Here is a 71,501-nt window from a genome sequence, read left to right on the forward strand (position 1 = left end):
TGGAAGGTTAGCCGCCCATTCTTCACATCAATGAGTACTCCTCCGGTAGCCAAAAATGGCCTACCTAGGATGATGGGAGTGTGGCTATTCTCCGGAATATCAAGGACAACAAAATCGGTGGGAATCAAAAACTTTCCAACCTTGACGGGCACGTCCTCAAGCACCCCCATAGGGCGTTTGACGGACCTATCCGCCAGTTGGAGAGTCATGGTAGTGGGAGCCAAGTTTTGAATGCCAATCCTTTTTGCAACTTTCAAAGGGATAACACTAACACTTGCTCCCAAGTCACATAGAGCTCTCGAGATAGGAACACCGCCAACTACACAAGGAATGGAGAAGCTCCCCGGGTCACCAAGTTTAGTGGGCAATTTGTTAAGGATATGAGCACTACATGCTTCTTCCATAGCCACTATTTCTTGGTCACCCAAGACTCTTTTCCTTGTTAAAATGTCTTTTAAAAATTTTGAGTAGGTTGGCATGTTCATTATCACCTCCGTAAAGGGTAGGATAACCTCAAGTTTCTCAAGCATATCACAAAATTTGGCATACTTGAGGTTTTCCCTACTCTTTATGGCTCTTGAAGGGTAAGGAATTTTAGAAACAAGTTGGGAATTGGAAGATACCTTTGGAGGAGCCGAACTTTTTGTTACCTTTTTAGAATGTTGCAAAGGTATTTCTTCAATAGCTTCCTCCTCATAAGGGAGGTCTTCCACATATCCATCAACATCCTTGTCTACTTGAATTCCCCTTCTAGTCAAATCTTCACAAGCTTTCTTTCCTTTCTTGTCTTCATTAGCTTTACCCGAAGCCTCAATGGGTGAGCTTTCCTCTTCATCATCCACTTCTACCTCATTCCCCTTGGGATCTTCATCAACTTCCAACTCAAAGTCTTTGTAAGGGTCCTCAAGCTCTAAACCACTCCTGAGCACTACCGCATGAGCATGGTGGCTATTTGAGGCATCTTTGGAGCTTTGTCCTTGGGCCAACAAACCACCGGGCGGCCTTTGAGGGTTGGCCATAGCGTGAGAAGCCATCCTAGATTCCATTTCCCTCATGTCCTTAAGAAATGTAGCTCTCAAGTTTGCTTGTTCTTGTTGAGTAGCTTTTGCAAAATTAGCTATCTCTTGGCTATGTTGAAGTTGCATGTTCTTAATCATCTTCAAAAGCTCCACTTGAGAGAGCTCACCTTGGGGTTCTTGATGAGGTTGGTTGGCTATGGGTAAAGGGAACCCATAGTCATATCTAGCATTGGGACCTTGGTTGTTGTTTTGCCCCACTTGGAAGTTACCTCTCGGACCATAGTTGTTGAAGTTTGATCCTTGACCTTGTTCTTGAGACCCTTGAACATACCCTTGCCCAAATCCTTGATTTGCTTGATTTACTTGATTCCCTTGGTAAAACCCTTGGTTGCTTTGGTGTCCACCAAACTCTTGGTGCCCTTGTTGTTGGTTGCCATAGTTTTGGGGTAGATTGTTGCTTGACCATTGGTTTTGATTTCCAAAGTTATTTCTTGGGTTTGGGAGAATTCCCCTTGGTTGAGCAAAACCGGGTGGATTGGTTTGGGTTTGTGGTTGGAGATGTTGGGGGTTTTGAACATTGGTGCTTTTGTAACTAAAGTTGGGGTGGTTCCTTAAACCGGGGTGGTAGAAATTGGTATTTGGATTGTAGACATTTGGGTTGTTGTAAGGAGGCCTTGGTGGTCTAGGATTGTTGTTGTAACTTTGAAAAGCGTTCACCTCTTGAGCATTCTCTTCATAGGCACCATTGTAATTGTTGCCACACAAGTCATATGTATGACCACTCCCTCCACAAAGTTCACAACTCGCGACTTGAGCAACTTCTTCCATGGGCGGCCCATATGAGGTCGCGGCTTGGTTCACTTGATTCTTTGAAAACTTCTCAAATTGCTTTGTGAGCAAGTCGAGCTTGGCATTTGTCTCGGAGTTGGAGGCATTTTCCTTAGGAAATTTCCCGTTCCTTCGTAGCATGTTCCCTCTAGAACCATAGTTTGCCTCCGAGTCTACCATTTTTTTGATCAATGCCGTGCCCTCTTCATCATTCAAGTGGTCAAAACCTCCCCCCGCGGAGGCATTTACCATCTCCTTAGTTCTTGGTAGTAGAGTTTGGAAGAATGTTTGAGTAATGTACCATTCCGGTATTCCATGGTGGGGGCAACTTGCTATCAAATCTTGATAACGGTCCCAAGCCTCACCTAAGGACTCACCATCCTCTTGTTGGAACTTATGGATCTCGTTGCGGAGCATCGCGGTCTTTGAGGAAGGGTAGTACTTGGCCATAAATGCTTGGGCTAAGTCATCCCAAGTAGTGAAAGTATCCGGTGGGTGAATGTTCAACCACCGGTCCGCTTTGCCCGTCAATGAAAACGGAAACAACATCATTCTCAAGGTGTCTTCGGACACCCCATTCTTCTTCATCATTGAAACTTTCCTCTTGAACTTCCGGAGATGAGCATGGGCATCCTCCTCAATATGACCTCCAAACAAGTCCTTCTCAACTAACCCGACTTGGGCGGGATGCATTTCAAAGTTGTTTGGGGCCAAGGTGCCAAAATTGATGGGATTACATGAATCATTATGGTTAGGCCGGTTGTGATCTCTAAGAGCCATTTGTGGTGGGTGGTTTGGTTCTTGATGTGGTGGTGTTTGAGGTGGACTATTGTAATTAAGGAAGTTATGAAAGGGGTTCTCTACTAAAGTCTCAATTGTGGTATTTGGTTGAATCGTAGTTGTTGTATCAAAATTTTGTGGGATGTGTGAGTTTGGTTGATCAATGTTTGCTTGGGTGGAATTATTCCTCACTCTTTCAAGAGTCCTAGTCCTCAAGGTCCTAAAAAGCCTCTCGGGGTCGGAGTTGAATAGGAGAGCTTGATGATTCCTTCTAGGCATACACTTGGCAAATCGTAAGTCTCCTAGTGTTTTTACACACTAGGGAAAGGTAAAAATCACACACACTCTACAAACAACAATCAACTACTAAAGCAAAATGACAATTGAGACAAGATTAAAGCAAAGACTCTAAATGAAACTAAGCATAACCTAACGCCATCCCCGGCAACGGCGCCATTTGATAGTAGGAAATTTGTCGTCTACTCCCTATACCAAAACAATTTATAAAACCCGAAAAAGCGTAGTATTTAGTCGGGGTCGAACTCAAGGACGGCGGGGGTTGCTACAAAGTTCGATTAAGAGTCAAGTTTAATCAAAATTAAAAGTGAGGGTTTTGGTTATTAATACTAGAGCAAGGACAAACAAGATGATGATAATGAATACGGTTAATTAAAAGCTAGGGCCTTCGGGGTCATCAATATGGTTTAGGGGCAAGCATGAAGATCAAAAAGGGTCAATGGTGAGAGATTAACCTAAGATGAAGAACCAATGTCTTGGCTATCTTAAGGGTGGCTACTAATTTTCATTAAGCATCCCTCCTCTCCTAACATACATCAAGACTCCCAAAAACTTTCATTCTAAGGGAGAATTAAGCAATAATGGAAGAAAGGCAAAAACTTTCACTTGAGCAAATCAACAAACACCTTGAGTGCAATGAATAGGAAAGTTAAACAATTTCACCAAAGACCAAAATATTCAAAGAATCATACCCATAAATTCCATAACGAATCACCCTAAACCCTAGAAGGGATCTACTCACTCATGTTAAGGGAAATTATGCTAAATAGAGAAGAAAAGCAAACAACACAAGGAGGAGACATAATGAAGGTTGTAACAAAATCAAAAGACAAGGAAAATGTAAACAAATGATAAACAAGTAAAAGAAAGGAGAGAAATTATACCAACAAAAGGAAAGATGGATGCTTGATTGATTAATAAGAAGGAAAACCCTTCAAAATCCCCAATACAAACTTCAACAAACAAGTGTAAACAATTGACTATTACTAGAACTAACTAATTCTTGCTAAATATTAATAATAATTATTGAAAGATTAGAACTTGATTAAGGAGGTATTACAATAAATATGGAATGTTTTTCAGATCTAGGGTTGTGTGCAAAAGGGTTTAAGGAGGGGGTATTTATAGGCTATCATTGGATTAAGGGAGGAAAGAGTGGAAAAGCCCATTTGCGTGTAAAGTACTCCTGTCGGCGGGGCGGCGGCCGGCCTCCTCTGCCCGGCAGCGCGTTCTTTCAAAAACTGAGAAAAATGAAGGTTGCGTAATCCCCTGCCGGTGGGCAGGCCGGCTACATGTGCCAGTAGCGCGTTGCTTGAACTTTGGCCAAAAACTTCTTCAAAAATTTGACTAAGTATGGGATTGTGTTCCCTTCTTAGGTGAGCCTTGCCGGCTTTCACAGAGAACATATGCTCACTTGTTTCCTCCTTTTTCTCCTCATAGCCATATCTCCTGCCGGTGGGCCGGCTGCCGGCCTGCCGGCAGAGGATTTCTTCTTCAAAATCCTTCATCTCCCTTTTCTTCATGTAAAGGCATTAGAATGCCTTTTCTTGCCCCAATTCCTTCATACTCGACTCGGTTCCTACAAAAGGGCACACAAAATGACAAGTACGGGGATCGGGCACAAATGCAAGGAAAGGCACACGAAACCGACTCGTTATGAGCCGGAATGCGTCAAAGAAAGAGGGAAATAAGGTGTAAATAATTCACATATCAATAGGTATGGGAGATTTTGGTGGTAATAATATTAAAGATGTCCTTTCTTTATTTAAATGGCTTGCTATTGAATGCATTAAACCCACTTTTTCATTTCAGTCATACATGGATGAGGGTGTGGGTGAGACCATAAAAACCGTTTTAATGAATGAAAAAGATATTGAGGGAAACATAGAGGATGAGACCATATGCTCAGTTGATAACTCCTTCTTTGACGACAATCTAGAACCCCTCTATGACGATTTTACAGACAGTGAGTCACATGAGGAAGACTTGACAGACCCCTTAGATTACCCCTTTTGTGATGAGTCTTGGGATCAGGAGAGTGAGGATGTGCGATTCGAAGATCTTGAAGTTAAATGGGACTCATGTGACGATATGTTGACTCTTTCTTTGGATACTTCCCCTTCAGTTGTTGAATTTGATTCTAATTTTGAGTCTAGTGAGGTTCATTTTATTACACCTGTGCAGAATGCATATTTTGATGTTTCTGATGTTGAAGATGATATTGATGAATACTCTGCACAAGGGCCCCCTACTAAGGACCCTTTAGATGCTTTGATATGTTTTGAGACATGTGCAGGTGAATCTCCCATTTGGAAAGCTGAGCTGGATGCTTTAGAGGCTGAAATATATGGGATAGAGCCTATCAACAAAGGGAACGCGAAGGTATACGAGTCAGTGAATACTCCTAACACGGTAGAGGTAATATATTCTTTTGCCACCAATTCCGATATTAAGAGTGGTAGACCTCCTGACCAAGAGGTAATTGTTGACGATAATTTCCTGAGGATTACTGGTGTAGTGAGTGATAAATTACCTCGTATGACTTCTACTTTGTGCTTTGATACTCCATACTCTTTTGGTTGGACGAACAATTTGATGCGGTTTTGCTATAATTATCATCAAAAATTTGATATCTTTGAGACGGTCTTTAACATTGATTTTATATGCTTCTGTTATATCTTGGTGCTACTTATGCTTTTGTGTAGCACATGCGCAGATTTATGATCGACTATTAAGAGCTTTGAGCTGTTTTGATTGTGCCCAATTGCGGGTAATCGATATATAAAGAAAGGAAGAGGACGACAACAGGTGCCTCGATCGAGGGCAAGAAGGTTCGATCGGAGAACGTGCATGCTCGATCGAGTGGCATGGGGCTCGATCGAGTCACAATGGTTTTGGGTTTATTTCGTAGCTGACTTGATGTGGAATTACGTGGTTGATTATTTTCCCCTATTTTTGCAGCTGGTTTGGGGGAATTTCTTTGCTCTTACCCGGTATTCTCTTCCCTTGCACCTTCTTTGATTGTATTATATATTTCTTTTCCATTCCTTTTGTTAGTTGTGTCCTTTAGGTTGCTGGATTTTTGTGTGATTGCTATGCTGTAGGCGTCACAATGAGGACACTGTGACATTTAGGTTTGGGGGAGGAGTCTTTATTTATGTTGTGTGCTTTACTTATTGTTGTGTGCATTTATATAAAAAATCCATAAAAATTAAAAATTTTATAAAACACGAAAACATGTTTTTCCTTTGTTTTAGGCCGAGTCTTGGTGAATTTTAATAACTATGATGTTAAATTGCATTGTTTTTGCATTTGAATCCTATATAGTTGTCCATGTACATTGTTTTGACTCATTAGCCATGAAAACAAAGCTCATAATTCAAGTCTTAGCCGTATTTGACATGCCTTATATTGATTAGATTTGACAAAATTATGTTGGTAAACTACTTAAAATTCTGAGGTCTATGGAGCTTCCTAGGCCAGGAACATCAATACACTGGTCTCATTGTCAATTAGGCTTGAGTGTGGTTTCTCCTTGTGGAATGTGTAATATCAAATTGCATAAGTGTGACATTGATTTCTTGATACTTTTATTGCTTTCATTTGACTAAGTACATGTAGATAGGCGTTTCTTACCGTTCAAATAAGCCTTATATTATCCTTTTGTTAGCCCGTTTGAACCCTTGTAGCCAATCTTAAATTACATCCTATAAGCTACAATCCAAGAATTTGCCTACCTTTTCGGGACGATCATGCGATTGCTTGTTTATCATGTTTATTTTGCTATTATGGTTGGGTTGGGACTTATTGTTGTCATGTGGGTATAGCAAAATACTTTTAGCGATTGTGTTGTATCCTTGTGTTGGAAAAAGAAAAATATGAAGCGAAAGAAAAAGAAAAAAAAAAGAAAAAAAAAAGAAAAAAAAAAGAAAAAAAAGAAAGGAAAAATCGAAAAATATTGAAAAAGGGAAAAGAAAAAGAAAAGAGATTGCTTCATTTGGTTTTGTCAAGGATCAAAAGGATGGTTGTTAGAGTCTAATACATATTTGGAGAATACATCATTCACTCTCGTGTGTTGTAAAGTTGAGATTATTTCTCTAAGTTGGGTGTATTTATTAACAAAGATTTGGTTTTTGTTTTGGTTACTGTTGCGACTACCGTCTTAGCTCCACTTATCCATAATGTGCTTTGGCACAAACCATTTCTATCCCTTTAACCCATTTGCCACCCTTATTGTCCTTGATTGCATGCATGTTTTATAAGTCGAGTGAGTGTTTCTACTTCTTTCTATCTTCACACATAACTCACCCTTACATACTTATGAGTGCATGAGTGAATCCGCGAGAATCCGACTAATTTGTCTTGCAAGATCGAAAGGTATTTGGCATTTGTCTATAGTATGGTGACTTGAAACTTGAGCTACGTTTTCTATTTCCCGTACCTTTGAATTTGTTTTATTGGTACACTTTGATCATTACTTTGTTACAGATAAGGATAGCTTGGGATTTGTATGTGCATTAAACATTAACTCTGAGTTGTTTATTCGTCATTTGTATGATTGCCTTTTGTATTGTGTGTTGCTTTGCTTGAGGACAAGCAAAAAGATGGGTTGGGGGAGTTTGATGAGTCATAATTATACATATTTATTCCTCCCCTTAATTACTTTTGATACGGTTTTCGTGCTAGTTTATATCATTTATATGCCTTTTATGTTAGAATGTTGATACTTCCGCCTTTTGATGTTTAATGCAGGAATGATGCATTTGAGGAGCAAAGGAATGAAATGGGCATCGCGGAATGAGCATGAAGGGATACACGAAGCATGGCACGAGAATCCATAAGAATGAAGGAAGAGAAGTTAAGAAGAAAACACGAAGAAAAGAGCTTCTTATTACAAGTGCCTACTTTGAAGAGTCATATCTCTAGTTATACAACAGATTTTCAAGTTATTCCAATTGGAGGTGAAAGCTTATCTTCTTACCTTTCCAACGCCGCAAAAATCGCTTGTTTCTGACAAGTAACGAAGAAATAGCGGCCGTTTGAAGTTCAGTGCGCGAAGCAGGAAATTGGTGCCTCGATCGAGTCAACCTTGGCTCGATCGAGGAACTTCATGCTCGATCGAGTCACGCTCGACTCGATCGAGGAACCAACCTAATCACTAAAATTTGCAATGTCGAGAGTTGGGATATCTGGGAATTGGTGCCTCGATCGAGTCAACCTTGGCTCGATCGAGGAACCACTAGTTTCCGCAAATTTCCTTAAGTCGGTTATGACTACTATAAATACCTAAACTCGTACTCTAGGTTATATTATGCTTTATTTTACATAGGTTTAATATAGATACCTTAGAAAACTCTCTCAAATACTTAGTTTAGTTTATTTATTGTTCTTACTTCCGGATCTAGCTATTTACGGTATTGTTCTTAATCTTTCCTTTATTATTAATCATTTATTTCATTGTTCATCTTTTATGCTTGCAATCATGTTTCTTATTATTGTTATTGTTGTTCTTATTTCTATTATGCGTAGCTAAATCTCTTATCTAGGGTGAAAGGGGATCTAGGTTGTTAGAAAAGGGGTTACTTATGAATTGATTGTTAAATTGCTTTCTATTGTTGTTCAATTATCGTATTACTTCTAATTAGTTGATTCTCGATCGAATTGATTAAGTAGTCTTGCATAAACTAGGATTATCACCGACCGGGTTAAGACTAGTATAGGCCACGATAATTGAATTAGACCAACTTAATGATAGCGATCGCATGTTAAGTTAGATCTAAAAAGACATATTAGAATCGACCGATCATATGACTTTCGACAATATAAATTGCTCAATCAATAAATTAAATCCTACCCTTTGATGACTACCTAGTGAACCCAAATCCCTAAACTCTTTAATATTATTGTTTATCATCTTTATTTAAATTGCTATTAGTTGTTTAGAAATCAAACTCAATCAAACCCCATAAAATTGTTACCTTTAAGACAGATTTAAATATCAACAAACTAGATAATCACCGCCTCCTTGTGGATTCGACCCTAACTTACCACTAGCTATTTTGTTAGTAGTAGTATAGGATTTATTTTGAGCAGTTGTCTGGCAGGTATACTATGGATGCTTGCGGGATTAGTTGGGGATAGAGTCGTCACGAGTCTGATAGTAGACTTCCGCTGTGTTATCATAATATTTTTGTTACTTTAGTTGTAGTTTGGTTTTAGAACAGTTGTACTTTACTTTACAGATGGTTTTGATGTAATCACTTTAAACTTATTTATCTAAAGTATGTTTTGGTAGACTGATCTAGTACTAAGCATGTTTTAGTAGACCGATCTAGTAATAGCGAGAACTCGTTAGAACCCGTGCTATGGTTGACAATAAGGCCGAGAGGTTGAAACTGCGCGACCTTCATGCCTTGGTTTTGTGTCTGTATGCGCTATTGCTGAGGAGTGGGGGAAGGTTTACAACATTGAGGAGTGGGGGCGGGTGGAGGCCAATAGAGGAGATGAAAGAGAATTTAGTTGAAGAGCAATGGTGCTTTCAGTGATGTGGAGCGATTCGAATGAAGTTTTCCATGGAAAGCGAGTAAAAGTCGCTCGTTTGTTGGTCGAACAAGCCTTAAAGCTTCAAGAGCATTATCTCGAAATTAATTGTGGCCTGGAAAATAAGATTTAAAATGGGACCAAGCATGAGAAGATATGGAAGCTACCTCCAATAGGAGTTTAGAAGGTAAATGTTGACGACGTTAGTTTTAAAGGGAGAGGGTGTGGTTTGGGGGTCATTATGCGAGACCACGAGGGGAATGTTGGGCGTGCGATGGTCCAACAATTGCGGCAGGAGTGGGAGGTTAATATAGCAGAGGCGAAAGTACCGATTCTTGGACTAAAGATGGCAAGACAAATGGGGATCAAAATGCTCATACTAAAATCCGACTCCCTCCAGCTTGTGCACACTCTTCGTTCCAAACTAATCCCAAAGAGCTTCTTTAGAAATGTTGTTAATTAGAGGAATTGTTGATTTATGAGAGTCTTTTGAAAATCTCACGTATTATTTTGTGAAAAGGCATTGTACGATTCACTTGACGCTGCTTCGTATTGGTGGACTCCTACCCCGACTCCATCGCCGATGTTGTAGCTTCCGACTTTATATGAGCGTTTGATTAATAAAATGGTTACTTTCCCCTAAAAAATGTTTAAGAAACACTCTAAAAAGTCACATTTATCAATTGGACAACCTCAATAGTTTCCAACCATCTGATACTTAGACCATGGCCAAGCAAGGTCACCAATCGGGTCGTGAACTTGTTGGGTCGTACTAATGACGTAATTAACTAGTAAATCGATGGTGTTTAGGATGACCTTGAACTAGATAGGAGCAATTGGTGACCTTGAGTTGAGACCTTGGTGAATGTTGGTGACCCGGTAGGTTGCGCCCTCTTGTTGGTTAGTAAATAATAATTGAAAAAATTCGAGAGAGTTTGTGGTGGGGTAAGAATGTGGAAAATGATTGAAAGGTGAAAAATAATTGGGTTGGTGACCTAGGTCGTGACCTTCTGCTTGAGAAGATGAAAGTGAGTCAAGATAAATAAGGAGAAATTAAGGACTAAAATGTCGGTGACCCAATTAGTGTGACCTTTTGCTTGGAGATGGTCTTATAATCACATTTACACATTTTCGATATCCAAAATTAGTTAATAAACTTGTACTCCGTACCAGTCATTTGTTTACCTATTCTATTTTGGAATGTCTTAGTAAATTGTTTACTTTTCTATTTTGCCAATGCATTTGATGAACAATTTGATCATTTATACTCAATTTGGTTCACTTATAATCCAATAATTGACTTCTCATATTTCTTTGATCTTTGTGCCAAAAAATTAAAGGTAAACAAATGGTCAAGACGGAGGAAATATAACAATATTTTATTTTGATACGCAAAATTTTATATTAATAACTTACATATTAAATATTTCGGCATTCATCATAAAATATCGTGTTACAGAAATAAAACTAAAATACAAAAGTAATCAAATGTTAACTTTGTCCTATCAAGTTAATCTTATCCTATAAAAACGGTCTTGTTGAATCACGATACCGAACCGATATAAATAGGTCGACCATATTGACTAATTGGGCCCCTAAAACATATGTAACGCAAGCACAAACGTAAGCTGGCCCAAGAATATCACACCAAACTAAGTCCTATAAATCCTCACGCATCCTCATTTTCATTTAGAATTAGGGTTTCAATAAGCCGAATTTAGGGTTTCTGTCACAGCAATCAGCCATGGGAAGAAGTAAGCTCATCTTCTATCTTTCTTCACAATTCTCTCCTGTTTTTTTCATCGTCTTAATTTTCCTCATATAATTGTTCTAATTAGTTCAATTTCGTTCACCATGTTTAACTTTTCTCAAGATCCAATTTTTTTCACTGATTTCTACTTGATTGAATGAAAAGATCGCAATTTTGTGCTGTAATTTGGTGTGTTTTTTGTTTTGTTGTTGTTTTATGTTGATTTGATTTTTGTTTGGTTGAATTTATGTGGTACTTTTTCTCCGTTCAAACCATTTGTTTACTTTTTATGTTCTTAGCGATTGTATTTTATGAAAGGTAAACAAATGATTGGGACGGACAGAGGATATTATTGGATTCATCGTGGTAGAATGTGAAATGATGACTGAAAATTATTGTTTTTTATTCTTTTGTATCATATGAAAGGTATTGAATTTGTATGAATTTTGTATATATAGAATTTGCTGTGTTGTGTGTTTAAATAGAGGTTTAGAGCTCATATTTATTAGTTAGATGAAATCAAAATTACCCAACTTAACGTAATTTGTAAGAATTTTAATCACAAATATTAGAATAACGTCATTTTATAGTGTGAGAAGGTCATTTTATCGGTTATTATCAATACTTGAGTGTCTTTTTATATAAAAAAATGATTTGACCCAAAAATCTTGAGCTTTTAGTGACTGCCGGTTTTTATTGTCGAATTTATGTCCCGGGTTTACTGCAAAGTGTGAATATTAAGTGTGTTACGGAAGGTTTTCAGTTACTGTATGCTTGTTTTGGGTATTTTGCTTGAAAATACTTAATTCAACCCAAATTTATTGTTTCGACTTTGGCTAAACCTGTCCTTTTCGATAAATGATTACATGAAATTGGTGTTTTAATCAATCAAGCATTACAAATTTGGTGAAATAATATTTAAGTTCGATATAAGGCTTTCCTCTATTCAAATGGCTACAATGAATTTTGAATGGAGGGATTTAAATTTTGTCAGTATAAATTGGGTTTAATAGAGTTTATTTTGTGTAGGACCTGCCAGGTGTTACCGCCAAATCAAGAACAAGCCATACCCAAAATCGAGGTTTTGCCGTGGTGTGCCAGACCCAAAGATCAGGATTTACGATGTTGGAATGAAGAAGAAGGGTGTTGAAGAATTCCCATTCTGCGTGCATCTTGTCAGTTGGGAGAAGGAGAATGTCTCAAGTGAAGCATTGGAAGCTGCACGTATTGCTTGTAATAAGTACATGACTAAGTTTGCTGGGAAGGATGCCTTCCATCTTAGGGTTAGGGTTCACCCCTTCCATGTGCTTCGTATCAACAAGATGCTTTCATGTGCTGGGGCTGATAGGCTCCAGACTGGTATGAGGGGTGCTTTTGGCAAGCCTCTTGGTACTTGTGCTCGAGTTGCTATTGGTCAGGTTCTCCTTTCTGTCCGTTGCAAGGATAACAACAGCCATAATGCCCAGGAGGCTCTTCGCCGTGCTAAGTTCAAGTTCCCTGGTCGCCAAAAGATCATTGTTTCCAGGAAGTGGTATGTCTACTTTTACTTGTTTTGTGTACTGTTGTTGTCTTGTTGCTTTGAAGTTATGATTGCAAATTACTAGTAGTTGGCAGTGAGTCTGATACGAGATAGCGGTACATGTTTTAATCCAAATTTTTATGCATCTCTCTTCCAAGTACATAGAGTTGGTATAAGAACTTGTATGAGACGACTTTGTCTTGCACCCAAGCACTTTTATAATAGGGTTTATGTTTTGGTTATATGCATGCAATCGTCACACACTACACAGTTCACAACAGTTTCAGTTTAGGTTCAGTGTATTAGTTTCCCATGCAAAACGGTTTCTTAGGAGTAGCGAACAGCTGTTGTACCCGTCATATTTGTTCTCATGATATGGAAGACACTTTCTCTATGCTAGCTAGTCCATATATATCATCAAAATTCAGCTTTTTTTTTTTATCACAGTAAGTTCCATTGTGTTTCCATATCTGATGGAGCTGAAGATGTTTTGTTGTTTTAGTTGTCGTATTTCACGACTAAATGAAAATGGCTAGTAGATTCATACCAACTTTGGACTTTCGCAGGGGTTTTACCAAGTACAATCGGGCTGATTATGTGAGATACAAGAAGGAAGGCAGGATTGTTCTTGATGGTGTCAATGCAAAGGTTTGTGTAGATCTCCTTCGTGTTATACAATTGTTTGCTTCTGCCTTTAAACTTTTAAAATGCCTTCATGTTTACTACTTTACTGCATATTTCACTTCATTAGAGACATAGAATAGGTAGGATCAAGTTGATGTTTTTGGAGTCATGGTATCATAGCATTAAACCTCTGTCCACAATCGTGATCTCGTTTCCAGATCATTAAGATCTTCAAAACCTGTTCAAAATGTTCAATATTCTGCACTCTTCATTAATAGCGAAGAGAGCACGTATCTCTCTCAAGTTCAGAAGGAAACATTCTCTAGAATGTGTTGGTAAATGTGAGGGACTAATATGTGCCGGATTGATTACATACGATTTGTTTTGTTCTTATGTGCACTAACATCGGCTCTCACAAATGGGAATTTGTGGTGCACAAAAGGCCTTTATATGAACATATGTATCTTAGTTACTTCTATTTGGTTGAGCACATTCTTTATGATTATTTATGTATTGTTAATTTGTATCGTGCTCTTTGCAGTTACTTGGATGCCATGGACCTCTATCAAACCGCAAGCCAGGACAAGCTTTTATAAACGCTAGCGTGAATGCATAAGAGAGACCCTATATATGAGCTATTTGAACCATTGGAGTGTTATGTTGAAGTTCTGTAGTTTGTTTATCTACATTTTCTCGTTTTGTCCTGGAAGTATCTCTGAACTTTCATGTGTTTCTCCAACAATATTTTTAAATAGAAGACTTCGTATCTATGCTAGTTCTCAAATCTGTTATTTTGACATAGTTCGACCTATAATGTTCTAAATTAGTATGATCAGGCCTCTTGTTTTGGATATCTAAATCTTTGTGGTGGAGCGTTACGTTTTTGACTTGTTATGGTGAGGTCTTGTCAATTCTACGAAACTATCACGAACCTGGACAATTTCTTCAAAGCAAATCACATAATTTTTAATAGCAGAGATGTGAACGGGGACTTGAATCAAAACCGAAAGAGCTGTGGATGGGGGTCTGGTAATTTGATCAATATTTTAGATTATCACCATCAACTGCTCCAATCAAGGAAGGTCAAACAAACCTTCAATGTAAGAGCCAGAGGTAGCCAACACACAATGTATTACCTAGTGACTGGTTTGGATTCTCACCATTTTCTATAGAAGGTCCGTATCAAACCTTGTGATGATTTAATGCTTGTGATTATTTCATAAAAATAAAGTTTTAATGACCACAAAAAGAAAATATATTAAAATGTGGATGTGTTAGGAGAGAAAATTGATTTCTCACCATTTCCTACAGAAGGTCCGTATCAAACCAAATAAAGTTTTAATGACCACGGAAAGAAAATATATTAAAATGTGGATGTGTTAGGAGAGAAAATGGAGAGAAAGAAATGGAGAAGAGTCAAACTGCCTAGTGACTAACGAGGAACTGTAGACTAATTTACAGAGTTTTTATTCGTACTAAGAACCCATGTGAAGAAACATTCAAAATAATTTATTATGAAATATTAAAATGTCAATTGTTTTTACAAAATTTAATTATTTAGTGAAAATGGTATGTCAGAAAAATTCGGTTATTAAAAGTATAGCTGTTCATGGGTCATCCACCCATTAGTCCGTCCCGTTCAGCCCGCTTATTACGTGGGCTTGGACAAGTACTTTTTACCCGAAAAATTAAGAGGGTGGGTCAAGCCCAGCCCACCAAGTAAAATGGGCGGGTATGGAAAATTAGAAAATCCAGTGGGCCGGCCCATTAGGCCCGTTTACTATTTAAATCCTCTATTTTTACTCTTAAAAAAGACATTTTCAAAGAAAATTGTATCAATTTTATAATGATGTGGAACACTAAAATAATAATACGTAAACTATAAAGGTTAAAATATAACAAAAATATTTATATATTGGGTACCCTTATATATTTTAATTAATAAAACATTTCAATTGAAGTTTCGTGTTACGGCCTATTAGCCCGTGGGCCGCCCGACTTTTGACTAAAGGCGGGCAAAGGCAAAGATAATTGGCCCATAATTAAGGCCCGGCCCGCCACCAAGTCTTAAAGGGCAACTTTTTCCTTCACGGTCCGGCCCAAACCCGCATTTAAACAACTCTAATTAAAAGGAACAAAATCAAGCCCTATCCATTTTTTATTTTATGACTTGTGTTTAAATCCGTGAGGTAAAGATTTATTAAAAACTCTTAGGTGGTGTTTGGTTGGGAGGTTTGGAATGAAATGAAATGGATTCTAGTCATTCTAGTGCTTGGTTGGGGTGTTTTGGAATGGAGTTAGAATCCTGATGGATTCTCATTCCACCCAAACCCCTTGGAATCCCATACCCACCTCCTTCCCATGGATTCAAACTCCATTCCTTCATGTTTATTTTTCTAATGAACCAAACATGTTTTGGAAGGTATGAAATTGAAACTCCATACTCATATGGTTTCTCATTTCAATCCATTCCATTCCTAAGTAGTGAACCAAACGACCCCTTTCACTTCCTTATTTAACCTCCCTCCTCTCTCTTTCCTCTATCCAAACAAGACTTAAGAATATTATAAAACTGTTGTTATACCATGTATTTTTCATTTATTTACGTGTTACTCACCCGTCCGTCACTGGAAGGACCACTTCCCGACACCACTTTCCGTCCGACTTGCATGCTTTTCTTTTAAGACGAGGATCAAGAAGGAAGGAGATAAATTATAGCTAGGAATAATAACCTTTGCAATTTGGATCATAAGCGGATTAAATTATGTAGATGATCATTTTTAAAATATAAAAAGTACAATTATAACTCATTCAATGATTGAATTAAGTGGATTATGACTCACAATCTAGAATTAACAAACTCGTTGCAACCACAAAATTATCTCATTCAGTAATATTCTCGACAACTGTATTTGAAAATTACTCCGTATGAGACATCACAAATTTTCATGTGATACCCATGAGCACTTAGATCAACTGACAAGGGTTTGTTGTAGCTTAACTAGAGGTCTCGTGTTCGAGTCCTGTGAAGGCAGCAATGTTAAAACTCACGAAGGAAAGCTTTACCGCTAGTCCTACCCAGCTTGAATACGAATTAAATCAAATGGTCTACACCAACAAAAAAAAGAAACAAATTTTCATGTGATGTGAATTTACACGAAATTATGGCAAGATTATTTTTCATTTCATCTACACACTTGCTTTATTCCGAACACTAATTTAATGTAAAATAACACTAAAATTGCCTAATACCATCATACAACTAGTTGTATAGTAGCATTGTACAACCGCCTTAAAGTTGTTGAACTCTTACACAAAGTTATTGAGCTATTTTACAAGTTATTGAACTATTTTACGAAGTTATTGAGCTTAATAATTATTATATTAAGCTCAATAACTTTGTATCATACCTCGATAATTTTGTTACTAAAACTGAATCCATTTTTGAAATAATGGTCAAAAATAAAATATTTGTCGTTTTGGGTCGGTTTTGAAAATATTTGTCAAAATGGTGTCCACGTAGGCTCGGGATTTCTGGACCTAAAACACGCCACTACAAATGGCGTGTTTATAATGAGTAGGGAAAGAAACTTCATTAAAAAATTGACTAAAACAAACACGCCATTGGGAATGGCGGGTTTCGGAGGGGAAACACGCCATCCCCTATGGCGTGTCTTGTTTTTTTTTTTTTTTTTTTTTTTTTTTTTTTTTTTTAAGTTTAGTCAGTTGAGTTAAAAAATTGTTGTAAAGACACGCCATTACTAATGGCGTGTTTCCTTCACAAAACACGCCATTAGTAGTGGCGTGTTTCAGGTCTAGAAATCCCGAGCCTACGTGGACACCATTTTGATAAATATTTTCAAAACCGACCCAAAACGACAAATATTTTATTTTTGACCATTATTTCAAAAATGGACTCACTAAAACTCGATAACTTTATAACAAAACTCACATACAACTAGCTCTATAATACGTTAATTGCAAACACATTACGGTAAAAAGCATCTCTTTATAGTTTATAGCTGCCCCATTTCTCAGTTCACCCTTTGATAGGGAATTCCCTGTATGCGCACCACTCTCTAGTCTCGACATTTATTTTTCTCAAAGAAATCTATTTTCTTATTTGGGAATTGAATCTCAATGGATTTGAAGGAATTATACATGGTAAAATCTGCTGGATTTCCCTTATTTTTACATCCCATTTTGGTTAATGTGATTCTGCATGTATTTCATTCGTAATTTGATTGCATGAATTATGGAATTTCTGAGTTTTCTATTTTTATTTGTATTGTTTTCCATTTTTGTTCTTTCTTATCATAGTAAACCCAGGTGATTTTATATACACTGTCATCTCACATTCCATTTTTTTTGGCATTTTTGTTTATAGTTGATATTTCTGGATTGTGGGTTCTTTGGAGCACATCAGTATCATGAAGAATTTAGTAAGTTCTCTGCAAATTAATTTACATTTTATTTCATTATGTTGCTCTCTTTTAAAATTTGTCTGTGTGATAGGGGTTTGTTGTGTTTTAATCTATTTGATTATGGAAAATGAGATGGCGCCACCGTTTGTATCGAGTAGGGTCCATTAGAATTGGACCCTAGGGGATGTGGGTGGTGATTTTGGTGGCGCTTTATTGTTGTCCTTTGATTATAATAGTACATTGAGGATGATGATCTCTTGTGAATGTTGTCTTTGATCTTGTAACTTGAACTTCTAGTTTAATAAAAGTCAGGTACACTGTCCTGATGTAAGGTAAAAAAAAGTGCTTTTTTGGAGGGAATTTTGATGATATGTTGGAAATCTTGGATTTTTTTCGTGTTCAGTTTCATATTTGATTGAAATGTTGTTAGTAAACTGTATACATTCATCTACTGTCAAATTCTGTAAAGAAAAAGGAGCCGACTCCTCGGACTTTTTTGAGGTGTAGCTATGCATATTGCAGTATATGTGGCTATGTATGAGTTGGTATTCGTCTTTGCGAATCACGAGAGAAATTTTGGAAAAATGATGGAAGTTCTAAAGAACAGGATGGGGTATGTTTGTTGGGATAACAAATTTTAGTCTATCTCTGTAAACAGTTGCCAGCCTATGTTGGTGTGAGGGAAATTTGGTTGTATTTTCATGCTCTATACTTCCATATACTATGGCCATAAGGAAAGGAATAGTCCCCCTTGTAACAGTTAGCTAATACTCCCTCGGTCCCAATCATTTGTTTGCCTTTGATTAAAATACCGTTCACAAAGAATAAAAAAGGCAAACAAATGATTGGGACAAAGGGAGTAAACAACTATTATGACTTGATAAGTAGTCATCTTTCTTACTGTTCTTGAATTTTTTTAATTTTTTTTGATGAATTAAATCTTTGCCTCAATTCAATTGGAAATAATATGTAGGTAGTATGTCATAGATTACCACTATTAACATTACACCAGTGCCCAAGGGCACCTGAAAATGTTGGGATAGGGGGTCTCGTGCATGCAAGTATGCAACCTTACCCATGTTAACCACACATTGAGACCGTTTCCGGATGACATGATAAAATTTGCATAAAATGACTAATGTAGTCAGCTATTTTGTTATACTTCATGACAACTTCATGTACTATGTTCTTAAATTCACACCATCCTGAATTGTTTTCAGGTGTTATTACTGCTATTTTTGACATTATGTTACTGTCAAGAAGAAAATGATCGTCACTGTGAAAAGAGCAAACCTGTAATTCCCAGGTTACACACTGTGGCCATCACAGAGTTTGGAGCTGTTGGAGATGGGAAGACACTGAATACACTTGCTTTTCAAAATGCGATTTTCTATCTACAATCTTTTTGTGACAAGGGTGGAGCCCAGCTTTATGTGCCGCCTGGTAGATGGCTTACAGGGAGCCTCAATCTTACTAGTTACATGACACTTTATCTTGACAGAGATGCTGTCATTTTGGGATCTCAGGTCTTACTTTTAACCTTACTGTGCTATTGCTCTAATAAGAAAATCGGCATGGTACATATAGATATCCTTCCATATATAGCAGATATTGGTTTACTGTTACTATCTTTTTTTATTCTAAAGGCAAATACTCCATTATCAGCGACTTCTCATTCCAAGACCTTATTGAAAATGCCTTTTGCAGTTTTTTTTTTCTTGGTGTAATCCGAAATCCATATACATTTCCGATTAGTATTCGTTTGAAAGCAACAAGTACAAAGCTAGGAGTATTTAGGAACATATCTCCTAGTTAAAAAAGTTTTGTTCAACTGGATTTTTGAGGGAATGCATTTTCTGTTCTTGCGTGGTGCTAGAGTTATAGAACGTAGCGCAGTTAACTTTCCAAAGAATCAAGCTACTTGATAACAGACTGATATTTGATAAGCTCACTGTTCACATTATTAGTTTTATTGTTCTATGAGAGGGATATTTGGAAAATATATTTTCCTTTTCCAGTTATTTGTAATGTGTAGGTTACAAAAAGTTTCTGTACTCCTGTAAAACATTACGAGCATTTGTTTTTCTCTTGAGCTTTCTTTATCAAGAATGTAAATGCCACCTGTTAGTATCTTGTTTAGAGATACGCTTATTAGCCAACTTAGTAACACTTGATTTTAGGAACCGATTGTTAGTGTCGACGCAGCTTCAATTTCCTTTGGTATACGCTGTAGTAGATATCAGTTTATCTCGACACTTACATGGTGGCTTTAAAGATCATGCATGTGTAATCAATTCGTCCTGTCAAGGGCATTGTTTTGATTCCGTATCATATAATCATGTGAATCAGATAATGTTGACTATTCATCTCTGATATTCAGCCCGTTGAATCTGTAGCTTTCACGGTCCAAAAACTATTTGAATACCGGCCTATTTACTTTGTATCATTTGGAGCCTTGGAGGATACTATTTTTTAGGTTCTTTGGAATCAGCCTCCCATGTGTTTTTGAACACATGGTTTAGGGGCTGCGGACACCCTTAAAGCTCTGTAGGTTTTCCGACAAAAAAACACTGGAATACGCAACCTATATACCTTGTATCTTTACTATATGTGGAGAGTATAATGTAGGTATATTCTGAAGGCTGTTTGAAAGCCTCCCATGTGTTCCAAGCACATGGCAAGGTCGCATTCATCGGATCCCACTAATCCCGCTAGATAGAAGCCTTTGAGGCCCTAGGGCAGTGCCGAACTATTTACCCTCTTTAGAATTTAAATAGAGATTGTTGTCAGTCTAGAAAAACTACTCCGATCCTCCACATTTTCTATTACTTAGAAAGTTTCTCGTTTATAGGTCATAACTCCTGAAGCTTGTATCCTCGTAGTGTGGATGGCTGTTTTAGAACTAGTTTTCACACCTTGGATATGTCGAGAGCTTTTGTGAGTTATTTTTTCCTAGACTTCGTTCACTATGTAATCATCCACATTATGTCTTCCGACCAGTTGATGATGCTCATAGTAGCACGACATTCTTCCTGAAACATAAATAGGAGATATACCCTCATCATTTTTATAACTGAGACAGACAACTGTCACGCTGATAGACTTGGTAGCTCCCTAGATGTGCATAATTTATTAAATTCTGACTTGATATTTGTTATGCTGCAACTTATACTCGGGCTTCAGAAGGGAATTTATTGATATCAAATAGCTCCCTTGTATAAATTGCAGTGTAACAAATACTGACTTGATATTTGTTACGCTGCAACTTACACGGACGGGAGGGCGAACTTTTAGGGATTTATTGAAAGTTCTGGCATTTCACCCTTGAAATTTCCTAAATAGCTGCTCACTAGTTAGTCGGTGAGTTTGGGAGAAGATTCTTATTGGTGATCTCATGTACAACACAAGCTCTAGACTTCTCTATATTATTTCCCTTGTAATTCCATCATTTTCCTTATCTGCATATTGATATATTTACATGTGGATTTCTTAATAACTGATCTTCATGTTCTATGGTGAACTGAGCTTGCGTTCGTACTTCATAATATTAAATATTGGTTTCGGTCACGATTGGCGTATGGGCTAGTGGCCTTATCTCACTTAATATGGCCAATACTGCCTTAAAAAATGTGGTTTAATCCAGGTCCAGTCTTCTTTAAAACCTATACAAAATGGTCGGTTTTTGGTCTCATGGGCTCACGGCCTTGATTTTATACCAACCTTACGTACTTGTTTTATCATCCGAATTATTGATTGTAGTTGTGGCCTTGTGGTTATATATTGTAGTATTTATTTTCTTTTTGTCTTGGTGAACGATGCAACTTTAGTGTTTTATACTTTTACCTTTTTTTCTTGCAGGATTACGAACATTGGGAAGTAGTTCAACCATTACCATCTTACGGCCGAGGTATTGATTTACCAGGCTGGAGATATAGCAGCTTACTCACGGGGTATAATTTAACTGATGTTGTTATCACAGGTCAGACATAATGTTCAGTAAAGTAGATTCCTGATTAGCATCCAAGCTACCATTTAATGTTTTCGTTATTTTACGATTAGGTGATAATGGGATTATTGATGGCCAAGGCTCCTTTTGGTGGGAAGCATATAATAAGCATTACTTGAACGATAGCAGACCACACCTTTTGGAATTCGTTGACTCCAGCAATATTGTTATTGCAAATATAACCTTTCTAAATTCCCCAGCCTGGAGCATTCATCCTATATACTGCAGGTAGGTTCACTATAATCCAAGTTGTACTTCTAAGTGCCTTTATGTTGCTAGATTTATTCTACATTTTGATATGGATACTGTTATTGCAATGAATGAGGAGTTTGTTGAACGGTTTCTTTGTTGACATTATGCAGCGAAGTTCTAATAGAAAACATTACTGTGTCTACGCCACCGGAATCTCCTTACACAAGCGGCATAGTACCAGGTGAGTATATGTTTGAATGGGAAAAGTATTTATATCATATCTTTCCTTCTATAGTTTTGCCTAAGATTTGAGTTGGTATAGTGATATTAATGACCTTCTTTGTGATTTCTAAATTTATTGCAATAACTGCGTTTCAACCAAAAAAAAAAAAAAAAAAAACTCGGTACAATTTTCAAAAGGATGGCTCCAATTGCCGAAGAAGACCATCTTTTGGTCTGTTATGTTGTGTAATGATGATATCCTAACCCCATCTTTTGGACGGGTTGGGAAGAGACACAAGCATGTGATTTTTTATTATGTCTGGAGTGAGCATGGTAACTTTTGAACCGGTAGTCCCAAAATAATTTGGGTTGTCTGGCTTTAACCACCACTCCACATAGTATCATTAGATTCATTATTAGGACATAAAAAGGTAGAAAAAAGAGGGGAGACATCAGACATGGGACTAGAGAGGGCAACAACAGGAAACAAATGACAGAACAAAAACAAAGTGAAATGAAAAAAAGAATGAGATGCGGAAAAGGAAGGGGAAGGGGAAAAAGTAAAGACGTTGAAAGAGGAAAATGAAAGAAACGCAGCGCAAAAACGATCACCTTAAAAACTTAAGCCGTACAAATTCCATTGGTTATAATATTTTGTCAGTTAACATTATGTTTTCTCCGCTGATGCGATCTCATGGTTCAGAAGTAAAGATGTAATGTATTATTGATATTATTTAGAGAATCGTAATAAATAGACTAACCAACCTCAACCCTAGAAGATGGATAGCTAACACAGATTTGTTCATTGGTGAATGCTCTAGTGATGTGCAGATTTTTCCTTCTGAAATGAGTAGTATTTTTGTGCAGACTTGTAGCTAATTGAGTAACCTTTTGACATTGACCCGATGAGGTGCGTCTATCCCTGTTAACCGACACCGTTCGTTAGATAAAAACTTGCTTTTCTTGCTGCACTCTTTCTTTTTGCCCTGCTCCTTTACTTGGGCCAATAATTGTAGTCTTCTTACTCCTGATCTTGATCATCTGTGAAATCAAACATGCTTGAATAGTTAACCCATGCTTTTTTTAATCGTATTATCTCTGTGATATTCTCGCCTTCTCGGGCTGGACGAGGGAATGGTGACGGAGAGGGCACAATGGAGGGCAATGATACATGTGGATTTTTAGTATTGGACGTTATTTGAGATATTTAATGTTTTTATTTAATTTTTTAAAAAAATTATTTCTTTTCGGATTTATTACACCTTTTTACCAACAACTTTCTCATATATTAATTCTTGGTTCACTTTTAAGATATTCCGGACCCTTAAGTTTTACTTTGGTTTTCAAAATCATTTTAATCTTTAATCTCGATTTAAATTCTAAATTTTTATAAAAGAAATCCTGACGTCGACTTTAAAACCTATAAGTTTACCTGGCTTTTGTATTATGGTTCACTCCCCTTTTGTTTTCCACTTTTACTTTCTATTTTTTTCGCATTGAGGTGTGCGTTCACCCATGGACGGTTCCAAAGGATGATTCATGTCAGCCGACCCCAAGTCATTTTGGGATTAAGGCTCTGATGTTGTTGTTGCTGTTGTATTATCTCTGTGATATGGCTTTCATTTCTAAAGTAGCCAAAGACTCGATATTCGTTGGTTCTGGATTATGATGGAATGAAGCCATATGACTCACTAGACTTGGATGCGTGTCTTTTTATTGTGAAGCTGCCATCTTTCAGCGCAACTTTCATTATCCACCTCTATGTGTTAATAGGGGTAAGATTACATACAACTGACCATCTTACCAGCCTACCCCTAATCTACTGATTTTGTGGGGGCCTTAGACCCTGGGTTTTAGTCTTGTAGCTGAGTATGCATGTAATCTAATTGTAAGTCTGCTCTTGTCATCAATCTTCTTTTCTGTCATGCAACTTAAATGAATTCCCTTACTTATGATATGCAGATTCTTCTGTAAGCATGTGCATTCGCTATTGCAATGTCAGCACAAGTTACGATGCCATTGTTCTTAAGAGTGGTTGGGACGAGTATGGTATTGCCTATGCTAAACCAACAATAAATATCCACCTGAAATCGTTACACCTACAATCTTCTATGGGATCAGGCGTTGCTTTTGGTAGTGAAATGTCCGGTGGAATAGCAACCGTTCTAGTGGAACAAATTCACTTGCACGACTCCCATATCGGCATTGAACTCAAAACTGCCAAAGGTAGAGGAGGTTTCCTGCAAGATATATCTATACTCGAAGCTGAAATGCGTAATGTGGCTGTGGCTTTCAAGGTAACCGGGGATTTCGGAATTCATCCTGATAGCGGGTATAATCCCAATGCCTTCCCTATCGTCCAAGACATCAAGTTTACCAATGTGATTGGCCAAAATATCACGATGGCAGGAGTGTTTTCTGGGATTCATGAAAGTCCATTTACATGGTTTATTTTGTCGAACATAACCTTTGAAATTCGTCCAATGGAACCCTCTGGCCGATCCTTTTGGGTTTGCAGTGACGTATTTGGTACCTCTGACCGTGTTCTGCCAGAACCATGCCCTGACCTCCAAGTAATGTCTCTGAATACTTCATCTTTCTCTATCGTCAACCCTGTCAAAGAAGTCGCGGCTCTGTAATGAACATTTAGAGCAGGTGATGGTTTTATACTGTGGCTTAGAAGCCACATTTGTTGCATTGATTTTGTAGCCATGAACCGCAGGATTTCTTCATACTTGCTCGCAAAGAGGTGACCGTTTATATAGATTATATTTTAGTAACTACAACTGGTTGCATGAGTATAATTATTTTTACAATATGGTTTCACACTTGAAACGGCTTTCCAAGCGGAAGCAACATGGTAAAAGTTTTGGCTGATAAATACGCATGGTGGTGTCGAAACATGGTAAGGACTGTAGTCCTGTACCATGAAAGAATGAAACATACCGTCTTGCATAGTGAACTAATGAAGACTCTATCCTGGACTGTTCCGACTTATGAGTTATGCGTGATAGAGTATAACTCTACTGAATCTGGTTTGCTTTCAAGTTGAACGTGATGCACCGAGTTTCGGTGACTCCGTAGTAGATATAATATGTGATCAAGATAATACTTTGGAAACATTAATTTCCATCTTGTGTTAGGATTCTAATATCTTCTATGCCTGGCATACAATCATAAGCGCGTCAAATATTACTTACTAGGATCGATTATTGATTAGAGCCATGATAGTTCGTTCTACTATTATAGTCTCGTGTCATAAGCTTACATACATCCGACCTCTCTTACCTCACAATTTGTAAGTCATTGAGACACTCGGGTAATATTGTCGACTTGTTTTGTGTTTATCAGCACAGATTTCTATTTTGTTTCGTGTATTTTGTTCATACACCTTGATTTTCTTGTAAGACAGCATTGAGATCGAGCTTAGCCCAATTTTCCGATTTGTAATATAATGTCTATATCCTTTCCGATTCATTTGCGCTTCAGATCAGAAGCTCAACCCGCCAAAAATCATCTTTCTTCATCAATTCGACTAACTGTGGATTAGATGGGAACGAAATGTGAAGTAAATTTTTACATATTAGGTGTGCAGTACTGCAGTGCCAGAAGAATTCGCTTAAATACTCCTATGAAAAAACAATTAATCAAGAAAGTAAAACCGCAGAAAACACAAATGAAAAACAGAACCGAGCTCCAAGAATAGGCAAGGGAGATAATAAATCAAGGAAGACTGGTAGTTTGGGAGTTGAGTTGGACCCAAGCAAACTCCTGTTTATAAGAAACACTTGCATCACACGAGTCTGCACAAGTATACACCACTATGGTAGCCCAGTCTAAGGAGTCCACGTCGTTCCTCACGCCAAAGTAGTACAGTAGTTGAGGCAGTATCTGTCAGTGTGATTACGTCACATTTACGAATATATTGTACGAAACTATTGACTTAAATGAAGTGTTCAGTGTTGTAATGTCGCGCCAGAATGCCATATGCGACATGCAGCCTAAGTGAAGTGTCGAGGTAGGAACTATACAAAATATCGCTATATATTACATACCTGAAACTCAAAATTCATTGCACCTTTACAGTAAGAGCACTTGGGGATATCAGCCCTCGATGGTCGACCATTCGATGTTGGCCACAGAGGTTGAGCTCCTTCATCCCTTGAATATCTGCTCCAAATGAGAAAGAGAAGCAATTGTTATAGCTCAACACTTGTTTGCTGTACAAGCAATTGTTATAGCAAGCTTTTACGAAAAAATAAAATTTAGACGTTTCTTCCTCCAAAAAAAAAAAAAAAAAAAAAAAAAAATTAACCTTTGACCTAAAATGAAAGTGTTTTGAGTCGGAAGGACTGTTGTGTCATTGAAATGAACAATGCAAAGTCGCCAAATTTGTTCAGACAATTTATTTCAACATTTCTATAAACAGGTTTTTATTTATTTTTCTAGTTTCTCATACAAAACAGAAATCCGAACAGAAAAAAATTACTCCATACATTGGTCAATTCAAATATGCAGTGTAGAGAGTACAATTCCTTACCACGATCAATCATAAGAGGATCAAATACTTTGCAGGCCATTATTTCTAGCCTGCACTACTGAATAAAAGTTCCTTTCGACAATCTAAGAATAGTCCAACGAGTAAGATACCGGTGGAGGCGTTCATGACCAAAACAAGAAAAGAGTTACTGGCATGACTAGTAATTTTCCATACAATCTTTACTAAGGACAGATTAACAAGGTTTTGACACTGAGGTCAAGCCATTATGGTAGAAAACTTCACGCGTCATTTTTTTAGAGCGAGTCCATGGCAAAGGCATGGAGTGTGTATTTGGATTATCCGAGCCATATGTTCAACAATTCAGGAGTGCGAATACAGAAACCCATGAACTGGAATAGCTTTTGGTTAATTTTCAGATGGGAATGGAGGAAATTCTGATTCGTGTTCTTTTGTTACTCACTATTCATTGGTTATGGATTATGGTGGAATAAAGCAAAATGACAGCAAGATGCCTGCACTCCTTTGCGGTGCAGTTAAACTTTTAGCCTATAATAAAACTAGTTGAAAAAATACTGAAATGGTCAGTCTAGAAAGTTAGGTTGCCTGTCAATAAGATGAGAAGATTGAGACGAAGCCCATTGAAGTACCATAAACTAAAGAGGCTGTTACAAGCGTACAGCCATGGAACTGGAATAATCATTAAAATGGCACAATTATTTACCAAGGTGAAAATCAAAACTGCATGAACTAAAACTAATAAAAGCAGGCAACTCCACAAGAAAAAAAAAAGAAAAAAAACATGTTACCTCAAGACTTGTTCAGGAGCCCTAGCAAGACGCTCCTGAAATATTGCCCAACTCTTTTTGTCGTCATCACCCTGTTTTAAAAACAGAAGAAAACAAACTTGAAGCACAGACAGACAAACGTCACTTGGAAGTTTTAAAGCCTAAATAAGCAATAACCATACTCCAAACATGTCCAACATCGACTTGGAGGTTTCGTCCATTTCTCGGGGTGCCACCACTAGATTATTTTTCTCATCGACATCAGCAATGGGAAAATCGCTTTCAAACTCTTCTAGAATCTTATACTCAGGCCACAGAGTTATGCTTGCAGCTGTTGATGATCAATATGACGCTTATAAGAGATAATAGACAGTCAAATAGTATATAAAAACAACGCTATTGAAGAGGAACCATCAGCATTGATTATTTCATTGGTATTAGTCCCTTTGTTTCTATTATACACGCCATTCTCACTTTTTGAGACAACCACTCGAATCTTTTAATCCTTCTCAAAATAAACTAGTACATATCATGAAATGTATGACCTTACAAAAGCGTTTTCACAGCAAACCTATTGATTTATTTTTGAAAATTTACCTCTAAAGTACTTTTTTTTGTTAGATTAAAAGCAAAAAAACCGAAAATGTCATATATAAAAAGACGGAGATAGTATTATATAAAGGACCTTGGGGCATGTCATTTGAAGAGGAACCACCAGCAACGGTGTTTTTATCAGGTGACTGAACAGAAGCGTTTAGATGTCGACATTCGAGTCTATGGCCCTCACGCCAGTGCATCGCCTACAATAATAAAGCGGAGATATTAAAACACAGTTTTATCAAAATTTACCTAATACCACAAGAAATCACATTGCAAGTGCCTGGTGTTTCTCAGAGCAGTAACGAGTTATTTTGCAGCTACTGCAAATTTTATCTCCCTTCCATGTTCCACACCATGCACAAAGTGGGGCTGAGATATATCAAAAGCAAGCAACAATTAGTGGTTTTTATAAATGAACAAATAAAAAAGCACTCCGACTACAATAAGCATAACTCTGTCAAAACACCTAGTAATCCACTTTTCTATTTAGACCTCCTCCATTAACATAGTTCGCTGAATTTCCTTAGAAATATCCCATATTATCCTTAGTTTAAAAAAGAGTCTTTGAAGCGTTTAAGCGTAAGGGTCCCTGTGGCATGAGTTGAAAAGTCTTGGGGCGTCTTACGGGGTTGCCTTTTGCAAAAAGGCGTAATTCACGAGACATACTGTTACACAATTTCCATGTTGTCTTCAAATTCTTTTATTATGCTGTTCCCTTTGCCATTACACCAAGATTTACATGTTACCCATCTTCAAAATACGAAAAGGGTATTGTTGCACAAAATTTTAATTTGGAAATATAAGTGTTTTTCGCAAAAAAACAGTGTGCCACACGTGCTTGATCTGTGCACCTGCACCCACACCTAAGGCCTCGGAGCGACTCATGAATTTTAAGTTCAAATCATGCCCTTAATTGCTGTATTTAAGAATTTATGGAAAAACAGAGATATTCCATCCTTTATTCTCTTTGTTGTTCAATAACATTAGAATTAAGAAAGGCAGGTAATTATTTGGCTAGGAAGAGCCTCTATAGCTTTTATTGAGAGTTCCATACTCGCTCAAGCTATCAAAATAATCTAAAGAGCTCACACCCAATAACTTCACTGTTTAAGAATTAACAACTTGACAAAAGTTCAAGCGTTCAGAAATTTGACAGTTCTGCACATTATTGCTGTCCATAACAACAAAGCGCAAAAAAAAGTTGTGAGTAATGTTCCAACATTTAAAGGTGAATTATCAAGAATACGAGGGTAATCAATGTACCATATACCTCCAATCCCTAAAGGCATATCAGATCCGTCATATCTAGGTGGCTCGCATTTGTAAAAGACATTAGCGAGGGGGAGTTGACAGCGGAAAACCTTTACACTGGAAACAGGAATAATGCTTAATGTCAAATACAAAATTTTAACGGTGAGGCTAAAGTCACGCAGTAGATTAGTTTTAAATTTTAATAAATGAAAGGGAAAAATGCAAATAAAACATAACACCAAAAAACTTGGACAAATCAGAAGTACCTTCTAGATGGGATTTCCGGTCCACGCTTCCATTGTTCATGTTGATCTCTAAGAAGGCATGCCATAGATAGGCACATGAACACGAATAATGTTCGATGGAATGCGGATTCTTTCTCTGAGATGGGACCGTAAACCTGCACTTGTACAAATGCAGTCAGTACATTCTGACTGCAGATTTGCAATCAAACAAAAACTACCACACAAATCCCCTACCAAATGGCAAAATTGATTATAAGCACACAAGTGTGAAATTTGACTATAAACATTGTTTCAATGAATGGACCTTCTGTGTTGAATAAAAAGAGTCAACATGACTATAAGATTGTCTTAAACTTCTGTACTCCCTCTGGCCATCTCTAAACTTATTTAATATTTCCTTTCTCGCGTGTATGATAAATAATCGCGAAAATAGTGCCTTAAAACTTCAAAAAAGTGAGGAGTAAACTCGGACATAAACACGATAGTTAAGGAAGAGATGTAGACCTGAAGTAAGAACTGAAGAGGTTCCCCACATAGATCACAGCAACATGCTTTTCCAGTAGGAAGATTATCGGGATCCAACCAAGCCTGCGAGTGTGTTCATTCACAGTCTAAAAAAGGAGACCTATATGAATATCATGTAAAAACATGTAGTTTGGGTTACACATACTGGAACACCCCCAGCCTTGCTAGGAAACACTTGGCGCACAAGTGCTCCGTTATTTTGAGGTACTTGAACCAACCCTAGAGTAACAAGAACTTCTTCTTCTTCTTCTTCATCAAAATCTTCAATGCGCATCTTGCCTTAAATACACATTACAATTTACAAGGAATAATTAAAAGAAATTCAACCTCAGATTAAACTTTCTGCACATACTTATAATTGATAAGAACCCAATGAATCAATGAAAAAGGAAGCAATTAGAATACGATTCGTTTTCTTCAAAACTCTAAGCCTATGTGAATAAACATGGTAATTCAAAGTTTCAAACCCAAAAGAACAAGGGATTTTCTACCGTATACCCTTGCGTTTTTTTTGAATTCTAACATTTCCTTCAAATTTTGATTATTATCTGATATACCTTTAACTCGAAGGCTGGCTACGAAAATACCCAATGTTATCATAATTCGGGTTTTTTAAGGGTTCCACATAATATTGATGAATTATCAAATAAAAACACCTAAACATAACAATTAAAAGAGCGAAATTTGAACATTTTGGTTATTTGAAGAACTATCTATCTTGTACTATACTGTAATTTTCAAAGTAAATCTTAGAAATCGTAACAACACAGTGGTACATCGTAGGAAAACCCGAAAAAAGAAGCAGCAAATTGTTGAAAGAACAATGCATATTATCAAACATATACAATTACAAGTCACAAATTAAGAGCAAAGATACACAATTTTCAATAAAGAAGCGCAATTGTGTCGTAAAACAAATGATACTGTTATACTACCTTCGTCCCGATCATCTGTTTACCCGATTAAAATACCTCTCACGAAGAATAAACAAATGATTGGAGCGAGGGAGTATAAATAATCTATGAAATTACAAAACAGTAAATTGAAACACAATAGAAAAAACAAGAATCACAAATTAAGTACAAATATGGTTGATTGAAGAAAAGTTTAAACCTTTTGAAGCGGAAAATTTGGCAATTGAAGGTTTGTAGAGGGCAACTGTGTATGACTATGGCTTCCTTTAATGGTGGGTTTATAGGGTTTAACTAAGATTCTCGACCGTTAATAAGTGGTTTTATAAGGTTTAATTTCTTTTTGGGTAGACGGGCTTAGTAAAATTATACGATACGGTTTTGTTATACGTATCTGTAGATACGTTATACGAATTTAATTATACGGATTTTTGGATATCCGATACGAATTTACGGATATTCCATACGGTTCTTTAAAAACCGTATCGAATAAGGATCGACAAAATATGAAACCGGATATACGGTATCCGATACGGTTGCCCTTTTTCTAGAATAAAATATTAAAATATATACATAAATAAAAAAATATCTAATATGTTGGTGGTTAAACCTTATTAGTATTAAACTTTATAAGTTATTTGCTCTTATAACTTTTTAAAACATTTTAAGTTGTTAAAAAAACCAACAATCACACCCAGAAAAGAAAAAAAAAATATATTAACTTACATAAATGAGGCTGAAAACAGAATACCGGATATACGTAAAAACCGGATATACGGTTTCCGTGTATACGGAAAAACCGTATAGGATAAGGATACTAAAAAGGGAGATTTAAAAAACCGTATATCTGATACGATTTCCAAAACCGTATCCGATATCTGATTTTCCTCACCCCTACATAAAAGGGGTGAACAACGAGAACTAATTAGCTATTGTACGGGTAATAGCCACCCCAAGAATGTCTTCTTGTACCACCTCATGGTTGGATACTACTCAATACAGATGGGGCATCCAAAGGAAATCCGAGTTTAGTAGGAGGTGGAGGAAATGTTCGCGATGAAACTGGTAACTTCATTAATGCATTCTATTTTTCTTGTGGAATATGTACGTCAATGAAAGCGGAGCTGCTAGCCCTTCTTACTGGCTTGAAACGGGCAAAAACACTTGGGATACGAAAGTTTATCATACACATGGACAACTCTCCTTGTATTAATATTATGAAGGAAACTCAGCTGCTGAGCAATAGTATAAAATTTATCGTCAAGAGGTGCCAAGATTTAATTCGAGATGATTTCTGGACGATTAAATTGGAACATACTTATAGGGAGGCCAATAGAGCAACGGATTAGCTAATCGGGGAGTAAATGCCAGCACCATTCCAACATTCTTAGGTATTCCTCTTAATGAGTTGCGTTCCATCTTTCGAGAGAATATATATATATTTGGGGTCACTATTCCCCGTGTAATAATAAATATTTAATCTTCGGGGCCTAGCTTCTCATTTGTACTAAAAAAAAAAGAATGTCTTCTTGTTAAATAATCCGTAATTTCATAGAAGGATAGTCTAACAACGTAGGATTTATGCCGGAAATCTGGAATTAACTACTCCACGATTGGCAAGCCTATCGGCAGCTCGATTTAATTTTCGCTAGATGTGCTCTAGTTTGACTGAGTTACGCATTTCCTGGATGAAATCTTTGCATCTTTTAACCCCCGATCTAAGGTTATTACCGACCAATTGTTCATTTCATATGGGGTTTAATATTGTTGGGTTTATAAGGTTTAATATTGGTGGGCTATAATTAAAGGTTCTCGACTTGGATAGTTTCGCCTTAGATTTGATCCTAAATACCATCGCATATTACTATTGCTTTTTGTTTTTTACTTTTACGGGGTTACTTAGGGATAGTTGTTTCTAATGCCGATGAGAAATTGACTTTAGTTTCCTAACAAATTCTTATGGCTTTACCCACCCGACGAATAAAAATCAAGCTAAGGTAAATGAAAGTGGCATTATAGCTTATATTTTTTTTTTCTTTTTGATTAAAAATTATTATTATATGGATTTGACTTTAGATATTTGCTAAGAAAGATTTCAAGCATAGTTGTTTGAATTCTGATGGCATTGGACCATTGTTTTAATGGAGGCATAAAGCGGAATTCTGAACCCGTAGAGAAGATGATACCTCCATTTAAGTCTCCGGTAATTTGCATTTCCACCTATATAACAATACTCGTATTACCTATTCCCTCGTTCACAACAATTTTTTATGTATCTTTATTAAAATAATCATCACAAATAATAAAAAATAAACAAATGATTAAGACAAAGAGGATATCTTTAGATAAAGCGTAAAACAATCTAATCCCTGGGATCCCCAGAACGAAATACTATCAACCAAATTCCAAAAAGTGCAATCATGAGTACAATTAAGATTAGGATTATTATGACCACCTTTCTAATCGTCAATAACAGTTTAGCGTGCCTCGGTAATGTTCTCTCAACTTGTTGATTTCTAACTTGAGCCTCATTTTGTACGCGAGGGGTAGTACTGGAATTTGGCTCTACAAGGTCAATGTTGACCTCGTTTCGCATTGTGTGAATTTCTTTAAGGTTAGACATACTCTTCTCTTCATTTTGTTGGGCCATGCTTGGTTGATTTGTACAAGAATTTGGGCTTGAAGTGGAAGGTACACTTTGTTGGGCTTGATGAGGACCATTAGAACGCGAAGTGGTCACATGTTGTTGGACATGGTGGAAGCTAGAAACGGGTTGGACGGTTTCACTTTTTTTACCTACATGTTTTTCAATTTGTGGGGCAATGTTGGGTTGACTCATCGATGAATCCGAACTTAAATTTGAAGGCACATTAGAACACGAAGTTGTCACATGTTGGACTTGGTTTAGCTCACAAACAGATTGGGTGGTTTCGGGTTGTTGATTTTTAGGAAGTTTCTTTTTCTTTTTTAACGCCTTGTTAGGATAAGGGGAATCCATGTTTAAAGGGGAAGATACACTAGCCTGTGGAGTGGATTCATGTTGTTGGACTTGGTAAGGTGCTTGGGCTGTATGAAGTTCATTTTGTGGGACTATGTTCGGTTGACTCATACGAGAACTTTGTGGATCAGACGTATTTTGTTCGACTTGGCAGGGCTGATGAAGTTCAACTTGCTGAGCCATATTTGATTGACCACTAGAGGAATCCGGGTCTAGACAAGATGACTCATTAACCGGTAATGTGGATCCATATTTTTGGACTCGATGAACCTCAGAAAAACCTTGGGTTACTTCATGTTGTTGATCTCCACGGAGTTCAAGTTGTGGGGCCATGTTAGGTTGACTCATAGACAAATCCGAGTTTAAATAGAAAGGTACATTCTCATGTGGAGTTGCCCCGATAACAAACCCATTAGGTTCATGATGTTGGGAATTACCGGATTCATTTCCTGGTGCAGGTAGACTCGTAGAAGAATCCGGGATGGGTACATGTTGTTGGATATGATTGGCCTCCGTGACGGGTCGGGTAGGTTCATCCCGTTGAGGCATAAGAATCTTTTCTTTTTTCTTCTTCCCTCCAGACGCCTTAACTCCGTCAAATCGTTGTTGCGCTCCATTAGATTCAGTATGTGGTGTTGTGTTGGGTTGATTTGCAGAAGAATTTTGAACATTTTGGTCTTGTATTGCTGTTATAATTGCGGTCTGAAGAGATTGCGTTGGCCCCAAATATGAGGGTAGCTCAGGTGGTTGTGGAGGTGGATTAGTTATAGCTACTGATGTAGTTGCTGGAATTTCAGGAACGGATTTAACAGTCACTTTTCTTCCAGTTTTTTCAATGGCTTTAATAACTTCCACATCTTGAAAATGCCCAGAAATTGTAATTTCCTGCTTTTCCAAGTTGATTTCAGGCTTTGATGATATTCCTTTTCACATAAAAAAAACATTTAATCGGCAGTTTTATTAAGAGAAGATCTCACTACTCACTTTAATATAAAGTTCTTATAATAATAATAATAATAATAATAATAATAATAATAATAATAATAATAATAATAATAATAATAATATATACGATACATTAAACATTAGTCAGTAAATTTGTTAAGAGATGATCTTACTCCAGTTAATAACAAGTTATTGTCTTACAACTCGCCAGATTATTTATTTCAACTCCCGTTAATGTACTACGTGACAAATCATTTTGTTACATTTTCCGGCCGTACATACTAATTCAATAGTGATTATTTATCATTATTATCGGTAAATATTGGTCATGTTAACATAATCTTATTCTAAACCAATTTTGACATAATGCTGCAAATGCTTGTGTAAGGCATAAGTAACCTTCACACAAGCATATTGTAAATAGGTTCTTTAATAACTACTTTTATAATTAAGGACGAGCTTTTCTATTGGTTTGAACCGTTTTACTATTTTTTTTGTAAATCGTTTCACACAAGTCTAATTGATAGATAGAAATATAGTGAATTACTTGTAGATTACCTGAAACTCTATTGAGTGCCTTAAGGATTTGCTTTGGGCAACCTGAACTACAACTTATTCTAGTTTGTAGGCGTAAGACTCGGATTGGCGAATTACTTTGCATTTCAAAGATAACACATATAATAATGTAATATTATAAAAGTTTCTTGGACTATATTATTATTAATCTATTTATACTTCCTTTATATATATTTCGCTAAAATTTAAAATTTACAAATTGATTTAGGCGGGGGATTTTATTACAAGCATTTATTGAATATTGCATGTGAATATTTCACGCATGCATGGAAGAAGCAAGCATCATTTATGAATGTTGATTTTGACCTGAGAGATATGATCAAGCAATAAATTACGAAAACATTTTTTTTAAATGAGCGCACTATATCGTGGGTAAGAATCGAATTTCCAGTTTCACAATTGGAGTAAAAAAGCTATGAGCACTTAAGCTAACTCTTTTTATTATGAAAACAATTATGCATATATGGTCTTGTGAATAAAAGATTAGTACAGAGTATCACCTACATATTTCTCTAATATTTTAATTTTTAATTAAATTGTTGTATCAGATAAAATTGCATTTTTCTCAAAATTATACTAGAATGGAGGGGGTTAATTTTGACATGAGAGATATGATCAAGCAATAAATTATTCTCAAAATTATTGTTTGTTAATTAAATTTGTGATATCAGAGTTTATGGATTGGGGTGGTGGTTGTTGGGTCATAAGGGATGTGGTAGGGTGGTGTGAGGCGGTGGTTATGGGTTAGGAGGGAGGGGGTGACGCGAGAGAGTGGTGATGGGTGGAGGGCGAATGGCACATGGGCGATGTGGTGGTGCGAGAGGGAAAGGGACATGGCTGTGGTGGGTCGGGTCGAGTAGAAAAAGAGGTGTGACGAGAAAGAAAGGCACAATAAGGACATGGGGTGGCTTAGATTGAAGAGGATGCGAACGAAGGGGTGGGATGAAACAATTAAAAAGTAGTGTTGGAAAATAAAATTGTATATGAAATAGAATAAGTTGTATATGAAAAATCAATGACCATTTTTATATTAAAGAGATTAATTCAATAAAATGACATTCGACTAAATGCAGATCAATGAGTTTATATATATAAAAAAATTATGGTTATTAAAATTGCATTATCATATATACAAATATAAATATTATTTATAATGTAATTTTGAAGATCGTTCGTGCTGACACGGGTTCAGTAGCTAGTTTAGAACATTTTCGTCTTGTATTGTTGTTATAATTGGAGGTTGAAGAGATTGCGTTGGCTCCATTGGCCCCAAATCTGAGGGTAGCTCACGTGGTTGTGGAGGTGGATTAGTTATAGTTACTGATGTAATTGCTGGAATTTCACGAACGGATTTAACGGTCACTTTTCTCCCAGTTTTTTCAATGGCTTTAATAACTTCCACATCTTGAAAATACCCAAAAATTTTAATTTGTTGCTTTTCCAAGTTGATTTTAGGTTTTGATGATATTCCTTTTCACATTAAAAAAATGACATTTAATCAGTAGACTTATTAAGAGAAGATCTCACTCACATTAATATAAAGTTCTTATAATAATAATATATACAATACATCAAACATTAGTGTTAAGAGATGATCTCACTCCCGTTAATAACAAGTTAATGTCTTGCAACTCACCAAATTATTTATTTCAACTCCGGTTAATGTACTACCTCACAAATCATTTTGTTACATTTTCCGGCCCTACATACTAATTCATTAGTGATTATTTATCATTATTATCGGTAAATATTGGTCATGTTAACATAATCTTATTCTAAACCAATATTGACATAACGCCGCAAATGCTTGTGTAAGGCATAAGTGACCTTTACACAAGCATATTGTAAATAGGTGCTTTAATAACTACTTTTATAAATAAGGACGAGCTTTTCTATTGGTTTGAACCGTTTTACTAATTTTTTTGTAAATCGCTTCACACAAGTCTAATTGATAGATAGAAATATAGTGAATTAGGAGTAGATTACCTGAAATTCTATTGAGTGCCTTAAGGATTTGCTTTGGGCAACCTGAACTACAGCTTATTCTAGTTTGTAGGCGTAAGACTCGGATTGGCGGATTACTTTCCATTTCAAAGATAACACATATAATAATGTATTTATAAAAGTTTATTGGACTCTCTTATTATTAATCTATTTATACTTTCCTTTATATATATTTCGCTAAAATTTAAAGTTTACAAATTGATTTAGGCGTGGGATTTTATTACAAGCATTGATTGAATATTGTTTGTGAATATTTCACGCATGCTTGGAAGAAGCAAGCATCATTTGTGAATGTTGATTTTGACCTGAGAGATATGATCAAGCAATAAATTATGAACACACTTTAAAAAAAAAAAAAATGAGCACACTATATCGCGGGTAAGAATCGAATTTTCAGCTTTATAATTGGAGTAAAAAAGCTCTTAACACTTAAGCTAACTCTTTTTATTATGAAAACAATTATGCATATATGGTCTTGTGAATAAAAGATTAGTACAAAGTATCACTTACATATTTCTTTAATATTTTAAATTTTAATTAAATCGTTGTATCAGATAAAATTGTATTTTCTCAAAATTATACTAGAAAAATATAGTTTTGGATCGGATCGGATATTCAAATATTTTAATTCTAATATCCATATCCGAACTAAAACCAAAGATTTTGGATCTGATATCCGATCCAAGCTTAACTTTCGGATCGAATATCAGAAAATTTGGATCGAATTCGGATCGGTTTGAATAATCGGATTTTTTTGCTCAGCCCTACTTTTTATATATAAAATTGGTGTTTCTAAAGTTTTACCTACTTATATTATCAATAAACCCTAATTATTGTGTAAGTGTGTTGTACTATGTATATAATGATTCTTTTTTTTTTAGATTAAAATAAATGAGTGTTTAATCAATTAAAGAGTCATTTATATAGCGATGTAAAATGAACTTATTCGGAAAAAAGGAATATGTATGTGATGTATTTTAATTTGAAGTTAATAAATTGTATTCGAATTTTTCAGATTACTTTTTGAGCTTATATCGTAACTTTTGATTTTTGTTGTTTTCTCTATGTCGTCAATTGGTCATTCCTTTGCAACCCCTTTGTAGTCAAAGTCCCAAACATACGAATAAAGACAATTAGTCCAATGTCACCGAACTCATAAGATCATCCCTACCGTCCATCACACTTCATCCTTACACTCATATGACATATATAGTCTTTATCTATACACCGTTTGCATTTAATTATAATTATAGCAATCCAAAAAATTAATATACATACTGACCATCTAGAACTCCATGACAATCATTCAGCAATGGCTGCTAGCTCAATTTTAATGACACTCTACAATAATTGAAAGAACGCTGCTACTTTTCAAAATTGTAGTAACTCAATTATCATCTATACATTTTATCGTCAATAATTATCCCTATACCAGTTAATGTATTATACAACTAGTTACATATATAACTTATTCAATGTAGTTGAACTTTGTTATAAAGTTATCGAGCCTACTAACAAATTTATCGAGTTATGATACAAAGTTATTGAGCTTCACAGAATAATTATTAAGTTCAATAACTTCGTAAAATAGCTTAATAATTTGTAAGATAACTCAACAACTTTGTGTATGAGCTCAACAACTAACTTTAAAACGGTTGTACAATACTATCATACAACTGGTTGTAGGATAGTATTTGTGTCCCTATACTATCATAAATAAATGATTTATGATTTGCTTACTGTGCTAGACCAATTATGTAATACTATTATTATAAAACCGTCTTATATATACAAAATCATAACAATATTAAATAGTTCATAGACTATACATATAAGGTAGTGCCTCTTATTGTTTATTTTTTCAGTTTTATTTTAAAAAATTTGAGTTCTGCTTTAATATAAAGTTTTTGAACACATTTACCAAAAACATTACACTTAAAAAATATAATATTACTTAAAAACTATATTTATAAATGGTAATATGCTCAGAAAAAACATGTATATACTCAAAAACTACAATATACCTCAGATGCGTAATCTTAATCTCAATATTAAACCATCGTCCCAATACAGATGTCCCCGTCGCCTAGACTAGTAGCTTTAAATACTAAACCCAAGTCTACATTCATTTTCAATTCACTAGCAAACTACTACATCATCTTCATCAATCCTTAATAAGCTGCCAAAAAAAAAAAAATCAATCCTACAGAAAACAAATAAATGGGTGTCTTCACGTACACAATGGCAGACATCACGAGCCCGGTCAGCCCGGGTCGATTGTTCAAGGCACTATCGACTGATAACCATAATCTGATACCTAAAGTTGTTCCTTATTTTGTTCAAAGTATTGAGGTTCTTCAAGGTGATCCTGCTTCTGTTGGATGTGTTAAACAAATCAACTTACCCGAAGGTAGCGCCTTTTCTCTTTTCAATCTCTCTTTAACATCGACTAAATATTATTATATGTATACTCATATGAAAGAGCTTTTTGTAAAGATTTTAATGGTAGCGTTTTTATATCTTTTCGCTTACCTCAAAAATGCAAAACATTATATATAAAAAAACGGAGGGAGTACTAACCAGCACTCTGTAACTTTTTGTTGGTTATGGGGAAGGCTGACGGGATTTGAAGCGAAGTGGAAATAAAGATAAAGTATTTATATAAAGAAAAACGTAAAGAATCTGGTGAATAAGAGGGAGTAATTATTACAGAGTAACTATATAAACATTTTTTTGAATATGCAGGGAGACCATACACATACTTGAAAAACAGAACAGACGAGATAGACACAAGTAAGTTCTATATCAAGTACACGACCTTCGAGGGCGATGTACTTGGCGACAATTTGGAATGTGCAGTGTATGAGACGACTTACGAGCCGGCCGGGGACGGGACCCATTACAAGGTGATAGCACACTACCATACCAAGGGAGATGCTGTCAAAACCGAAGAGGAAATTGGTGTTGGTCAAGATGCTGTTAAAAAGATGTTCAAGGCTGTCGAAGCTCATCTCATTGCAAACCCTCAACTTTACGCATAAACTTCAAGTATATATATATATACTCCGTGAGCCCGTCTATATATATTATTTGTAATTAGGGAACGGACTAGTAATAAAATAAAGTAAACTAGAAAAAGGTCAAAAGTTATAATTAAAATTTAGGGGTGAACGTCCCTGTTACTCTGTTAGCTACCTAGCTTCACCATTGAATGTTGGTGTGTTTATTTGTTTGATGCTTTGCCTTTTTTACTTCGTCATTGATCAAAATGATCGACTATCAAAATAATAAGATGTGGGATTGCTTTAGTGTTGTGTTTCTTTTCATCATGTTGTTTCTCTATTTTAAGGTAAATAAATGATTAGAACGTAAGGAGTAAAATATAAGTACAAGCAACTTCTTGATTAATATTAAGGACCGAGTATAATGAATTTTAACTATATGCTCACCTATATAGTATTTAATACTACTCCGTGTCAAATAAGAAATGAGTTTCAGAAAGTAGCTTACGGACACATTACTCATTAACTATTGAACAAATTTATGGTAAAAAACGGTTTCACTTGGATCGTAATTAATGTCACATTTTACATAATTTATCTACTTTTTATCATCATTTCCCGTCTCAATCACCATTACTCTTTCAAAATTTGTCGCTTTGCCTTTAGAAATTAATTCAGACATTTCCATTACTTTTCAATGGTTGAGATTCCATCCCATAATAGTTTTTTTTTTGGCAGCTTGTAACAAAGGTTCTCATACAATTGACATTGGACTCATATGGTCAAATGCACTTATATTACTAATTAATACCCTAAGCTAAGACAAAACAGTAACTAAATCGGTTAACGGTAACAATTTTACTAATAATAAATGATGTTAATGTAGAGGAAATAATTAATATACTCCGATATTAGATGAAAGTTACTCCGTATAAGAGAAAAATGATAAGAAATGAAGAGGATACTCACTCTTTTCACAAATTCTCATTGTAGACATGATATATCCGTCACTTTGGAGTGACGAATACCATTTTACCTCATAAAATGCCCACTTTTTCCCTCTCTGCAACACTATTTATGTGGTCCCCTTTCTCCACTAACCCATTTTATTACCATTTTATCTCACAAAATATCCGCCACAAATGGTAACCCGTTACAAGAAAGACCAATTGCACTCTTTTTACTAATCATAGACCATCTAGAAGAAGCCCAAGCCATTCAATTCAATAAAGACTGCTCAGTGTTAATTATTTCATGACTACTAGATAGTCATAAAACTGATTAGTGAATAAAAAATCAAAAATAAATCAGAAGACCATGCATGAAGAAATAGACTCATTATTATTTTTTTAAAACAAATCAAGGTGTCCACCGTGGATAACAATGACAATGAGTAATCCCCTCGCTACAGATGAGAGGTACACAGTAAACCAAGAAGTTTGCTTCATTCCCATGAACAAAGGTCGAACAAGGGAAGACTCGAATATATTAGGTGAACAACACTATAGCTCCTTTAGACACATCTCATGAGTCATTTGCTTCTTTGTTTTTTCCTTTTAAGAAAATAATCAAAATCATGGGTGTTTTCACACACGTAATGGCAGATTACACCAGTCCAATCGCCCCGGCCCGGTTGTTCCAGGCTTTCTGGGTTGATGACCATAATTTCATGCCTAAAGCTCTTCCTGGTTTCATTAAGAGTGTAGATACTCTTCAAGGTTGTTCCGGCACTGTTGGATCCCTCAAACGACTTAATTTCCCTGACGGTTAGTATTATCCGTTCTACTAATTTATTACTCTCTCTATTTCACTCGATTAATTTCATCAGTAGGTCTCATTTCAGACGGCCATCAGGTAATTAAATGATACGGTAATAAATGATGCTTTTATATAGGGAGACCTTTCAAATATGCAATAAACCGAGTGGATGAGATTGATGCAAGTAAGTTCTACATAAGGTACACCACCATTGAGGGAGGGGTACTACGTGACACGTTGGAAAGCGCGGTGTATGAGATCAAATTCGAGGCGGTTGATGACGGGACGACGCACTACACGATGGTGGTGCACTTTCATGGTAAGGATGATTATGTGATCAAGGACGAGGATATTGTGGCTGGCAAAGTAACCATCAAGGAGATGTTTGATATTGGTCAACAATACCTCATTCACAATCCTCAGCTTTATTCATAGCAAAATCTGTAATGTCTTAAACACGTTGACTTATGGGCCTAATTTACATAATGATTTTGTAAAATGATTAGCCAATAAAGGCCCAAACCCAAGATGTGAAATTTGAGCTGGAGATTTTTCTTGGTGACTTATTCTTTTAGTATAGGAGAATTATTATTATTATTACTGTAAAAAATAATGTAACATCTTTGATGTGATCAAAGATATCGAAAATTAAATAAAATGGAGTGTTTACACCTTTGATGTGATCAAAGATATCGAAAATTAAATAAAATGGAGTGTTTATTTTCTTTTAGTTTGTTATGTTATAGGTCGTGTTCGGCAAACGACATAAGCAGATTTACGATAGCAGATAGCATAAGCAAAACACGGTACGCAGATTTTAGTAGCAAGTTTGACCATCAAATTAAATTAGCAGAATCAAGAATACGTGTTTGGTAATTAGCAGATTATATGACAAATCTACCATTTTTCCTTACAAAATGAATATGTTATTCCAATATGCTGCTAATTCAAAAATAGTAGATTCCGACCAAGATAGCAAATATGCTATCTGAATATGTCATTAACCAAACACGTGAAATTAGTTAATTGATTGGTCAAACTATTATTTAAGCCAAATCTTCTAATTTCACCTAACATGTTGGGTTTACCGAATAACGCCATATTTGCATTGATCTCATTTTGTTTCTGATAATTATTATTAACCCGAAAATAAAATAAACGACACAAAGTAGAGCTTCAGAATGAACACAATAAAGCCCGATTAAAGAGGGGCCAAAGTCAAGAAATACCACCATAAAACTTCTTGAACAGTCCTCGGAACACCCATCATCGCAAGAGTACAGTCAACCTTCCTTATGAGTACCTTGAGGCTCTAAGGTAATGTTGTTGGTTTACACTGTCAACAAAACCCACCTAACTGAGCACCTTTATCGCATTATTTCAGTTAGGCGGGTTGCGCCATAACATTGAGTAACGAACTAATGACCGTCATAATATTAACGAATTCAAAAAAAAAAAAAAAAAAAAAAATATACGCTATCTTTTTATTGATTAAAAAGAATTGCTTGCTAGTTTGCTACAGTATATTGTGTTTGCAAGTGAACAGCCAACAAACAAGGCAACCACCGAAAGATCCACAGCTATGCACAACTATGTAAACTGAAACAAACATTATTGCTATACATATAGAGGTCCAAGGTGCAAATAGCAGCAACACAATGCTGTCGCTCGAATCACTCCTCTGTTAAAATCAAACTGTGAAAATGTCAGCGATCTCAAGTCCAACTGCTCTAACCCATCATCAAACCCTTTTTTTTGACAAGTTTATATGAATCGCCTAGTTCACACAATGCGACCACTATAAACCATCATCGAAAAAGGTAGACAATAGAATTGACTGCACAAACTTGCTCCTTTGTGTTTGTTCTTCCTGCTGCTCTGATAAAACACAGCTTTTCATGCTCCTGCCATTTATACATATTGTTAGACTTGCTGCAATCCTTGCTACAAAGTCATCTTAACAAAGAGCTAAATGATGCGGAGTATGACACAAAGTAATGGGAAAAGAAAGGTCTGTCACTATACAGAACCCACATTCTATATTCCTTCCAACAGCAGAATAAGAAAAACCCTGGCAAAGGCAGCACGGGAAACTCGGATGACAAAACCTGAATAAGAAACTAGTGTATGAAGCATGAAGTATGCTTTTTGACTAATTGAGCCTTCTCTCTCAAATATCTCCTTACTCCACTTCGAAATGCTTAAATATTTCAAACTTAAATTTCTATTTTCAAGATGTATCCCCGCACCCGTATCCTCGTTCACTGTCCCTGTATCGTAAAAGTTATAAGTCACAGCGAGTCCTATAAGTCCAGCAGTGATGTCTACCTGTGTGTATGACACGTACAGAATCCGAGGAACATGGGGCATAGCAGCTATACTAAGCCATCATATCACCAGCAAACAACAACAACAACAACAACAACAACATTACCCCAGTGCCTCAATGGCTCCCGCAAATTGCCGGGTAAGGGGGGGTCGGATGTATGCAGCATTGCAGCCTTACCCTTGTGTTAGAAACACAAAGAGGCTGTTTCCGAATGACCCAAGATGAAAATTGCGTCGAGAACTGCATCGAAGGACTGCTACTTCACAAGAGAAAGAAGCACAGCCACTTTAGTGGGCCATTTTGTTTTACTCCATCATAATCCAGAACCAAAGAGTAATGAGTCGTTGGCTCCATTGGAAATATGGAAATATCATATCACCAGCACAACTTAGAAAAAAAAAAATTGCCACCATATCTATACGAGAAAAGTTTGCCTAAAATTCCAACTTCCAAGAGTCCATCAAAAGCAGAGAAATAACAATTTTAGTTCTTTCTAGGCATAGAACAACCTTTAGATCTTCTAACTACATATCAAGCACTTCACTACTTCAGTGATAAAGCACTTCACCATTACATCTTTGATATTTCCATTGTCTCTAGGTCATGACACGATAAAGAAGTGAAGAGGCTAGTCGGCTACATATCCAAAGAAGTTCTTCAGAACTTAAGTGCAACTCCTAGACGCAATAGACTTAATTCTGCAATAAATGACCAACCTACCTGGGATTTCAGCTTTCCTACATTTCTACCAGATAAAAACAAGAACATAACACACGGAATCAAGATCTGGCCACAATGCATACCAACACAACAACAATACCCTAGTGGCTTAAAAGGCTTCCCAATTCCCACCCATGCTCGGATTTGTGCAGCCTTACCCATGTGTCGAAAACCAGATAGTTTTCCAGCCTTCGAGGTGACCCATATGCATCGACTGACTACTACTTCATATGTCATATCACCCTAGCGCCACGATACACCATAACCAATGAATAATAAACCTTCCTCCTAAAACCAGACTACACAGAACACAATGTATAAGATGACGGTATCAAAGAAAAATTCAATAGCTATTACATCTATAAAATGCATGGAGCAATATCAGCAATTGATAGTTGGGTTACCTTTCTAGCAAATCCTCATCCGTGTGTTCCTCTATGACAGATGTGCCGGCCAAAGAAGTAGAAGGCTCAGTTTCAGTCTCAGCAGGTGTTAGATAGCCACAGACAAAAGATGTTAGTAATTGATCAACTGCTGCATTGGAGGAAGAAGCAACAGATGAGGAGCTTCCTAAAAAGGATTTCAGACTTCGCTCCAGCATCTCCTTCCTTATTAAAGCGATAGTAGACTGAGAATCAGCATCACTTTGCATAGACTTTCTCCCACTGTGATTTCTCGGTCAAGGAAAAGGTCGCTAATTTCAAAAACACGTACAAGGATCATTTTGAAATATCAGCAGGTGGTGATGGGGTTGGGGGTAAGAACAGGGGTAAGAAAAAGCAGTTGCATCATTTAGCAAATCTCGAGAGCTATTAGGCTTTTAGTGGTAGCAACTAGCAACAAAAAAATCCGCAAAGTATTGCTATGTCCATGAAAAAGTTTAAAATCTGACGGGTGATTTCTAGACAAATATAAAAAAAATTTACAGAGTAAAAGTAAACCTCAATGGTGATTCCACCGAATATTATGATCTGTGAATAACTTTTTGAAGGAGAAAGTAGACATCTAATATACATTGTGTTTATAGCAAACTTAACCCCCTGTCTGCATGCGTGGATGGATGGATGGATCGAGAGCGAAAAGGAGAGGAGAATCACTTGTTTGGATAATTAGTTGTGTACTTGTGTTTGGAGAAAAAGGAAAGAACCAATTATGCCTCCAACAAGCCATCTTAAAATCCTTTCTAACATGCTCTGTTCCCCATTTCCCTTCCCTCCATCCCCTTGTCGTCCCTGCCCTTCACTCTTACTACTGTCTCCAGGAAAAATTAAGGCTTGTTTGGATAACAAAGAGTGGGGGAAAGGGAGGGGCAGGAGGCAGAGGGATGAGAGGAAGAGAGAAGAAAGGAGTCTGTGTGTTTTGTTCCAATATTTCGAAGAATGGACCCTCCATTTCTCCAACCAAATTTACTAACCAAACAAGGCCATGATCATAATTTTTTTTTCCTATGTATAACATGTCAATCATAAATTGGATGCTTATCGGTAAGGAGAAAAAACTAGGCTAGCAAACAAAAAGGATATCTTGTAAACATTTTCATGTTGCAGCGCTATGTGCTCCACCAGATCTGCTCCCACAATCGTGTCGCACACAGGACAAACCTGCCAACAATAATATATCACAACTTAAAATTTGAATAGCAAGGTACAGAGATTACAGTATAGTTGGCACTAAAGTACGTACGCACAGGTTTTCGATCATAAAATTAGAGTAGCTTCACCTAGTGCCACAGATGACACATAAGATTAAGCATTTAAAAAGGAGCCCCTACAAGGCTACAATTACTTCCTAGATTATCATGTTTGTCTACAAGATCATATCACGAGGACCCTGAGAAGATAATGCACTCTAGTAGTAGCAGATAAGTTTCTCAGAGAACTCCATAGGGTTAAACATTTACATTCAAAGACGGTTAACTTGAACGATATGGGTTAGAAAAAATAGTGTCTTCACAAAACGCCGGAATATAACTGGATAGTAGGCCATTTATACTGCCTAACTTTGTTAATTAACCAATGACCAATGCAAGTTAAAGCTGTGAGAAATCGTTAAGCAAACATATTACCCCAACAAGGACCTGCACAAGTGCGTCAAGCCAATTTTAACGTCGGCATTCACTGCTTCATTTATGAGAGAGATAATTTTTGCCAATGAACAATGATCTATGAACAGCACTATCAAGCTAGTGCAAGAGAGCTCCATACCCATCATCTTTATTCTGGAAATATGTCAACCCAAGTCTAAAATACTTAGGCTAGAAGTTACACATCTTCTGGCAAGACAACCTTTAGAAGAGATAAAGGCAAGTAGGCAACTGCTAACAGCATATGCATCAGTTTCTCATTTCAAAACTAGTCAACCTCAAATATCCCAGTAGCATGCAGAACTGTGAACCAATAAATAGCAGTATTCCTCCGCTCTAAAAGAACACTCGAAACTGAAACAAAATCGTGCCAGCGACATGTATAAGGACTAGACCAGGAACTATTGATCAACCGACCAGGTATCATGGCACGCTCAACATCAGCTTAACATGACTTCCAACACTTAAAAACTGAACTTGCAAGAACATTGCAGTAAACATGACTCGATTTCGAACACAGGGACATGAATTTCACTGAAAGAATCCAAACCATCAAGGTTAACGGCTGACCTGTTGTGATGTATGTGACAACAATCCCTGATCTTCACCACTCAGTCCCTCACAATGAATATAAAAGGTAAACAAATGACTGAGACGGAGAGCGAGTATAAATTATACTCCATAATTATAAGCGACTTAATCAAACAGTAGTATCACTAACCAATAGATTGCATATATAACGTTCAAAATCAAATACTGCTAATTACATTAAAAAGATGGCATACCCCTTTCTTAGATTCATCATAATGCTCTTCTTCAATATGACAAAGCAATCCTACAATGTCAAAATCATCTGTACAAAACGGGCACGAATAATCTACCTCGACATCGTAATCTTCATCATGTTCTTCATAATCTACAAAATCATCTGCACCATTATCAAATCAAAACTCAAAAGGGTATTTAAAAAATACAAAATTAACACTGCCCATCAAACTAAAACATCCAAAAACCAGACAAATTGACGAACCCCAAATCAAAGAATTGATCTTTTTACCCCAAAATATAATCTTGACTTAATTATAAATTAGATTACCTGAGTAATCATACTTAGAAGATGTGGATAATCCAAGCCTCCAAGTACCATTCTCCATTACAAATCAGTAGTTAATCAAGACTAATCTTGTATTAATTAATCGGTAATTACAGATGTTAGTATTGATAAAATAGATGATTCTTGATTAATTTAAGTTTTGGAGGGTAAAAAGTGATGAGATTTGGGATTATTGAAGGATGATTAAGGAGGGAGAATTTGAAGAAATAGTAGATAAAGAGTTGTGAGATTATAAAAGGGGAAGAACTATTTGGGATACTTGGGGTTCAAGGATAGGGATTTGGGGGAAAAAATTGCATGGGGACCCTGGCCTTTAAATTTTGTGTTCTCATAAATAGCCTTCAAGTCAACTAATCATCCCAAACCCAAAAATATGACTCAAGTTGTACTCTCAAATAGTGTTGACTAGTATTGGTGCCCGGCTTCGCCCGGGCTACCTCTACTTACCATTAATTTTTTTTTCATTAAATAAAATTACTTAAAGTTGCATAACCCATAAATTTATTATTAATATATTTTTTATAACATATCCTAAAATTACGATGAAATAAATTTTGAGACAAATTCACTACTCCCACTATTAATATTTTACTCTTATTAATGAAACAATAGTAATAACATTTCACTACTTGCCCGTAATCATTGTTACTTTCACTACTCCCGCCGTAATTATTTTTACTGTCACTACTACCGCATTAATATTGATCTACTCCCGCCGTAATTATTGTTACTTTCACTATTGCCGCATTAATATTGATTATTTCACTACTCTCGTTGTTTCTACCACTCTAACTAATCTCGTTGATAATATTGTTACTTTTATTATTCAAATAAATGATTACTATCATATAACCATATCCAATGTTACTACAATTCTTTTCTTTATTGACGAAATTAATCGAAAGAATTATGCAATATTATATATTATGGAATCTAACTTGAATTATTTATAACCTACTTATTATATTTTTGTATGTTAAATAATTAACATCTCTATACATCTAAAAAATGATATTGTTTAATAAAATTGCATAGATTTTAAATTTAATATATAATTTTATGATGATAATAATTAATATCATAAGTGTGCATATTTATACTAACTAATTATTTTATTTTAAGAAAATTGACCATCTTCTAGTCTTCTATAAATATTTAGGAAAATTACCAAGCATCTTCTTTCTTTTAATCTCCTTGAAATTGATCATCTTAATTAATCATGTTTAGGAAAATTAGCAACCTTCTATATAATTAACTTTTAACCCAAACTATATAATATTTGCATTGAGATCCCTTAATCGGGTCCATCACACGGTGCTAGTGATTTAAAACTATATAGTATAATTAATTTGTATAACTTTCTTTAATTACATGGAAGTCCCTTGGTTTCTGGATTTAATATATAGTATTGATGTGATGAATAGTCAAAATTAAGGATTTGTGTGTTCTCACAAGAAATTCGCAAATTTTATGTCAGAGGGCTTTATTTTGTCTAAAACTATTAAATAATAGACAGACTAGTTTGAATGCCCGTGCGTTGCAACGGGGTAATTAGCTTATTTATAATGCAAAAAAAAAAAACGTTATAAGCGTTTGATGTTTACATTATACTAGTATTGGTGCCCGGCTTCGCCCGGGCTACCTCTACTTACCATTAATTTTTTTCATTAAATAAAATTACTTAAAATTGCATAACCCATAAATTTATCATTAATTATTTTTCTATGACATATCCTAAAATTACGATGAAATAAAATTTGAGACCAATTCACTACTCCCGCCATTAATATTTTACACTTATTAATGAAACAATAGTAATAACATTTCACTACTTGCCCGTAATCATTGTTACTTTCACTACTCCCGCCGTAATTATTGTTACTGTCACTACTATCGCATTAATATTGATAATTTCACTACTCCCGCCGTAATTATTGTTACTTTCACGATTGCCGCATTAATATTGATTATTTCACTACTCCTGTTGTTATTTCTACCATTTTCACTAATCTCGCTGATAATATTGTTACTTTTACTATTCAAATGAGTGATTACTATCATATAATTATATCCAATGTTACTACAATTCTTTTCTTTACTGACGAAACTATTACTTTTACTACTTAAGCATGCAATTTTAAGCGGATTATATATTTATATAAATATATAACATATATGCATTAAATCAAATCAAAACAATTACGCAATATTATATATTATGGAATCTAACTTGAATTATTTATAACCTACTAATTAATTATTTAATACTAATTAATTATTTTATTTTAAGAAAATTGACCATCTTCTAGTCTTCTATAAATATTTAGGAAAATTACTAAGCATCTTCTTTCTTTTAGAAATTGTCCATCTTAATTAATTATTTTATTTTAAGGGAATTCACCATGTTAATTAATTATTTTATTTTAAAGAAATTGACCATGTTTTAGTTTCTTACAAATGTTTAGGAAAATTACCAAGCTTCCACTGTTCCACATAATTTCATTTTAACCCAAACTATATAATATTTGCATTGAAATCCCTTAATCGGGTCCATCACACGGTGCTAGTGATTTAAAACTATATAGTATAATTAATTTGTATAACTTTCTTTAATTACATTAAAGCTAAGTCTCTTGGTTTCTGAAATTAATATATAGTATTGATATGCATTAAATTAAATCGAAAGAATTATGCAATAGTATATATTGTGGAATCTAACTTGAATTATTCATAACCTACTTATATTATATTTTTGTATGTTAAATAATTAACATATCTATCATATAATAAACTATAAAGTTTAATAAAATTACATAGATTTTAAATTTAATATATAATTTTATGATGATAGTAATTAATACCATAAGTGTGCATGTTTATACTAATTAATTATTTTATTTTAAGGAAATTGACCGTCTTCTAGTATTCTATAAATATTTAGGAAAATTACCAAGCATCTTCTTTCTTTTAGTCTCCTTGAAATTGACCATCTTAATTAATTATTTTATTTTAAGGAAATTGAGCATCTTAATTAAATATTTTATTTTAAGGAAATTGATCGTGTTTTAGTCCCTTACAAATGTTTAGGAAAATTATCAAGCTTCTATATAATTTAATTTTAACCCAAATAATATAATATTTGCATTGAGATCCCTTAATCGGGTTCATCACACGGTGCTAGTGATTTAAAACTATATAGTATAATTAATTTGTATAACTTTCTTTAATTACATTAAAGTCCCTTGGTTTCTGGATTTAATATATAGTACTAGGTTTGGTGCCCGGCTACGCCCGGGCTACCATTATTTAATATTTAAATTTTATTTTCTATGAAATATGATTTCTCTAAATTTGGTTAGCACATACATTTACAATTTATATATTAAAATTATGATGAGAGGTAAAATTAATCAACAAATTGTGAGACACGTTCACCTCTCCCGCTGTTAATATTATTACTTTTACTACATTCCCTGTTAATACTATTACGTTCACTCCTTCTCCGGTTACTGTTGTTTGTTTTACTATTCCTGCTATTTTTACGGTTAACCCGTTAGTTTTGTCAAGCTCGTATATTTAAATAAATTAATATTTTCTTAAAATCGAATTGTTAGTTAATTTTTCATACTCTTTCCGTTGTTCCTATTGTTACTTTCATTAAATGTGTTTTGACTACTATTACTTTCACTTCTCCCGCCGTCATTATTTTTTCTATCACTACTCCCGCATTTATTATTGTTAATTTCACTACTCTCGTTACTGCTAATATGACTTTCATTACTCCCGTTGCTATATATTATTGTTGCTTTTACTACTCACATGGAAGGTTACTATCATAATAGTTGATTATCTAGTTGTATTAGAGTTATATATTTAAATAAATCTGAAATATTAAATTAGAATATTATTTAAGAGTCATCATTATTATTTACTAATTAAATTACAAATCTAATGAATTATGGAATATTATATTTTTTGGAAATCTGAATTGATTTACTTACCTTTAAATAGTTTTCAAAATATAACATATACTTATATTATATTTATGTATGTTAAATAATTAGCATATTTATACTAATTAATACCATAAGTGGGACCCGTTTATTTAAGGAAACTCGCCATATTCTAATATTCTCTAAATATATACTTTTAACCAAAACTATATAATATTTACATTGAAGTCCCTTGTTCAGGTCCATCACACGGCGCTAGCGATTTAAAACTATATAGTATAACTAATGTGTATATATTTATTTAATTACATGGAAGTCCCTTGGTTTCTGGAATTAATATATAGTATTGATTGATGTCTAATGATTTGTTTACATATTATTAAAATATCTCTTTCAAAAAAAAAAAAGATTAATATATACGTGGGTTAACTCTTATTTATAATCATATAATCACCCCACCTTATACTAATCTTTCTATGTGGGACAATTCTACTATTTATAAGTAATATATTCACAAAAATTGGATTTTTTTTTCTGATGTGAGACAATTCTAATATTTATACGTAATATATATTTATCAAACCTGCATTATTTTTCAATGTGGGACAAATAATATACTCAGAATTACTCCATCTTTTTTGTACTTAGTTCGACATCCAACCAGATCTCAAATACCGAATACAGATAATTGCTGCTCATTATATCTAATAGTTATATTTAAATTTAATAATATGATCAAGTACTCTCCATTAATATTTGTACGTTGTTTTTCTTCAAAAAAAATTTAACATAATTGAGATACGGAAATTTCCCGTGGTACCCCTTAATTTTGTTAGATTTTCCATGTTACCCCTATTTTTAAAAATCTGCCTATAGTACCCTTGAGGTTCCATTTTTTTGTCCATGGTACCCCCTAATGTAAAGGCTGTTAAATGGACGTTAAGTTTGATGGCGTGGCAATAAAATAACAATTAAAAAATAATACCCCTTTTATTGTTTTATTGGTACGGATATCTCTCTTTTAAATGCAAATTTTATTAACTATATCATTATAATATTGGAAATTTCTCATGGTAATCTTGAACTTTGATAGATTACACATGCTAACATGGACGTTTGTTTTCTATTTTTTTTTTATCATAATTAAAATATGTGCAAATGATAAGAACCTATACTCTAATGATAGAATATTTTTTAACACAATTCTAATTATATTATTTAAACATAGTATATTTACCACACCTACATTATTTTTCAATATGGGACATATAAAATCTATAGGTAGAAAATATAATGATATAAACTTTTAAGAGCTCTCCAAGACAATACTTAAGCGACTCAAAAGATTTTGGGTTGATGCCTAAGTTCCAAGGATGCTCATAGAATCACCCACCTTATGCTATATTTCGATATGGGAAAATTCTATTTTTTATATTTAGTATATTTATCACACCTATATTATTTTTCAATGTGGGAGATATAACATACTATGAAATACACCATCTTTAATATGTGCAAATTATATGAAATCTATATATACTCTAATAATAGCATTTCTTACCATGAATCTAATAATATTATTTTCATAATTTTTTTACCTACATTATTTTGTCAAATGAAATTTAAAAGTTTTTATATAAAAATTAGAAACATTACTTGAATATAAAATAAGAAATACATAGTATATATTATAATAACTAAAAGATTTTTCAAACATTAACTTAGGTTAGAAACCATTATTGTAGAGACAGTAATACAAACTCTTTTAAGAGTTATCCCTGATAATACTTAAGGGAATCAAAAGATTTTGGGTTATGACTTCTATTTATAATCATAAGATCACCATGCCTTATGATAATCTTCCGATGTGAGACAATTCTAATATTTATACATAGTATATTCACCACACTTACGTTACTTTTCAATGTAGGACAAATAACATACTAAGTACACCATTTTTTTTGCACCTACTTTGACATCAACCCGATTTAATAATGAGAAAATACAATACAATACAATATACACTCTAATGATAGCATTTTTTTATCACAATATAATTATATAATTTTCATACGATACTTTTTTTTCAAATGAAATATAAAGTTTTTATATCAAAATTATAAACATCACTTTAATATAATATAGAAAATGTATATATATGGGACATATCTATTATTTATACATAATATATTCACAACACCTACATTATTTTTCAATGTGGGACATATAACATGCTAAAAAGTCTATATCTTTTATATCAAAAAATTTTGGATTAATACATAAGTTTCAAGTATGCCTCCTATTTATATTTATAGAATCACCCTACCGTATACTATTATTTCAATGTGAGATACATAATTTAATTATTTAGACGTAGTATGTTCATAATGCCTACATTATTTTTCAATGTGAAAGATATAACATACCCAGAAATACATGTCTCTTCTTAAAAAATCACTATTGTATACATATTATTTTTCTTTGAAGGTAAAATCACTTAGTCTCGATCATTAGATATATATGGATCTCTACATCGTACATATAACGACTCATTAACGCTCTATTACTACATTCAGAAGACAACCATTAGTAAAATCTTTAGTTTTGTATTGTGTCAGGAGATTACCATTAGTAAAACCTTTAGTTATTTTTTGATTTCTTGTTCATGTTCTTAACTCTTTCCCGGGTAGTTCCCAACGATTTCCACTTTATTTTTTATATCATATCGTAGATAATGATAAAAAATCTTAAGAGCTCTTTAAAACAATATTTATGAGACTCAAAAAATTTTGGGTGGATACATAAGTTCCAAATATGCATCCTATTTATAATCATAGGATCACATCACTTTATACTAATCTTTCGGTGTGGGACAATTCCACTATTTATATGTAGTATATTCACTACACCTACTTATTTTCCAATGTGGGACAAAACATACTAAAAAGTACACAATTTTACGTATTAAGAAGCACACCATCTTTAATATGTGCAAATAATATGAAATTTATACTCTAATGATAGCATTTTTTAACACAAAGCTAATTATATTATTTTCATAATTTTTTTAACGATATTTTTTTGCCAAATGAAATGTAAAAGTTTGATATAAAAATTGGAAATATCACTTGAATATAATTTAGGAAATATACATATTATAATAATTAAAAGATTTTCCACTTTATTTTTTACATCAAAAATTATACTTTCCTAAATTGATTTTTGATGATGTGGACGCTCTCAGATCGCTCGAAAAAACTCTCTTTTATATATATATATATAGATATATAGATTTATGTGATCATGTTTATGGTTAGACTAGTTTTAAACCCGTGCAAATTGCACGGATTGCTGTATTGAGTTTTGTTATGATTATGGAGTATTATGTAAAAATCATAGTTAAGTTTCTAAAGAATCATATTTAATATTCTTGATTTGAGCTATTAATTCATTTGCAATTAGCGAGTTTGTACATAAAGACCTATCTATAATATGACAATATTAATAATGTGTCTATATTCAAAACATAGCAAACATAATAAATATATATAAATTTGAAAAAATAAAATAGATGGGTACGATATAAGTAGTAATAACACAATTATTGAAAGGGAAACCCGTGCTATTTTCATGCGCCGGAAATTCAAAGTTTTGTCATATTACTATACTTGTTATATAAATGATTTTGTAATAAAGATAATTATCCTACAATATAATCGTAATAAAAATAATTTTAGTTGTCTTGAAATATAATTAAGCTTGTATAACTTCTATGAACGTAAGAAGATATATATTTGGGCCTATATACAAATACAATAACCCGATGTGATACTACATACTAATTCCATACAAATCGCATAATGTAAGACTATATATAATAATTTGAACATGGGATGATATATTCTTTTTCATTTTGTACAACGTCTTAACGTAAAAGCTTGTACAATTGATTCAGTGAGCCCATATTCAAGGACATACATGAAATGATATTAATTCCCCAAAAAAAGTTCATAAGCTGTACCAAAACTTGGCTCATAATATACCACTAACAATCTCTACTAAGATCAATAGGTCATGCTGACAAATATTCTATAAGATCATCTTTAACAAAAAAAAATACAACTAAATTAGTCCTTGAACAAAAAATAAAAATAAATTCGTTTACAAAAACTTAATAATAATAATTATTATTTATGTCGATAACCAAATATGTTATATTGGTAACGGACATATTTGAATATGTCAATACTCATTACAAGATAGCAGGTTGTTAAATAAATGTAAAATAAAATAAAAAATATGGTCTATTATCTTTTTGAGCCGTTGATAGTCTTATTTAAACTTTGGCAAAACTGACCCGGTCCGAGTAACTCGATGCTACATCCGAACTGAAGACTTGAATCTCATATGAACCCGAATTGACCCAACTTTATTCAACCTGGACCACAAATAACTTGAAAACAGTCAACCGAAAATGTCTCGAACCCGACCGACTCAACCCGAACTCGAATTGACCCGACCCAATCCCAACCTGATTGACCCGTTTATCCAATCTAGTCTTATATGTACTCTCATGAGAGAGTTACTCATCTCAAAATTAAACTTTGTCCATAATTACACTTAGGCCCATAACAAACGTAGCAAAGCTATACTTTACCGATAATACTACCATAAAATTATCACTTAGGAACCCTACATTATATTTCGTCACTTCTCACATAGGTATTTGATTATCTCACTTCCGCCATTCCCTATCTCTTCTCACCGCTTCTCATATCCCTCACATTGTCTGTCATATTTCATAGGCTTGTTCTTTTGATATGAAGATTATCCAAGTATGTATATCAAAAGAAATTCGTCTTTTTCATCACCATTTATTTAGCTTATAAATTGTTTCTTGGCTCAATTTTCTAGCTTAGAAATCCCTCTTTTCATCACCATTTTTTCAATTTAAATACATTTTTCAATCTTGTTGATTTTTTTCTCGTACAAAAGGAGTCCTTTGAATTTTTTCATTAAGCATATATAATTGTATTTCCCTCCTTTTATTATTTTATTGTCGTAAAAATTATGTGATCATCCCAAACCCAAAAATATGACTCAAGTTGTACTCTCAAATAGTGTTGATGTGATGAATAGTCAAAATTAAGGATTTGTGTATTCTCACAAGAAATTCGCAAATTTTATGTCAGAGGGCTTTATTTTGTCTGAAACTATTAAATAATAGACAGATTTATGTGATCATGTTTATGGTTAGATGTGATTATTTGTAAGAGATTAGGGGAGGATACAATCAAAATATTGGAAAAAGACTTTTATGTAGAGGTGAAGATGTAAAATTGAGGTATTTTATTAGGATTTGGAGTTTTATTGGATTGTAGGGCGGTAAGAAAAAGAAAATATATGTACAGAATTTTAGAAGAGTTACATTTTTATTGAGAATGATTGTTTAATTATACAGAAATTAATCATTGTATCGTTGCTGAATTCGCCTCTCATGGCAATTATAAGATTTATAACCATGTTAATTTAAGTTTTAGTATGAGGTTATGCGGATTCGTGCACATTCTTAATAAGATATCTATAATCACTATGGATGGATCTTCAAGTAACTAGTCAAAAGAATGTTACAAATTAAGAGATGAAATCTTATAATGGTCCTAAATATGAAAAACTATCTGGGACTAGACTTGTTAAAATTCGAATAGGCTTCTTACGGGTCAAGACTCGTAAAATCTTGAACCATTACTGTTTGCCCGAACTTGAAATGCCTCGTTAGTTGAAGGTTAAGATTCAACACAACTCGCTTGACTCAATGGGTCAATGACAAGTTTATGAATCACGTTAAATGTCAACATAATAGAACATATAAAAAGCGAAAAATAAGGAGTATAATGTTAGTAACTATTTCAACTAAATTTTGATAAGTCGAAATATGATTTACACATTAATGTTTATATAACATTACAAAAATAAAGATTTGCGCTGTAATATGAAAAATAATTTAAAATTAAAAATGTTAATAGAAAAAAAAGGAATTATTTTTAGCCGTTGTTATGACTCTGACATGATAAACGATCCATATAAAAAATATAATCTGATATATACGATTGTATCTGACTTTGACCCTTTTGACAAGTCTATTTAGGACAAAATAGAAAGGAACTCGATTGTTAAGCAAAAAATGACCGTAATTAGAAACCTTAATGGTATGGCTTAAAACAAACAATTTCTATAAACATTATTTTGTAAAGAGACTCCGATCTCGTTGCACGTGTAGTTAGTGCTAAATCGTCATGAGTCACAACCTCCTTTAAATTTTCATTCTTATTTTGGAGTAGTTAGTCAATAATACCGAGTATGAGAGAAAAGGAAGAGCATAAGACTAGTATTCTTACGAGTGTTTCTTAGTGATTAAGATGCCAAGTTTAAAGCAACGTACCAAAAGATGTGTGCAATTATTTTAGTCAATGAAGAATGTTCATGACAACTTACTAAAATACTACTAACTAAAAAACTAAAATTGAAAATTGGGTGGAAAATGCAATCCTCCCTGCAGGAAAGCATAGATCGATACGCTGTACACTACAGTACTTAAGAAGATGACTAAGTGCGATGAAGGACCTTAATTATGTTAAAAATGGGTTCGGTCTCCGTTAACTTTTCCTATTTCATTGTAAACTTTTCATCCCGTTTCCTTAAGTTGTGATTGAAACTTAGATATTCATTCACACCCGAAGTTAATAGCTTAACACCCCTCTCCCCCTATCATCTACTCCAAGATCCGCCACTGAATCAACGTAAATTATGCCTTTAGCAAGTCCAAGGTTAGTTGACATTAGTTATAACGGTTCTCAACTTTTAAATAAGTAGAACATATTACTCTCGTCCCTGATCGTTTATTTACATTTATTTTTGACACAAAGATTAAGAAAAGAGAAATGCGACAATTATTAAATGATAAGTGAATCAAATTGAGTGTGAGATCAAAGTGTCTATCAAAGGTACTCCCAAAATAAAATGCTAAACAATTAACTAACACACTCTAAAATGGAATGAGTAAGCAAGTAACCGGGATAAAGGGAGTACTTAGCAAAATATTGCAAATTTTTGTATAAATTGTTTTTTACACAAGTATTATTATAACACAAAATGACATTTTACTTAAATAACCTTTCTGGAAATTACTTCCTCGACTTATATGTTATGCATTAAGGGCATTGTTGTTTTTAATGGGTGATTATACAATGTTTATGATAAAAAAACCATTTTACAAGAGACTTACTCAAGATCATTATAAATCTTCCTAAATGCTTTCTTTATACTCATCTACAGATATATTGCAAACAAATGTAATTAGACCTAATAAACGGATCATTAAAGTCAACTTTATTGAATCAGTCTGAGTCAAGTCGTTTTCGTTTGAGTATGATTTTGTATCGACTTCGGGTGAATACGATTTCGGCCTTATTCTTTTGGACTGAAATCGTCTGAACCGAACTTAGTGGAGTTGAACTGATCTGAACTTAATGGGGTTGAACTGAACTGAACTAAGAGTTAATTTATAAAGAGAAAAGCTGAACTGAATAAAGCTAAACTAAATTGAACTGAACTAAATAGAGCTAAACTGAACCGAAATAAGTTAAAATTAAGTAGTTCATTAAAAGTCGGGTGGTTTTAGGCGGGTCTCCGATCAATTTCCGAAATCTTGACCACTCGAAATCCCAAATACGAGGTGATCATCTTCATCCTCGCACAAACTTCACCATACCTTCCACCAACTTCTCTCACCATTAACAATTTCCTCCCCCAAACCCTAATTCTCTCTCTCTTTCAAATCCCCAATTCCTCATTTCACTTCAATTTGAGCTCAGAAATGGCGACAAGAAATCGAACAGCAGTGTTTAAAAGACACAGAGACGCACTCAAAGCCGTCAAAACGCCGGTTACAACGATAATGGATCGTGGCGATGGTGGTCCGGTTATCGAAATGGCTTCGCTGCTTAATTCGCATCGATCTTCTTCTTCTTATACTCCTCTTAGCACTGATGATCCTTCCACTTCAAGGTTTTCTTTATCCTCTTTTAATTAGGGTTTACTTCTTTGATTATAGTTCAATTTGATTTAATTTTTTGTTGATAAATTAGCTGGTTAGTGGTTATTGTCTTTATTAAGCTAGTTGAGCTAATATATGTGTTGTTAGGGTAATTGAGGGTTTTGTTTGAATGATTAGATTAAAATTGCGTCGATGGGGTTCTCGACTTCGCGGTATTGCACATTTCAGTGCATAAGTGGGAGGTAGTGTGCGTGGTTTCGATTACGAAAGGGGTTGTTTCCATTAGTTCTTTGATGGAATGTGTATCGAGCAGCCAAAAGACCTGCAGCGTTTTTATCGTCGCTAGTATGATACTATGAGTGTTTATCATTGCTAGTTTGTGTTACTGTTTTTGTGATTGCTCTAGTGAGGTACTTTGTGGGGCGGAATAGGGGGGACGGGGAAGGATTTAAGCCCCTAAACCGCGAGAGTGCAAATTGGCATTGGTGTTTAGGACTTATAATGCAATTGAGAGGGGTAAATGGTATGTACTATAATTAGATCTGAATTGAATATCAACGCTACGGATGACAATGGATCTCATAATCGATTCAGTTTGAGTGGACCGGAAAAGCTATAATAATTTTATTCAAGTTGAATCATTGAAATTGAGACGAATTTAGAACCATTGACCCATTGTGGTTGTTCTGGATCAACCTAAAAGGCTGTTTGTATGCATCCAATGTGAATCCTTTGGACCAGGCACTCAATAGTCGGTGTCTGTAACTTATTGGTATGGACCCTGGTTGATGTCATGTATCGGAGTCCGGTCCATTTACAGTCGGTTGCTATCCTTCAAATTAGGACAAACAATTTAAAGAGATTATGCCCTCGGAGACTCATCACCCTTCTCCTGGCTGATCACATGCTTGTATAATTGGACCATTTGCTCTCTTTTAAGAATCTAAGACTCCTTCCCAGCCCTGTCATGGAAAGATACTCTATACCCAAGGGTTCAGCAATAGAGATTTGAGAGAGTTTTGTAGAAAGCAGACCTTAGATTTTTATTGGGGTTTTGTTCATCAGCATTAACTAGGCGTGTTATGTCATCTCGTTGCTTACGGCATTGATCATAGATAGCAACAAAGAAAAGCCCTATAATGTATAATACAAACTCTTGGTTTCCCTTTCCAATGGAGCCAAAGACTCAATACTCTTTGGTTATGGTCATGGTCCTATGAATCATGATGAAATAAAGCAAAATGACTCACTAAATGGTTGCGCTTCTTTCTATTTTGAAATACTAGTCATTCGATGCAGTTGCTGCCGCAATTTTCAGCTTAGGTCATTTGAAAACAGTCTTGTTAACACAAAGGAAAGGCAGCCTGCATCTGAACCCCCCACCCCGCAATTTGCGGGAGCCATTGATGTAGTGGGATAATGATGTTGATTTGTTGTTGTACAAAGGCTAGGAACTTTCCATTAACCCCATATCCCAATTGAGGAGACAAAAGAGTTGAAACCTAATGTCCATCGTTAAAAGGAGCCGTCCCTTATCCTATCCTCCCACTTTCCATTGGTGTGATGCCTTATCACCGAGGAGGACAAAAGAAAAAAAGAAAAAAAGATTTGTCAATGTGCTTCTTGATAAAGCCTTTTTGGTTAGTATCTTTGACAAATGCTCTTTGTATGGAGATAGACGTGGTTGTTAATCAATGTTTTGTTTTCCTTAATCCATTTTCTACCCCTCTTGCAATTAGTGGCAAAGAGACTCCCTTAAGTGTAAAGTCTTGGCTAGTGCTCGTAAAAGTAGTCTATTGTTTTTGGAGAACCACTTTGATTACAACTTATGCCTTTGTTATGTTAGATAAGGAGGGCAGAACACGGACAAGGAGCCATCCAAAATCTTATGCATATTGCAACATATCTGCAATTTTGCATAAGTTGTATTGTTGTGATTAGAATATCCAAAGCTTCATAGCGTTCGAGAGGCTAGTACATTCTTTTGGAAATGTACAACATATGGAACTTTCGACATTACAGACATCTCTTCAACAAAATTTACAGAGAGTTATACCTTAAAACTAGACTTCTACATAATCCTCTTCTTCTTTTGACTCTTTGAGGCTAGTGCTAAAACGTATCGTTCATTGTTCTTTTGAAGGTTCTAGGTGTTTATGTCGTGTCAAATGATTTGAAGTGGATCCACCTGTTATTTAAACGTGACAAATGTCCGTTCTTTCTTTCTTTATTTCTTTCTCCTTATGTTGGCCTGAACTCTGAAATTTAAGGTCTTTTGGCAATTTTCATATTTTCTTTTAGCAGACATGTTAAGTTTCTATCAAGAGCTTCACTTACAATAATGTGTGTGTGTCAATTTTTCTTTTGGAAAAATATACACACTTTGGTGGAGCGGTAACTGGTAGTTCTGTAGAGAGAAGATTTCTTCAACAATAACAGTACCTCATTACCTTAAAGGCAGTAACTATCAAATGCTTGTGCTACGTATCAGCTTTAACAAAAGGATTTTCAGCTTCTTGGCTATCACACTAGTATACTTTGTTTTAGAGGGTTGCCAAAAGTTCCCGAATACGGCTATATCGTGGCAGATACATGACTGATATGAGGCTAATATAGCTGCTGCTGTGCTTGATCGATACAGTATATGAACCGATATAAAACACAATCTGCAATAAACCGCCATATCAAACGTACCATTTCATAGTACGCAACCGCAATTTGCAACCATTACTGTAATCAACAACTTAATATCATGTCTATTATGAGGCGAGGAGATCTGATGTATGAAACCGTAGCCTGGTGTGAAAACACAAGTTTAATGATTTTTGGACGACCCATCAGGAAAATTGTATCAGTGTCAGTTGACTCCTACTTTGTGATAATATGAAAAGCTTAGACGGTTTCGTGAGTCATTTTGCTTTATTCCGTCGTGTTCCACAGGACCAAAATTAAAGGACGGGGAAATCTTTGGGATCACAATTAGAAAAATGAAAATCATCTGGAGTTGTAAATTAGTTCGTATAAAGCAAAATGACTATATATGATGGGTTAAGCTAAATACTCTAATAGATAGAGTGCAAATTTATAATTTATAGATGAGTGATGCAATGGAATTGTATTACAGTCAGGGTTGCAGTTGAAAGTGAACTGAATTTTCCTGTATCCATGATTTTTCGATGACACCCCTCTCATTTGCTACAGCAGAGGGGCAGTAACAGCTGGTCTACCACCAGCATGGGTGGACATTGCAGAAGAAATAACTTCAAATATACATCGTGCTCGAATCAAAATGGCAGAGTTAATAAAGGCTCATTCAAAGGCTTTAATGGTATCCTTCGGAGACGGTAGAGAAGATCAACATCAGATTGAATTTCTTACACAAGAGATTACCGATATACTAAGAAGATCGGAGAAAAGGTTAAAGCAGCTCTCTGCACGTGGTCCTGCTGAGGACTCTAGTGTCCGTATGAATGTACAGGTGAGTCTACTCCCAGTCTTCCCCGATGGTGGTAGTTTCATTCTCTATTCCGTGATATTCCCTTTTTCTTTTCCATGCGTCATGTTTTTGGGGGTTAGTCATCTTTTGCTTTGGTTATCATTTATATATTGCTTTTATTTCTAGTTTTTATCTGGGACCTCACCTCAGAATAATGGCTTTTTGTCATAAAACACAAGACAAATGAATGATGTTGATTTATATGGACAAGATATAGCCGATGTTGCTAAGATTTCGGTACGGGTGTACAGACAAACAAATGTTGTTGATTTATATCGACAAGATATATAAGCCCCTATTATACTCAGATTCAGGTTTAGGTGTCAGACATGTTTCATATCCGATTGTCAGCCTCACTATAACACAATTTTTAAGATACTGGGACCTTCCTGAAATGAAGATACGGGTACGGATAGGCGGGGACACGTCTTCAAAATAGAAAATTAATTAAAATATGAAATATGTAAGTTTTTCAAGTGAAATGGATTGATTTTGAGACATAAGGTTTAAAATCATTCTATATGCTTCATGTACCAGTTTCTTCCTGTACTTTAGTCAAGCAAGCTGGTAAGTGTTGGGTAAGGAATGCATGCAGCAAGCCTTTATCCTTGAGTGTGTGTCAAACGCGAATATAGCCCCAAAGTGAGGAGTCAAAATAACTTAGGCTATAGTCCAATAATGTTTTTCTCAGATCTCCGGAGGCTGACCGTAAAATGATGGTCCATCACTGTCTTTGGAGGCTGACTGTAATGATGCTTTGTGACTGTCTATGTTGTTGATTACATGTCCAACCGGACTTGGTGTATTGTGTGAGGATTGAACTATTAGATGAAATGATTTACTTCTGTATGCTTCTGTGACAGCGCTCCCTTGCTACAGACCTTCAAAATCTCTCGGTTGAACTTCGTAAGAAACAATCAACATACTTGAAACGGCTTAGGCAACAACAGGAGGTGATATACACATCTTATTATCCATTCTATTTAATACTGGCTGCAGATTTTGTAAAAAGTACGACGGAGTTCTAATTTCCTTCTCTACGTACAGGGTTCTGATGGCGTGGACTTGGAAATGAACCTAAATGGAAGCGTCTCAAAATATGAGGATGAATTCACTGATGTGGTATGATTGTGTCCTTTAAACCCGAAAAATAATCAGATGTATGGTTCATAACAATTTGAGATTTGGAGAGCTCTATGCTAAAATGGACTTTTGCATTTTGAATCGTGAATACTGTAGCTGTAGCAGTTGTAATTGTGGATATTGATCCTCAGCCATTGAAGGGCACATATACTTTCTATCAAATTCTTATTTATGCTTTTTTCTTTTGTTTAGGGTTTTAGCGATCACCAAATTTCTGAGATTAAGAAAAGCGAACATTTGACAGCAGAAAGGGAAAGAGAGATCAAGCAGGTGACCCTGTTTTATTTTCTCAGGAGTGTCAAGTTTTCTGATACATATGCTTGCCTCTATCTTTTGGTATCTTATCAATAACGATAACAAAGTTTGTTTACATGTTAGGTCGTGGAGTCGGTGAATGAGTTAGCTCAGATAATGAAGGATCTTTCTGCTCTAGTGATTGACCAAGTAATCTACATTTACCTTGCGTAATTGGGTTTAGCTTCATAGATTTTTAGCCACAATTTGGTGATTTAAGTTTACTTTTCTTGCAGGGTACTATTGTTGATCGTATAGACTACAACATTCAAAATGTTGCATCATCAGTTGAGGAAGGCTTTAAACAGCTTCAGAAAGTACTCTCTCTCTCTACATTACATTCCTTACTCACCATGTGTGTGATGTTGGTCCATAACACGAGTCTTGTTATATTATGTTATAGGCGGAACGAACACAAAGAAAAGGCGGTATGGTCAAGTGTGCTACAGTTCTCATCATAATGTGCTTTGTCATGTTGATACTTCTCATCCTCAAGGAGACCATCTTCTAAAAGAGCAGTTTGGATGCTCAGGCTTTATTGAGATTAACAAGTTATCATCTGCAGTGTCTTATTCTTTGACTGGCGTGATACGGAGACCTAATTTTCTTCCAATTATTTGAGTAAAAATTTGTAGAATCTAAATTTTTCCATCGCAGCTCCAGTCCGTGCATATAAATGATTCTGTTCTGTACTTCTGGTAGATATATTGAAATGGCTCTCACTTCAAGAACATAACAATGATTTAATTGGTCGTTATTCTGTTTTGTTATACATTTTTTGTAGAGGATTTTGGTTTATTGTTTTAATATCAATATATATAGTTGTGTCGCTTTCGTATGTTAAAATCACTTGTTAATCAAAATCTTAGTCGACTCTACATGAAATGAACACTGAACTTGTGTAACACTTGGGAGTCACGAGATTGACACCAATCTATACATTTTAGTCGGGATAATAAAGTAAGGTTGGTGTTTAATAAGGATATATACGTCTTATTAGTTATTGTATTGCGGAGTAAAAAATAACTAGTTTCTCCGTTAGACGATCAATATACCACTTTTAATGATTTTTTTTTGTCTCATAGAAGCCATATTTATTTATTTTTTGTACAAGGTCATCAATTGTCGATCATGCTGTCAAAAAAAAAATGTCGATCATGAGAATAAAGGAGACCTTATTTATGTCGAAAAGGACCTGACAGTTAAGTCCATATTTGATTGGGACGGAGGGAGTATATCCTTTTTTTTTTGGGTGAAGCGATGTGGGAAATAGCCCAAACAAAGGAGGGAAACTGATGATGACGATAGGCAGCAACTCCTGGAGGTGGCGATGGGCATGGTGGCGAAGAGGAAGTTGTTGATTGTTGCGTGTGGGTTGCGGGTTTTTGTTTGTAGAAGGGTGTTCACTTATTCGGGGTTGCTTTAAATTTTATGGGGGTGGGTCGGATACTTTCATCGTGTATAGGATTTAGTGTTTATTATTATTATTATTACTATTATTATTATTATTATTATTATTATTATTATTTTTTTTTAATAAAAATAGAGAGAGAGAGGGGGGAGGGGCGATATCACGATCCTGACTGCCGCTCTATTCTCCGTCACCACCGTCGCCATCTCACGCCGGCCATCTCTTCGTCGGCGTTATTGGTGTCGGCGGCTGTTTAGGGTTGCAGTTTTGGGTTTAGGGCATCGTGTTTATTGCCGTTTTTGGTTTAGGGCTTCGGGTTTCTGGGTTATTCTTCCGGCGTTGGCTGCCAACAACCACCCCACGTCGACCTTTAGACCTCACGTCGCCGATCAGGGGCAGTTGTTGTGGGTTGTTCATACGGTGGTCCTTGGTTGTGAAGGAATTGCGTGCGGTGTGTCGTCTTTCAGGGATAATTGTCGCCGGCTTTGCGACCATTGTCGACCTGCGCCATCACCAGTTGGCCATCAGACCTCAAGTCGCCGGTCATTTTGGTTGTGGCTGACGACACTGCTTTGGGTTTTCCTTCCACCGGTGAGTGTTCGTTTTCTTTTCGTTTTTTTCCTGTTTTTTTTTTTCACGCTGTTTGTTTCCTTGCTGCGGTGGTCCGGTGCTTCTGCCTGTGATCGGCCACTGCCGCCTCTGCCACTGCCTTGTGTGGGTGGGTTCAGGTTGTAGTGGGTGTTGCGGTTTGCGTGGTGTGGAGTTTCGGGTTGTGTGGGTGTTGGGACGTTTGTCAACAGCTACGGTGTGGTTTGTTGGTGGTGGTCCTCGGCTGTTCAACGCCGTTGTGTGCGAGGAAGGGTGTTGGGTTTTGTTGTCCTTTCATGCCTGAGCTAGTACGGTACCATTGTCCTTTTTCGGGTCTTCATGCGTGTCGGGATGGTTTCGGTAAGGGCCTGACTAAGGCGGCATGGCAGAAACATTTACAGGACCGACATTGTCATGATGGTGCGTTGGACCTTACGCGTCAGATTCTTACTGATAGTTTGACTGTTTATTCCAATGTTGAGAGTTCTTTGAGACGGATGGGGCTCTGGTTGTGTGGGGTGTGTTTTAAAACCCGTACTATTAGAGCTAGATGTCGACATAGTCGGGGTGATATTGTGATGCATCCAGAGTGTGTTGATGGCCTCTAAACCTTCCATATTCATGGTATTCCGAGACCTTTGGCTCCTTCTACTTCAGTTTCTTCTGATGATAGTGTTGAGCTTGTTCAGTGGTCTATATCTTCGTTTGATCGTTTATTGTCGTTAGGCCCTATTCCTCCTAAGTGTCGTCTTGGGTTTGCTCGGGCCTTGAAAGGGGCCTTGGATGAGGTGTTTGATTCCCCTAGTGATCTTTCCCGCTGGGTTCGTTTGCTTGTTCTACCACTTTGTTTGCTTAGGACTTTCGCTCCTCGGAGTAATCATGAGTGTCAGACTGCTATTCGGCGTCCGCATCAGGAGGAGAGTATTGCCAGGGCTATCCTTGCTTGGGGGGGGGGGGGGGGGGGTTGCAGTTGTTGCAGGAGTGTTTTGATGAGGGTCCTTCTTCATTTATTGTGGACGAGGATCTGGATTTGAGTGAGCTTAACTTCCGCCAATGTCGGCGGAAGATTTGTGATGGCCACTATCTTTCGTTGTCCGGTGCTTTCTTCCCTCGGGGTCGCTTCTACTCCGATGCCACTCTTGTGGCCCCGCGTGAGAAGCATCCTGTCGCCCCGCCTCCTTCATTGTCTCCTTTGTCTGGGGATCATCATCCTCTGGTTGCCTCTTGGGCTATGGTCTTGGATATGATTCGGAGCTTCCCACGTGGTACTTCCTGTGGGAGGGATGGTTTTCGTGCCCAGCATCTTATGGACTATTTGAGTGGCGCTGTTGTGGCTATCTCTGATGATTTGATCACTTCTATTACTAGGGTAATTAATCTTTTTTCTTGAGGGCCGGTGTCCTCTTCCTCTGGGTGAGTACATTGCCAGCGCCTCTCTCACGCCACTCGTTAAACCGAGTGGTGGGGTTCGTCCTATTACTGTAGGTACGGTCTGGAGACGGCTTGTCTCTAAGGTTGATGCTTTTATGGTTGGTCCTTCTTTATCTTCTTATTTTGATGGGCTTCAGTTTGAGGTGGGTGTGTCCGGTGGAGGAGAGGTTATCTTGCATGCCTTGAACCGGCTCATTGAGGCTCGGGGGGCTCAGGTGGGGCTTTCTATGTTGCTGGTTGATTTCCAGAATGCGTTCAACCTTGTTGATCGCTCGACCATGCTTTAGGAGGTCCGTTGTCGTTGCCCGGTTCTTTCCCGTTGAGTGGAGTTTTGTTATTCCAGCCCTGCCCGTCTTTTTTATGGGGAACACTGCTTGTGGTCTTGTCAGGGTGTTCAGCAGGGTGATCCGTTGGGCCCTTTGCTTTTCGCTTTGGTTTTGCATCCTTTAGTTTGCAAGATCCGGGACACTTTTGACCTCACTTTGCAGGCGTGGTACTTAGATGATGGCACCATCGTGGGTGATACTTTGGAGGTGGGGAAGGTCTTGGATTTGATTTTGGCGGATGGCCCTCGTTTTGGATTGCATCTTAATGTCTCCAAGACGGAGGTCTTTGGCTTTGTTGAGGATCCTCGAGTCGGCTTAGGGGTTTTTCCCCCTTCTATTTCTCGGCCATTGCGTGGTGTTACGATTTTGGGTGGACTGTCGGTGCTTGTTCTGATTTTAGCAGTGAGATTGTGGCGAAGAGAGTAACCAAGACCATTGAGCTAATGGATTTGGTTGCGAGGATTGAGGACCCGCAATGTGAGTTGCTTCTTCTTCGAGCTTGTACTGGTATTTCCAAGCTCTACTTCTCACTTCGTACTTGCTCTCCTAGTGTTTTTGGGTCTGTCCATCTTCCTTTTGATGCCGCTCTTCGTTCCAGCTTGGAACGTATTGTCACCGCGTCAGGGCCGGGTTTTGGGGATTGGCAGTGGCGCCTTGCTACATTCCCTTTTCAGCTTGGTGGTCTTGGTGTCTATGCGGCGGGAGATGTTTTATTTTATGCTTTTATTGCGTCCGTTTGCGTCTCTTTGGTTTGCGAGCTAAGCTCCTCGGCCCTTTCCGGTATTGTAGCTGCTGGCCCTGCTTTTGATGATGCCGCGCAGGTGTTTTCTGCGACTACATGATCTGGTATTTTAGGTAACCCTAGTGAAATTGCTGCCCCTAAACTTATGAAGAAATTGGCAGATATTTATTTCGCGACGGTTGCTGCTGCCTCAGAGTCTGTTTCCTCTTTGACACCACGCCCGGCTTGCTTTATGGCGGTCTCGGCAGGTTCTCACTCCTCCGATTGGTTACGTGCGGTTCCTATCTTGGGATTGGGCGGACTATGAACGGGAGGACTTACCGTAGTAGTGTCTTTGGGGTATCGTCTGGGTGTTCCGTTATTCACGGTATCTAGGCCATGTCCGGCTTGCTCTCGGGTTTTTTTGAGGATGTTTATGGGGACCACGCTGTTTCTTGTATCTTTGGTCTTGTGGGCGTTAAACATCGGCATAACCTTGTCCGGGACACTCTTTTCGACATCTGCTATAGATCCGGTATTCTTTGCGGGAAAGGAGGTTGATATCGGTTTGGTTGATGGACATGGTGGTTCTCTTCGTCCTGCGGATTTATTGCTTTATTCTTGGGACAGGGGACGTGATGTGTGCGTTGACTTAATGAGTTCTTCTCCTTTGACTCGAGGCGGGATGACGGATTTTGTGCTGGCCGGGTTGTCGCGATCTTGCTCGGCGAAAGTGTGCTAAGTATGGGGATTTGTGCGCTTGTAGGGGGTTATGGTTTCCTTCCTTTCTCTTTCTCTTCACTTGGGAGCGGGTTCGGATCTTTGTTGCCTTGCTCAAGCGGATCCGAAATTCTCGGTATCTCAGGATGCGGGGGCTCGGGTGGCCGCTTACATTTTTACTAGACTTAGCTTTGCTGGTTCTAAGGGTGTGGGAGCCCAGATTGTCTCTCGGCTCCCCACCAATTTCATGTAAACTTTTATGAATCTTTTAATGAAAGCTGCGCGCATCCTTCCATAAAAAAATAAAAAATAAAAAATAATAATAATAATAATAATAATAATAATAATAATAACAATAATAACAATAATAATAATAATAATAATAATAATAATAATAATAATAATAATAATAATAATAATAATAATAATAATAATAATAATAATAATAAACCCGTTTAGAGAGAAGAACTTTATCTCTCTAAAACAGATTCTCTGAAATTCCCCGCCATTTTTACGCTTTCAAGCTGCTTCAGCTCTCTCCATGGCTCGAGGCCGAGGTCGTCCACCAAAAGGAAGACCACCAATGGCTTCTCCATCTCTTTCCGCAGCTCACGGTACATCTTTTGTTCCCAATTCTTCTACTTTGGATTCTTCTAGTGAAGATTTGATTTCTCCACCGCGTCAACCTGTGATCTTGAATGATTATCTTGTTGGTGCTGTTCGATCAACCCCCAAGCGTAATTATCCTGTGACATCCATTGTTTCATCCTCGAATCTGGACAATTCTGTGCCCAATTGTGAAAACCCTACCGCC

General features: G+C 35.9%; 6 protein-coding genes and 1 non-coding gene across 8 annotated transcripts; 5 read left to right on the forward strand and 2 right to left on the reverse strand.

The window, feature by feature from the left end:
* Positions 1-2,157: 2,157 nt before the first annotated feature.
* On the forward strand, positions 2,158-2,264 carry LOC141593794 (small nucleolar RNA R71). The gene has a single exon (XR_012521858.1). It is a non-coding gene; the product is annotated as a small nucleolar RNA R71 (small nucleolar RNA).
* An 8,850-nt stretch (positions 2,265-11,114) lies between these two features.
* Positions 11,115-14,127, forward strand: LOC141591823 (large ribosomal subunit protein uL16-like). Its single transcript, XM_074412304.1, has 4 exons — positions 11,115-11,218; positions 12,244-12,745; positions 13,300-13,381; positions 13,899-14,127. Exons 1-4 carry the CDS (start codon positions 11,209-11,211, stop codon positions 13,971-13,973), a joined length of 669 nt encoding a protein of 222 aa, XP_074268405.1. The 5' UTR covers positions 11,115-11,208; the 3' UTR covers positions 13,974-14,127.
* Positions 14,128-17,386: 3,259 nt separating this feature from the next.
* LOC141591824 (putative polygalacturonase) lies at positions 17,387-24,982 on the forward strand. Its single transcript, XM_074412305.1, has 7 exons — positions 17,387-17,521; positions 17,745-17,799; positions 19,002-19,307; positions 21,640-21,760; positions 21,841-22,015; positions 22,150-22,220; positions 24,164-24,982. Exons 2-7 carry the CDS (start codon positions 17,788-17,790, stop codon positions 24,838-24,840), a joined length of 1,362 nt encoding a protein of 453 aa, XP_074268406.1. The 5' UTR covers positions 17,387-17,521; positions 17,745-17,787; the 3' UTR covers positions 24,841-24,982.
* Positions 24,983-25,815: 833 nt separating this feature from the next.
* Positions 25,816-31,319, reverse strand: LOC141590912 (uncharacterized). The gene is made up of 11 exons (XM_074411425.1): positions 31,222-31,319; positions 30,254-30,387; positions 30,088-30,171; positions 29,605-29,738; positions 29,358-29,455; positions 28,368-28,456; positions 28,173-28,287; positions 27,670-27,818; positions 27,509-27,579; positions 26,257-26,371; positions 25,816-26,092 (listed from the first exon to the last, which is right to left on the reverse strand). Exons 2-11 carry the CDS (start codon positions 30,380-30,382, stop codon positions 25,925-25,927), a joined length of 1,152 nt encoding a protein of 383 aa, XP_074267526.1. The 5' UTR covers positions 30,383-30,387; positions 31,222-31,319; the 3' UTR covers positions 25,816-25,924.
* Positions 31,320-39,615: 8,296 nt separating this feature from the next.
* LOC141590913 (major strawberry allergen Fra a 1-3-like) lies at positions 39,616-40,850 on the forward strand. Its single transcript, XM_074411426.1, has 2 exons — positions 39,616-39,952; positions 40,288-40,850. Exons 1-2 carry the CDS (start codon positions 39,763-39,765, stop codon positions 40,581-40,583), a joined length of 486 nt encoding a protein of 161 aa, XP_074267527.1. The 5' UTR covers positions 39,616-39,762; the 3' UTR covers positions 40,584-40,850.
* Positions 40,851-43,784: 2,934 nt separating this feature from the next.
* LOC141591825 (protein DEHYDRATION-INDUCED 19 homolog 3-like) lies at positions 43,785-48,885 on the reverse strand. Its single transcript, XM_074412306.1, has 5 exons — positions 48,531-48,885; positions 48,220-48,362; positions 46,874-46,952; positions 45,756-46,017; positions 43,785-44,206 (listed from the first exon to the last, which is right to left on the reverse strand). Exons 1-5 carry the CDS (start codon positions 48,586-48,588, stop codon positions 44,101-44,103), a joined length of 648 nt encoding a protein of 215 aa, XP_074268407.1. The 5' UTR covers positions 48,589-48,885; the 3' UTR covers positions 43,785-44,100.
* An 11,270-nt stretch (positions 48,886-60,155) lies between these two features.
* Positions 60,156-66,262, forward strand: LOC141591826 (syntaxin-43-like). Of its 2 annotated transcripts, none has more exons than XM_074412309.1 (8): positions 60,156-60,568; positions 63,762-64,035; positions 64,917-65,006; positions 65,101-65,175; positions 65,389-65,466; positions 65,575-65,640; positions 65,727-65,807; positions 65,894-66,262. In XM_074412309.1, the coding sequence occupies exons 1-8, from the start codon at positions 60,378-60,380 to the stop codon at positions 65,999-66,001; spliced, it is 963 nt and encodes a 320-aa protein (XP_074268410.1). In that variant the 5' UTR covers positions 60,156-60,377; the 3' UTR covers positions 66,002-66,262. The 2 variants fall into 2 exon arrangements, with proteins under 2 accessions (XP_074268410.1, XP_074268408.1); XM_074412307.1 differs by having other exon boundaries at positions 60,164-60,568; positions 63,759-64,035.
* The last annotated feature ends 5,239 nt before the right edge of the window (positions 66,263-71,501 follow it).

The sequence above is a fragment of the Silene latifolia genome, chromosome 7 (assembly GCF_048544455.1).
Source record: "Silene latifolia isolate original U9 population chromosome 7, ASM4854445v1, whole genome shotgun sequence".
Taxonomy (NCBI): Eukaryota; Viridiplantae; Streptophyta; class Magnoliopsida; order Caryophyllales; family Caryophyllaceae; genus Silene; species Silene latifolia.

Excerpts from the sequence above, each read along its gene's own strand:
- LOC141590913 (XM_074411426.1), top strand. The coding sequence starts at position 39,763 with ATGGGTGTCTTCACGTACACAATGGCAGACATCACGAGCCCGGTCAGC. Across the intron at positions 39,953-40,287 it reads ACAAATCAACTTACCCGAAG|GGAGACCATACACATACTTG; the intron begins GTAGCGCCTTTT and ends TTGAATATGCAG.
- LOC141590912 (XM_074411425.1), bottom strand. The coding sequence starts at position 30,382 with ATGCGCATTGAAGATTTTGATGAAGAAGAAGAAGAAGAAGTTCTTGTT. Across the intron at positions 29,739-30,087 it reads CTCTTCAGTTCTTACTTCAG|GTTTACGGTCCCATCTCAGA; the intron begins GTCTACATCTCT and ends GTACAAGTGCAG. Across the intron at positions 27,819-28,172 it reads TTCAAATGACATGCCCCAAG|CTGCAAGCATAACTCTGTGG; the intron begins GTCCTTTATATA and ends GATCATCAACAG.
- LOC141591825 (XM_074412306.1), bottom strand. The coding sequence starts at position 48,588 with ATGGAGAATGGTACTTGGAGGCTTGGATTATCCACATCTTCTAAGTAT. Across the intron at positions 48,363-48,530 it reads TTCTAAGTATGATTACTCAG|ATGATTTTGTAGATTATGAA; the intron begins GTAATCTAATTT and ends ATAATGGTGCAG. Across the intron at positions 44,207-45,755 it reads GATGAGGATTTGCTAGAAAG|GAGCATGAAAAGCTGTGTTT; the intron begins GTAACCCAACTA and ends TATAAATGGCAG.
- LOC141591823 (XM_074412304.1), top strand. Across the intron at positions 12,746-13,299 it reads ATCATTGTTTCCAGGAAGTG|GGGTTTTACCAAGTACAATC; the intron begins GTATGTCTACTT and ends GGACTTTCGCAG. Across the intron at positions 13,382-13,898 it reads TTGATGGTGTCAATGCAAAG|TTACTTGGATGCCATGGACC; the intron begins GTTTGTGTAGAT and ends TGCTCTTTGCAG.
- LOC141591826 (XM_074412307.1), top strand. The coding sequence starts at position 60,378 with ATGGCGACAAGAAATCGAACAGCAGTGTTTAAAAGACACAGAGACGCA. Across the intron at positions 60,569-63,758 it reads GATGATCCTTCCACTTCAAG|CAGAGGGGCAGTAACAGCTG; the intron begins GTTTTCTTTATC and ends CATTTGCTACAG. Across the intron at positions 65,808-65,893 it reads GCTTTAAACAGCTTCAGAAA|GCGGAACGAACACAAAGAAA; the intron begins GTACTCTCTCTC and ends ATTATGTTATAG.
- LOC141591824 (XM_074412305.1), top strand. Across the intron at positions 19,308-21,639 it reads CTGTCATTTTGGGATCTCAG|GATTACGAACATTGGGAAGT; the intron begins GTCTTACTTTTA and ends TTTTTCTTGCAG. Across the intron at positions 22,016-22,149 it reads ATTCATCCTATATACTGCAG|CGAAGTTCTAATAGAAAACA; the intron begins GTAGGTTCACTA and ends GACATTATGCAG.